The sequence below is a fragment of the Benincasa hispida genome, chromosome 4 (genome assembly GCF_027475165.1).
Source record: "Benincasa hispida cultivar pf3 chromosome 4, pf3_genome.v1.1, whole genome shotgun sequence".
Classification (NCBI taxonomy): Eukaryota; Viridiplantae; Streptophyta; class Magnoliopsida; order Cucurbitales; family Cucurbitaceae; genus Benincasa; species Benincasa hispida.
In genome coordinates, this window is record NC_143481.1 from 49,498,499 (window position 1) to 49,570,587 (window position 72,089).

At 30.4% G+C, this 72,089-nt stretch overlaps 1 protein-coding gene across 1 annotated transcript; it reads right to left on the bottom strand.

The window, feature by feature from the left end:
- Nucleotides 1-10,174: 10,174 nt before the first annotated feature.
- LOC120076232 (peroxidase 11-like) lies at nt 10,175-40,586 on the bottom strand. Its single transcript, XM_090313232.1, has 8 exons — nt 40,522-40,586; nt 40,353-40,413; nt 40,242-40,276; nt 12,739-12,814; nt 12,424-12,478; nt 11,968-12,194; nt 10,961-11,152; nt 10,175-10,297 (listed from the first exon to the last, which is right to left on the bottom strand). The coding sequence occupies exons 1-8, from the start codon at nt 40,584-40,586 to the stop codon at nt 10,175-10,177; spliced, it is 834 nt and encodes a 277-aa protein (XP_090169358.1).
- Between the last annotated feature and the right edge of the window lie 31,503 nt (nt 40,587-72,089).

Here is a 72,089-nt window from a genome sequence, read left to right on the forward strand (position 1 = left end):
GAATCCAAGTCTTAAACAAGGGGCCCCACCCTCTCACCGGGCTGAGAGAGTTTGGTTTAGTGATTGGATCACAAATCAGTTGCTCAGGGACTTGAGAAATAAGACATAATCTCGAGGGTAAAACAGATATTTGACCCAGTCGTTATTACGAACAACCTGTGAAGGGTCGACTTGCTGATTATAGTTAATCATGTAGACATAATATATCTACAGTGAGGGGAGTGCAACTATGGGCTTTAGTGGAGTGATCCATTAGTTGCCGAATGGATATTAATTTGGTCTAATGAGTTTAGCCAATTAATCTCGGATCGTTGGAGCCCATGATCTGTAGGTCCACGAGGTCCCCCTACTAGCTCATAACGGACTAGCTCTAGAATAGCGTGATAAGTTAATTTGAAACGTTCAAATTAGAATTAAAGAAATTAGTAATTATATGAGATATAATTGTATGTTTAATTTTAGAATTAAACGGAATAGGAGAATCTATATATTTAAATATGATTTAAATATATAAAGATGGATATGTGTTAAAATTAATTTAATATTTGATATTAAATTAATTAAGTTTTATTTAATAATTAATTTATGAAATTAATTAATTTTTTTCATTTTTTTTTAAAATCAAGATAGATTTTATAAAATCAAAATTTTATTTTTAGATAAAATTGGAAAAGTAAAAACCAAAACACTTAAAATGGAAAATGAAGTTTTCCATTATCCATCACCAAGTAGCTCACTCAAATAGCATTATATTTGCCTTGTCTTCTCCAAGCATGAGCTGAAACTCATGCAACTCTTTTCTTTGCATATTGATTTGCAATATAATGAAGATATTCGAGTGAAAATCGAGCATGCAATCTATTAAGATTTTAAGAGGAAAACTGGTTCGAAGAAAGAGTTATTCAGCTGATTTTCTGCAGTGAGCATTTCTCTTTCTACCCTTGATTCAAGCTTGTTTTGAGTCCCACAACTCAATCTAGAGCACCAAGAGAATAGTAGAGAAGATCTTGAGGTGGTCTACAATAAGATTTGGAGAAGATAGTAGATGGTGAAGGAGCTTTGAAGAAGTTCTACAAGAGGTATGTCTTGAAACTCATTTTTTCTGCAAAAGCATGTTTTATATTTTGCTAAAATTAGTGAATTTGAGTGCTTAGATGATTCTTGTACTTCTGCCACTATTGATACATTCCTACACAGCCATCTTTCGAGAGCGGCATCATAAGGTCGGTCTGTCAAGTGGGCAAAAGAAGCATGCATCAACGTCGAGATCGGGTTAGGAAACTCCTGAATGGGACAAGCATAGTGCACAGGGTCGCACAGCAACTGGGAACATGCTTCAGATTATGACCCTGAAGTGAGAAAACTTGGCATGTCTCCATAATCTACAATTTTCTAGCAAACAAATCTCAAACAAGAGAGGTAAGCTCAGATACTTGACCTTTAAGCTCACGAATTTCTCTTACCCCATCTTCCAAAAATTCCCGTTGAGCTACTTGATTTGCAAGATGCGCATTATAGATGCATCAGTTATAATCTACCATGATAAAATAAATAAACACAGAAAAAGAAAAAAAAGAAAAATATTTTTGGGGTTTTTATAGTTTACCAGACAAATTTAACAAAGAAAAATTAATTGGCTTCTAACCACGGCACCAATTTGACCGCACCCTTTTGGTGTCGCTCCTAAAAGACCGTGAATCAAATGATATTTATTAACTCCAATCTATACTACCACTAGACGTAGTATGAGTGGCAAGACCGAGTCGTTTCCACAGGAAATCTGAGAATCCTAACTAACGGTTGAATTCATACGGTAAGAGGGGGGTTGTTGAAATTGCGAGAAATTAAAATTACATGAAAATAAATGCGTAATTAAAAATAATTTAATTCAATCTTACAGAAACCGAGCTTAGGAAGTTGGAATGCACTCATCTACTTGATTCATCATAGAACACTGAGATTGTTGCATGCTCAATTTTATTTTTGGTTCATTACTTGGAAGACCATAATTAACGTGATAACTAATTGGGTTCAAGCGCCAAAACTAATTTTACATACGCATTAAACCTAGGTATCTAGCCAAGACAATTGGAAATTAGAAATCCATTTAACCAATTAATTTAGTTCTTAAATTAGGTGAGTCCATGCCATTAACAAATTGGAGTTGCCCTAATGAGACATGCAATGGAAAATTAACCAAGACATACAACACTCTATGCCCTAATGAGATTCATACACATAAATGCACCATCTCTAGCAATCAAAGAAAATCACAATTGGTGATCAAACCACAATGTTTTCTAAGCATATAAATTAGAAATCATTCAACAACAATAAAATTACAGAAGTAACTAGAGATCAAATCAAGAAACACAACAAAGAATCGATGATTTTCAATCCTATCCTAAGCTAGAAATCGCTTACCTTAATTTTTCCTTTTCTTCATTTTAACCTAGTTTATTCATTAGAGCTTCGATTTAGTTCGTTCCAACTTTGTTAGCTTCCTAACGCTTGATTCTACATCTCAAGTGCTTGATACCTCTAAAATAACACATTACATGGTCAATTTCATCCATCTTTTCATTATTGATGCTCTAGAGCTTCATTTTGACTCGTTTTCATCCCGTTTCGACTCTGAGTGCTCGTATTGTCTCCTAACTGCTCAATTACCTACAAAAAAGCAATATAAACACGTAAAAATCCATAAAAAAATCTTGAACTAAGCAAGGGAAAATAGCACTTTTATGGTGCTATCAGCAGGTCTTCGTCGTCCATGTTGAAGATCATATGTATGCCAACGTGGGTGTCGATTGGGTTGCAAATATGGGTTGCACATCACCATTGATCAAGCGCCATCTTACGTTTACAAAGTTGTTGTTTAATATATGATGCAATAGCTTCAGATGAAATAGTAGAGTACTATTCTACAATAAAGTTGATATGTCTTAAGGAAAAGTTTCCTAAGACACCTCAAGTGTTGAGGGGATGTCAATTGTACATGAGACTTAATTAACATTTAGTATACAATTGGTTAGTTATATCGGTTAAATAAATGGTATGACTATTGAATTTGAAAGTTAAAACTAATGGATAATGAGACTTTGGTGTATAAAGCTTAAGATTTGATCTTTTATGGGATATGTTTCATACAGGATTTAGATAAATTCGTGTTTTATCCTAAGTGGTGTAAATTGGACTACGAGGCAATAATTTTGCTTGTGAAGTAATATTTTACATAGTCATGTACATCATTAGATATTTGAAAGTTTTTTCAAATATAAATTAGTCTATCCACTATATGAGATAATGTGGTGCAAGGACTACGTCTAAGGATATATGTACACACCAAATTGTATGAATAAAAACAAAAGGAGAGAAACATCATGGTGGTGACCAGATATTATTTGTTGACATAACAGTTTGAATTATATAAAAGGATTCTCTAGGCTAAAGTATGTGAGGATTGAAGGGATTTGGAATTCTCGTACAGTAGAAGTGAACGATCGCTTGTCATTGAAACTCGTTTTACTGTAACTTAAATAAACAAAGCAAATGGAAACAATGATAAATATCTATACTTAAGCATGCTTCTAATGGAATTACAGAGAGGAAAAAAGATAAGAACACTAACCCTTGAAGAACCATTCTTCTTGTTTCCTCTCTGGTGTGATCACGAACATGTTTCTTCTCTTGAACCTGAATAACTACAACAAAAACAGCAACAAACTCTTTTGCTCCTTGGACACCACCACAAGGAGTCTTCCTTGTTATCCTCAAGGAGAGAATCAAAGGTGGAGTTGTATAGGCTTGCCTTTTAGTAAAGGAATTGAGGGAGTTCTAGAGAGTGAGAGAAAAACATAGATTAGAAGAGGAAGAAGATGATGTGAAGGCAGAAGCCTCAAAACTAATTCCACGTACTACTACACCCTCTGTCCAAAAAAAGAGAATATAAGTGAGGGAGTTACAATAACTCCCTCCATTATTTCTTTTAAATAACTCCTAAGTAAAGAAACCTTTTAAGGTCCTTGAGCAGAAGCATGGAGATCAATCCAAAATTCATTATCACATAATCAAATTGCAGAGTACAAATATTATGCATAAACATAAATTTACAGCATACAATCAAAAAGAAAATGAGAGAATTAGTATGAGAGAACTATGAAGAAGGCCTTTGAACGGACCTTGAGCGGAACACAGGATCGTCCCAATTTCTCAATTTCACAGAACATAGAATTTTACAGAGATGAACAGAAAAATTATGCACTTAATTTGGAAATTTACAGCATGTTCAAAAAACGAAATATATAAAAATAAATTAGAAATAGAACTCATACCTTTGAAGAACGATTCTTCAATGGAATCCCTTAAATCAAGAACACCACAACAACAGCTACCTCGGTATTCTCTAAGTGAGAATCCAGGAGGAGTGGACTCTAGCTATTTTGGTTGATGGAATGTTTAAAAATGAGAGGATATGGTAGAACAGGAAAAGTCCAGAACTCTACTGAGTTTTTTCTCAGGATCATGAAGGAAGAAGATTCGCTCTTAAAACTACAGTCCCACTAACGTGATGGAGAGAAAGAAGGGGGAGGCCTCCCAAAAAATAAATCAAATTTATATTAAATTTAACTATATGAATTCAATTCATATAATTAATATTTCAATCATATTCAAATATTTATTTCCTCTTATAAATACTTAATATTATAATGTCTCAAATGCATTATTGTAAATATATCACATATAATTATATTAACTTAATTATATGACATAAGTAATTCTCTTAATTAATTTGAACAATTCAAATTAATTCTCATTAATTCCCGTTAAGCTATTGAGGGGACCTGATGGACTCGTAACTTGAAACTTCAATGGTACATGAATAATTAATTAAACTCTTTTAATTAAAATATTCACCATCTGTTACTGACGAACACTCCACTAAAGACCGTCAGCTACACTCTTCTCACTACAGATATATTTCTTTGTCTATTGGATATAACCAATCAATAGTACGATGACCCTTCACAAATTGCTCGTAAGTACAACAAGGTCAAAACTACTATTTTGCCCCTATAGTTACATCTAACTCCTTAAGTACCACTGATCCCTCTAATAAATAATAAATCATAGTCCAACTATGACTAAACCCCTCTCAAGCCAGAAGAGGGTGTGGCGGCATATTGTTCAAGCCCCCGAATCAGCTCTTAAGGGAGCAATTTGTCTACTTACCCCGACATCGGGGAAAGAGTGAATTCTTCTTGTGTAGCTATGTTCCCAGATCCCCAATCAGACGAATCCCCAAAATGGTAGGCTCGTTGAGTCGACAATCTAGCCACTCTCACCCATACAAATCAAAGGACCGCCTTCATAGGTAGGAGTTCATAACTCATTCAGGATTCAGGTCACGTTTTCTATGCTCATCCTAGTGAAACATAAATCTCAATTATGAATGGCGTTATATAATGAGACTAGACATTTCGTGATCCGGTCTTATATAAACTCTTTTGTATAGAATACCCTCGCTCACATGTCTCCATATGGGTGATCAGGATTAGAACATTTGTAGCACTTTATAACAATTGTAACATCTATATAACAGGTCTTACTTGTAGTGTCACAAGGATAAGGTATTCAGTCTTATCCAACTACTACAGACCATTTAGGTTATCACTTAAACATGATCCACCTGTATGTCTCTACATATATGTTTAAGCTACAAGATAACCTTGGATGTTATTTTATTGGTTTGTGGTTAATGCAACTAAAAAATTAAAACAAAACATTATATGTTGGGTTTTATGTCCTAAAAACTCGCAGTTTGTAAAATAATAAACATTTTCTATTATCAATATACTTGTTATTGATTTCATAAATTGTATGAAAGTCTAAATCCAATAAACTAAGACCCATGACTATTGTATGAGTACTTGAACTTTATGTGGAGACATAAGAGTGGATCATGTTCGAGTAAATAGTCAAAATGATTTATGGTACATGAATGAGGTTGGGTACCTTATTCTGGTAACACCATTGGATGCGGCCTACTCTGTAATTGTTATAAAAAGTTGTAAAATACTACATACGATGTGATCCTAATATGTACATGTTAAAACATGAGGAGTGAGGCCGTCTTATGCAATGAGTTTGCATAAGATCAGGACCAAGAAATAAGTCACTCTTACTTTATAACGTTGTTTACTATTTAAAATGACTATTTTACTAGATGACCTAGGTAGTTCGATCTTAATCCTAAGCTAACTATGAACTCCTGTTTATTCGGGATTGCCTTTAGATTTGCATACTTGAGGGTTGGCTCAGCAGCGCCGGCTCAATAAGACTCCCATTTCAGGGGTAAGATCAGATAGATAGCGGGGGACATAGGGTGCAAGATAGAGTTCACGCCTGCCCGAATTAGGGATAGGAGAAAGGTTGTTCTCTCAAGTACTAAATCCAGGTCTTGAACAAGGGGCCCCACCCTCTCACGAGGTTGAGAGAGTTTGGTTCAGTGATTGGATCACAGACAAGTTGTTCATTAGAGGATTAGTAGGGATTCGAGGAATAAGACATAATCTCGGGGGTAAAATAGATATTTGACCCAGTTGTTATTACGAACAACCTGTGAAGTGTCGACTTGCTAATTATGGTTAAATCATGTAAACATAATATATCTACAGTGAGAGGTGTGCAACTATGGGCTTTACTGGAGTGACCCATTAGTTAACGAATGGAGATTAATATGGTCTAATGAGTTTAGCCAATTAATCTCGGATCGTTGGAGCCCATGATCTGTAGGTCTGCAAGGTCCCCCTACTAGCTCGTAACGGACTAGCTCTAGAATAGCGTGATAAGTTAATTTGAAACATTCAAATTAGATTTAAGGAAATTAGTAATTATATGTTTAATTTGAGAATTAAACAGAATAGGAGAATTTATATATTTAAATATGATTTAAATATATAAAGATGGATATGTGTTAAAATTAATTTAATATCAATATTAAATTAATTAAATTTTATTTAATAATTTATTTATGAAATTAATTAAATTTTTCATTTTTAAAATAAAAATAGATTTAACAAAATCAAATTTTGATTTTTGAGATAAAATTGAAAAAGAGAAAACAAAAACACACAAATGGAAAAATTGGTTTTTCTATTATCCATCTTTCATGTAGCTCACACATAATGCATCTTCTTGGCCTTGTCTTCTCCAAGCATGAGCTGCAACTCATGCAAGTCTCTCCTCTGCATGTTGATCTGCAATATAGTGAAGAGATTGGAGTGGAAATCGGGCATGCAATCTACAGTGATTTTGAGAGAAATTTCGGTTTGAAGAAAGAGTTTTTCAGCTAGTTTTCTATAGTGAGCATTTCTGCTTCATCCCTTGATTCAAGCTTGTTTTGAGTCCCACGGCTCAATCTAGAGCATCAAGAGAATAGTGGGGAAGATCTTGAGGTGGTCTACAATAAGATTTGAAGAAGATGGCAGCTGGCGAATGAGCTTTGAAGAAGTTCTACAAGAGGTATTTCGTGAAACTCACTTGTTTTTCTGTAAGAGCATGCTTTATATTTTGCCAAAATTAGTGAATTTGAGTGCTTAGATGATCCTTGTGCTTCCGCTAATGCTGATACAATCCTACATCATATATTTTATTAAATAAATAAATTTTTTGTACAATACAATTATAAACTATAGAACTCTACAAGATTTAGGACATCAATCTAAACAATCTCTCACTTGACACTAGAAGAAATTCGGGCTTTAATGTCGGTTGGCAACCAACATTAAAGATAGTGTTATTAAGTCCTTTAATGTCGGTTGCCTTTAATATCAATTTTAAACCGACATTAAAGGGCTTCAATAACACCAATAACATAGGCTTCAATGTCGGTTGCAACCGCATTGAAGGTCTTTAATGTCGGTTGCAACCGACATTAAAGGTCTTTAGTGATTAAAGCCTGTTGGTTGCAACCGACATTAAAGCTTGTTTTTTTATTCTTAACCGACATTGAAGCCCGAATCTGTCTGTTTTATCAATTATTGTCTGTTTTTTAAAGTTCCCTTACCAAATCCATTTTTTTGGTAAAAAAGTATAACATGACACATCATCATCGAACACTATAGCTATGACATATTATTCATGTATGGATTGTAAATATATTACATTTAATCCACAAATTCTGCTATAGAATTATAATTTAAAAGGCGTACAATAATTCAGGCCTTGAAAACACAAATTACAAGTAATACAAAAATTATGATTTTACAAATATTATGAGTTTACTGTGTACCACCAGCTACTTCTCCTTGATCTGATTTCTCAACGTTTTGAGTTTCCTTGCCTCTTTCTTCTGCATCCTTGCTTTCAAGTTTTGTGCTACTTGCATTACCCCTTCCCTCGGATGTATTCCCTTTGTCCCATTTGTCACTCTTTTCCTTTTTATCTATGTCAGTCTGCCTGGTTGACACAGAGTGTTGCTCTTTTTCAAGCTTATCAATGCTTTTAGTATCTTTTGTTGATTCCATTTCTTTGACTACGAAAATAAATAGCAAGGGGATATTAACATTTTAGTAGTAAATATAATAAAGTCAATAGTGTATTTTAAGTAGATAAGCAACAGAAAAGTAGGGGATGTTAACATTTTAGTAGTAAATAATAAAGTCAATAGTGTCTTTTAAGTAGATAAGCAAAAGAAAAGTACCTTCCTTCCCTTCCTTGGATATCTGAGATTTCAACTTTTTATATTAGTGCATAAATATAAAAGAGAAATCTTGGGTCTACGAACTTTTATATTTGAAAAGGCACACAATACCAAATCTTTGAACAACAGGACTTGAAAGGAATTAATGAATGTTCAATGAAAGAAAAGGTAAGTTGTATATACAGATTTCAGTCATTCATATATAAGAAATTCATAATATTAATTCATGCTTGGCAATCTCTTCGTCCTATCAAAAGTTCGTCTCAATAATGACACAACAGCTGGAATATCATCCTCATCTTTTAGAAAGTTCCGGTCCAAGTTGTATTACGCATGGCACATTTAAAAACTTGTTTTTCATTAACATGTAACAGCTAACAGCCATAAGCTATTCAAATAAAAAAGCAGAAGAATAATAATATGCCTCAATGTTCATGAAAGCTTCTACTTAGAACAAAACAATAGAAACACAAACCTCCTTTTTTGGTGCAACATGGCGCTCTCGATCAGCAATAACCCTTTTGTGTGCAAGCCATTGTTCCTTCCACGCATTTAGTGAAGGGAAACAATCAGACAATCAGATTGAACCAAGTTTCATAATCACAACAACCATCGAATCATACGTTTTTTGAAAATATATATGGTAAATAAACCCAATACATCTAGAAGCTATGACAGGTTAACTACTTATCCAGTTTTAATGAAGGCTATATTTAGACCCATTCAATCTTGTATAGCACATTAAACTATTTAAGGTTCAGGATCAACCTGAATGTAATGGACATACTGTAACCATATACCTTTCATGTTTTTTTTGTAACAGAAAAGTAATTATATTATCAGCAATTCTGAAATAGGTGCATAAGGGTAGAACCTGATAGCAATCTCTCCTTGTTCAGAAACCAGAGTTGCCAGCTGGTTGAAGATATTGCTCAATTCATGAATGGTGGATTCAACATTTTGAAGAGCTTCAGCTCTGCTCTACATGTAAGTATCTTATAATGGAACCATCTGTTGCTGTTGCTGCTACTGCTGCTGCAACAACAGTTGACCATCCCCATCCACCTACTTCCTGTAAATTTACAAGCAACATAATTTTCATTTCACCACATGATAATAATTTAATTAAGTTTGACAGGATCACAGGAAAGTAGATACCAGCATGACCAAAGAAAAGGATCAAAAGCAAAGAAGCAATACAGCACAACATAATTTTTTAAATATAGGAGCTCATGTGCACTTTCATTAAAAACAAGGATAACAGACCCCCCAGCTTCAGCATGACCAAAGAAATTTTAATTACTTGAAATTTTGGCACAGAAGGTTACCTCAGCTACTTGAATTGTTGCCTTTCGCTCCTCTACTTGCGTAACTCTTCCAACCCAAACAAATATTTCAACACCACAGTCCAGGAGATAACACTTATTATTTTCCAGTATGCTAAGCTAACAACTACCCACATCCAAATTGCTAGATTTCTGTGCCAATGAGAAGTCCCTCATTGACAGAGGGAAGATTTGAGTTTGCAAGTTCATAAATTTCAATTGTGGAATCCTTTCTTCCAAGAGGAACATCCCAGTAAGGGCTACCCACCTACAAAGCAAACAATTCCATCATTAGCATTTTGACACTCATCAATGATTTTAGATCCAGAATATAATTTTTAAGAAGTAAGAATAATGATATGTTTCCATAATTCCCTCCTCATTTAATAACCATTTAGGCCTTGGTTGGTAACTATTTAGTTTTTTATTTTTAATTTTTTAAAAATAAGCCTACAGACACCCCTTCCACCTCTAGATTTCTTGTTTTGTCATCTACTTCTTACACATATTTTTAAAAATTAACCCAAATTTTGAAAACTAAAAAAAGTAGTTTTTATAAACTTGTTTTTGTTTGTAGAATTTGGTTAAGAATTCAACTCTTGTACTGAAGAAAAATGCAAACTAGGGTAAGAAAATGAGAGAATATAAGCTTAATTTTCAAAAACTAAAATTAAAAAACAAGATGGTTACCAAACGAGGTCTTAGTTTTTTTTGTTTTTGAAGATTAAGCTTAGAAGCACTATTTTCACAAATAAGTTTCTTTGTCCGTTTATCCCCTTTCTTTGTTTTTGTTCTTAGAACTTGACTAAGAATTCAAGTGTTTCTTTAAGAAATGTGAAAATCATAACGGATTTGGGAGAACATGCATAAAGTTCAGAAAACAAAAAACAAGAAATGCAATTGAAAGCTTAAATTTTGGGATAATAATTACCAGAATCACTGTATCCCTGGCTGCAATAGTGACTATATCTGCATAAGAAACAATTCCAGGACATTCTGATTCAAGGTTGTTCTTAATCCTATCAATGATTTTAAAGCCTTTGAAGGAATGTATGTTGATGGAAGCCTTTTTCTCTCCCTGTAATGTTATGTTGTCATCTAGCAGAACCGACTCGTCGCACCCCTAATTCAAATCCTAACAATTGTGAGTTCGGTTCACATGAATATCATGCCTATATTTTCAATTCGATAAGATAAAAACAAGATAAAAATCAATACATCCACCTATGAGCTTCTTTGTTTTATAATCCACTTTTTCATAAAATTTTTCAAAATTCAAGCCAAGTTTTGAGAGAGAAAAAGTCACAGAATTCTAGTTTCAGACTTCATTATTCTTGAGCTTCAAGATTTGTGTCTATTTGATTCCTAAACCTTCAAAATTATAAATTTCATCCTGGAGCATTGGAATCTTTTAAAATCACAAATATACTAAACTCAAAATTGAAAATTCAAAGTTTCATAAGATACCATATTCAAACTTATATCTAATAGATCAATTAGTTTTTAATATATTTTGAATTTATCAAGGACCTATAAGACACAAAATTGAAGGATTAGGACTTGTTAAGCACAAATTAAAAGTTTAGGAACTTATAATCACTTTAAAAATTTAGCGACCAAATAGCCACAAACTTCAAAATTTAGAAACTAAACTTTACAAAAAAGTATTATAACAAACAAACAATTACCTTACATATTTTTGTTCTCTTTTTCAAAATAAAAAGAAAACAACAAACAAACAAGAGCTAAGACTCCAAAAATCCAAAACAAGAACGTTATCAAATAAGCCTGGCTTCACGAAAGCTAAGTTTCATTAAAAAGTAAAATCAAGAGTGAGGCCATAAACTTGAAACAAGCTCTGATTTAAAGAAGCAAGACAATTTCAATATAATAAAGAAAGGTACCAAAACAAAAAGTGAATTAAAGGATGAAATGAACCTGAATAAAGCAGTCGTGAAAGTGCAATCGGACAACAAAAGCTGCATTGCATGGTTCAGAAAGCACAGCATACTCCATTTCTTTCCTTACAACCTGCAACACATTGGGACAAGTTTTGGCATAATAATCCAATGTCAATCGGGGCTCCCCTATTTCAAACAAGTTGTGGCTCACAACAAAGAAAACAGAAAGCATTATGAACGAACGATTATGAAGAGTTGAATAGCCTAAACAATTATCCACATGCTCATCATTATCAAGAATGTCAGGTGTCTAAAGAAATTGTTTTGCATTGAAGAATAAAATAAAATAAATGATATACGAAACCAAAGAAGGCATTACACTCCGACTATAGCCAAAATCCAAACATATACATTTCAAATATCATTTGGAAGGAGATATTTCCATTAATAGTCCATATTGAAGAAAATCAAATGCATTTGTATAACAGAGTACCTTTTCCCACCATCCTCAAACCATTTATCCTTTTGTTCATTGTTGGATTTACTTCCTGAAGTCCAAATGGAAAAATCTCCAAATAAAGCAAAATAAATAAGAGAAATGAGAATAACAGGGAAAAAAATAAGACACAAACACACACACACACAAACATACCAAATTCAAGGGAGTTAATTCTTTCTCTAGATTGACAATTTTTATCTTCAAAAACAATAGGTTTGGATTCTTTCAACCTCTCGCCCGCTTCCTTCATGACAATGCCAGTAAAGATCAAATTCACTAACCATAAAGTCAAGAACATACGAGAGATACCAAGGGAGCGGATGATTTAACTGATATATAAGAGTATCTATTCAATTGAGTTAAGTGCTTCAACATCTCTCCGCTTCTGCAAAGAACAACATTATAAGAGGGAAAACAAAAAGAACTGCCTTGAATCTTCTTAAAACATTCATATTGTACAAGGCTTTTTTTAGATTCACTAAACAGTGCAAAAGAAATATATGGTAAAGTCAGTTGCTTACAATGAAAGTGTAGTTGAGGGTTATTTTCTGCAATACTTCCACTTTCAAAGTCAATACCAAAAGGGAGGAATTGTTTCTTTCCTTGATTCTTGTGGGAAATAGAATTAAATGGTTTCCAATATCTATTGTTTCCAACTATAGCCATTCATAATACCTATGCACACAAAGCAACATTAAACACATACAAGGCAAGTATATTCAGCCAAAAATCTATAGAAAAAGAGGTCAACACTTGCAGTAGTTGGAGCTCTGAAGTGCTGGATGGTACTTGGCATTTTCTTCTAGTGAAAGGACAAAACTCCAATCAAGTGTATCCAAACACAATATTTAGGGGTCATGACCCAATTTCCAGCCTTAATATAGAATCCAAAAAGTTTATAAAATCTTAAGAACTTGTCAAAACACTTGAAACAATCTTTTAATACTGCAAACAGTTTGCTTCCAAACTCAAAATTCTTCTAAACCTCAAATCTATAATCCATACATTATAGGTAGTTCAAGATTAGGCCAAAATCTTAGTAGGTATTCAAAAGCAAACAAGAAAGTCAAATAGAAACTCAATAAACTCTCACCCACAATAGAATCGGTGGAAACTCAAAGAACGGTGCAACCATAGATCCACAGATCTGTGCGGTAGTGAGGGAGATTCAAAAGAGAGAAAGAGTGAAAAGCTGAGAGAAGGAGAGAAAGACAAAAACCTATTATTTGAGGTAGGCAATGATTGACAATCCACAGCGTTCGAAGGTATGGATGGGAGGCATACGAGCAGCAAAGGTGAGCAAAGAAGTTCCATATGAACACAGCCATGTGTGAGGGAACTCATGAGGGAGAGAGGAAAACACCCACTAAAATCTACTGCAATCGACAACAGTGACGAACGAAGACCTGCAGATGATCGATGAAGGTGGCGACGTAGATGTGGCCGATACGCTTATGTAGTTGAGGGAGATGAAAACGATAAGAGTCGTACGTTAAAGAAATCACGAGAGAGAAGGGAGTTGTACGGCTAGAGTTGAAGTTTTCTCTTTCTTTTCGTTTTCCTATATATACCAAACCCTAAAATTTGAGAGGGTAGCAAAAAATTGAAGGAGGGAAACGAAAAGTGAAAACTGATGGGGAAACAATAAGTATAGTTAGCCCCATCTTTAATGTTGGTTTAGAACCGATATTAAAGATCCGCTTTTTTATTTTTTAAGAAATCGACATTGTACATTCACTTTAGTTTTTTCCAACCGACATTAAAGCCCAAAATTCTTGTAGTGTGACCTAAATCTAGTGAGGTGTACAATATATAAGTCAAACTATTACACAAAGTACACAAACAATAAATTAGAGCATAACACACCCAGTACAAATCTCCCACTTGCCCTAATCTAATCATGGCCTATCTGATAGACCCATACTCTGCAGGTGAGAGCTTTTATAAATGGATCAGCAATGTTATGCTCAGAAGCTTTCTGCATGAAGATCACGTCCCCTCGATGCACAATCTCTCAGATGAAATGATACTTCCACTCTATGTGCTTCTTGCGATTGTGACTTCTAGGCTCTCAAAAATTAGCCACAGCACCACTACTATCACAATAAAGTATGATGGGCTTTAACATGTCTGGAACGACTTCCAAATCAGTCAGAAATTTCTTGAGAAAAACAGCTTCACAAGATGCTACATACTCAGCCTCCATGGTGGAGTCAGCAATACACCCTTGCTTGGTGCTTCTCTAGACTATTACTCCTCTGTTAAGAGTGAATACTGATCTTGATGTGGATTTTTTGTTTTATCATCGAGGGGACGTGATCTTCATGTAGCAATAATGAACTCCATGTAGGAAAGTATTATTTTAGCATATTTGTCATGCTTATTTTTTGTTTTTTTCTTAATGGGTAAACAAGTTACACTTTACTATTGTTGATTTCAATCTATTATTAGAATTGTAAAACATCTCCATATTTTACATATTATTCTGAATTTGTTTTTAACATATTTATTCATTGTGCCTTTGTTTCTATTTTACTACTGTTTTCATATGTTTAAAGTTCATGACCATTGCTTGTATTATTATTGCCTAATTAGTGGCATTTATTATTTCAATGATCTATGAAGTTTAATGTCAACTTATCTTGCTTATATATATTTGTTACATTGAGAATAGCTAAAATGCAAGCTCATGAATTTAAAGGTAATTAAAGGTTTAATAATTGTGTTTACATAACTTTGTCGATTATTAATTAACCACATATTTTTAAGTTGTTTTGAGAGTCAAAATGATAGTTATGTACTTTTATATAGTTTTGATATTCAGTTGTGGTTTTGGAAACCAATTAGATGCTAATTCACTTTTTATGTAGGTAGATGAAGATCAAAGATGGAAGCTCAATTCCATGATGTTGTAATCCTCAAAACTTGATGAATTTTGTATTTTGTGCATATTGTATGGTTGAAAATTACATTTGATGTACTTTTTGTATTATTGGATACTTTTTTTTGTTTCTAATGTAAATTGATTACTAAATTTCAATAATGAAAGGAAGTCATTGTAATTAATGCATACATTGTGAATTATTTCATATGTCTATTTAACTTAAAACGAGTGTTTGTAATGTAAATGGACATAATTTCAATGTTATTTGTTATAACATAAGATTAAAGCTATATATATGATATAATATCCTTAAAAATGGTTATCATATGTCAAATAAAGCATTAAGAAAAGGCTATTATATAATAGAGATAGCATTGAGAGCAAGCTATTAAATGTTAAAGATAGCTTTAATGATTAATGCTATTGAATGTTTTCATATCCATGTATATATGCTATATCTCCATACTCTATTATAGCATCCATTATAGCTCTACAAAAAGGCTATAAAAAGTCCCAAACTTTTAATAACATGGGCTATTAGGACCTTCGAAAAAGGTTATTTAAGGTCTTTTATAGCATTTTTCATTAGCTATTGTATCCATTATTTCTTGTAGGGGGTGTTGACAAGCAAGGAGAGTTGGGTTGAATTGGTATTTTTTACCAACCCAATGTTTGACAACCAACTTTAAATATTGGTGGGGTTAAGTTGGTTATTTTACCAACTCACCCCAACTCTCCCAAATTCTCTCTCCCTCCAATGTTTTTAATGGCTCCACCCATCGATCTCCGTTGGCGATTACTGCTACCACATTCCCTGACATACTTCGATGAGGTGATGACCACCTTCAGATGGCCAACTCCGACAACCAACTCCGAGTTCCAACAACCACCTCCAACGACACACCGACAACCAATTCTGACAACCACCTTGGTAAAAAAAAAAAAAAAAAATCTCTGACTTCCATATTCGAATGACCAATTTCGACAAAGAACTTCGGGCTCCACCAACCACCTCCAACAAAAACTCTAGCGACTAACTCCAATGACTACCTTCGCACAAGCAACTTCGACGACATACTCTGCCTACCACCTTCGTGTGCCCAACTTCGACGACCACTGATAAAAATAAAATGGTGGGTTTAATTACCCACCATTTTATCACCCTCACTCTCACCTGTTTTCCCACGCATTTTTCATTACTCTCTCAAGTCTCTCAATTACTCTGTCGTTTTTCTCTCTCTCATGCTCTCTTCACATTTACTCATCTTCTCTCATTTTCTTATTTCTTTCACCGTCTGGTTCATCTTTCTCATTTTCTCTCTTCTTTCTCTATTTGGCTCGTATGGATTTTGTTTTCTCTTTTCTTTCTCAACTCCTCCTTTCTCTTTTATTATTTTCTATCTATGGCTGTTCTTTTAGATCTAATTTTTTTTCTTCTTCTATTTCACATTTTTCTTAGATCTAAAAAATATTACATACAACGTCCTGTTATTGTTTCACTAAACAAAAGTTCAACGATATGCTTTAAACAACCTATCCCTTGATGTTTTCAAATAGTACATAATTCTAATAAGATAGTGGAGTATAAAATTTTGGGTCAAGTTGTTTTTTTTTAAAAAAAAATTGTTTGTACACTGATGCAACATAATAGTAAAAAAAATAGACATTGATATTTCTAGAATCATTTCACCGATTTTAGAAAAAGGTAAATCCATATTCCACAAATTGGTCAAAAAAGACGATGTAATAGTTGGTTTTATGATTTAAATTGTAAGATTTTGGTTTTTTTAAGATTAACATTTAAGTGTCATCCCTTCTATCTAAAATAATGTCAATAGTTTCATTTGATTGCACTAATCCATACAGTTTTTTTTTTTTTAATTTTTACGGTAATTAATGATTAAGTTAAGTTTTGAATGGAATAATCACTTCGATTTAAATGTTAAAAAATTGAATTCAAAAATTGATGTTCTGTATATGAATACTTTGTAAAAAATTTGTTATGATTTGAGAATGGAAAAGAATTAAAAGTTTTTTGTTTTTATCTTAGAAAAGTTAGAAAAATATGTGTACAGTTGAAAATTAAAATCAACAATAGCAAAAAAAAAAAAAAAATCAATTTATTTACAAAAATAGCACCAGATACTTCAACTCAACTCAACTTAACTCTACATCCAAACACAGACAATAATTACCAATTCAACTCAACTCTGCACACTAAACACAGACAATATAACTCTCCAGATAATTTAATTCTCTGAATAATAATTACCAACTCAACTCAAGTCAACTCTCTGCTTTTATCATGTGTCAAAAATGCTCCCATGGTGTCACTCGAGATTTAGGTCATGTTACCTATGGTCATCCTGGTGAAATGTAAGTCTCAATTATGAATGGTGTTATATAGTGAGACTAGACATTTCATAGTCCGGTCTTATACAAATTTCTTTGTATAGAATACCCCCGCTCACATGTCTCTACATGAATGATCCAAATTAATTCATTTGTAGCACATTACAACAATTGTAACATCTATAAAGCAGGTCGTACTCTTAGTGTCATAAGGATAAGGTATCTAGCCTTATCCATCTACTACAAACCATTTAGGTTACCACTTACACATGATCTACCAGTATGTCTCTAGATACATGTTTAAGTTACAAGATAACCTTAGATGTTAGTTTATTGGTTTGTGGTTAATGCAACTAAAAATTTGAAATAAAACATCATATATTTTATTAAATAAACAAGTTGTTTGTACAATACAATTACAAACTATAGGACCCTACGAGATTTAGGGCATCAACCCCAATAATCGAACCCTTGAAGAATTATTTTTCACGTTTATCCTCTCTACCAAATCATGAACTTGAAACCACCCCACAATAGACACCACCACTTGATTTCCTCTTTATTCTCTAGAATGAGAATCCAGGAGTGTGTGGGTTCTGACTTTTTGGTGAGAGAAAGAATTAAAAGAGATTTGAGAGATATGGATAGATCCATAATTACAGAACTCTTTCTGTAAAACCTCAAGGAGGAAGAAAATAATGAATCATAATTCAACCAACCTAACACGTAGTAGAGAGAAAAAGAGGGAAGGAGTTACAACTACAAATGGGTCAAATTACCGTTTTACCCATGTAGTTACATCTAACTCCTTCAGTACCACTGATCCCTCTAATGAACAAACAATTTATAGTCCAACTATAAACTAACACCTTTAGGGCTAGTGAGAGGTTGAGACCTTAATGTTCAAGCTCCAGAATAAGCTATTAAAGGAGCAATATATTTACTTCCCCTAAAGACGGGAAAGAGTGAATTCCATCTTATGTAATTGTGTTCCCAGCTCCCTACTCTGACATATACCAAAATGGTAGGCTTACTGATTCAGCTAATATAGCCATTTTCACTCATACAAATCAAAGTATTTCCCTCATAAACAAGAAGATTCACAACTCACTCAGGATTAAGATCGAGTCACCTATGGTCATCCTAGTATATAGATACATTATATTATAAAGTTAATGTTGAATTAGATTCAAAATTAAACTATATAATATGAAAGAATAATATATTTGAATCAGATTCAAATATTAAATAAGATGAATGTGATTCATATTAAAACTATAGGTTAAAATTTAATATGAATAAGATTTATATTTAATCTATAGATTATGAAAGAGAAATACATTTGAATATGATTCAAATATAATACTAATTAAATATATGATATTTAATTAATTAATATTTATTAAATTAAATCAAATCAAATATGATTTAATTTAACTTTAGTTAATTTTTAACTCCTCATGGTTAAGGGGAGTTAAAAGTGAGTTAAAAGAGAAGTTAATTAACTTTTCCTCACTCCTTCATTAAAATAAAATAAGGTATTCTATTTTGAAGTATGGTTTTTTATTCTCTCAATGGATCAATAGAAAAATTATTACTCGACTCTAAAAAACACATAATTTAGAGATAAAGTTTCTCTATTTTTTCTTCTTCCTTTATTTTTCTCAAAGGGAGTTCCCACAAACCCAGTTCTTGTTGGAGAATAGCAAGAAAGATCTTTGTGGTGGTGTTCTATTCAAGATCCAAGAAGATTGAAAAGTTCGTGAATAATTGGAGAAGTTTGAACAATTGTCTTCAAAGGTAGTATTTTCTTTTCCCTTGAAATTCTTCACAAATTGAAAAGCATTTTGTACTTTATCCCATGTTTATATTGTTCTCTCTTTTTTTCCAAATCAAATTTCAATGGCACAAGATGTTCACACGCTTCCACATTGGGATTCGATCCCTTCAAATGGATATATCTATAAAATTTGTAGTTAGATGTGTCAGTTTAGAGGTGTAAGTTAAAATATTTTCATATATTATTATGTAGAAACCCCAATAACACAAATAAATAAATTATAGATTTTGTTGTAGCTTTTAAAATAATTGTTGGCAACTATGTTTTTAGAAAAATCAATGTGAAAAAGTGTTTGATAAATTTCAGCTTAAACTTGAAAAATCCATGTTAGAGTGTTTAGTAAATAAATATAAAAACATTTTGTTTTAGATATAATAACTAAAATAGATTTATAATCAACTTTTTTCTTTAATTTTTTTGTAATTTAAAATTTTAAATAATTGTTTCATATAATAAATTTTCTTTGTTGTAGATTACTTTTTAAATGTTAAGAAAAATAGCTTTATTTTTTAAAAAATCAATATGGTATACTTTTTAAAAAATGGATGCATTTAATTCATAAAAAATAGAAAATATATTTGATTACGTGAGAAATAGATAAATATATAAAATAAATATTCTTTTTAAAGTATAAAATTGAAAACTAAATATTAATTAAAAATTCTATAAGATTTTAGGAGAATCTAAAAACTAGCGGAATATTGATTTTAAAATAGATATGAAACTAGAGAGTTTCGATTTTTTTTCAAATTACTTTTTGACATACCTAACACAATGCCAAGGCCTAAGATTTCTCTTCAATCTTTAAAATATATATATACACACAAATAAAGAAATAATTGAAAAGTAATTACACCGACGAATATAAGTTGAGATGGAACTTCCAAATTTGATTTGTTTTGTTTTTGTTGTCATTTGGAAGGATCACCAAACATTGACAATTTTTGGTAAAGCTGTCTACCTCTTGTTTCTCTCCCCATGTGATAAGTCATGTGATGGTGGGGACTCCTTCCTTGTGCCATGTTTATCTTTTCACATGTTATTTTTTTCCCAATAATAATAACAATAAATAAATAATGCTAGATTAAATTATTATGACCTTATCAAATATAAAATTGAGAACAAAATATAAATAATAATAAAATAATAAAATTTAATTTTGTATCTAATAAATCGTGATAAAAATAAAATACTAGATACATTAAATGGACTTAATAAAATAAAAGTTTGAGAATTTTTTATTATATATTTTTCAACTTCAAATAATGGTAAGATATGTATCCTAAATTTTAGGAACCTATTAAGGTTTTGGGGTTGCTATAACTTTTAAAATTATTATTGTCAGCTTTACTTTTCGAAAAATTAGCAAAGTATAATAGTGTTTGGTAAATTTTATATTTAAATTAAAATGTCTAGCTACCGTATTAGATAAATTAATATTAAATTGGTAATTTAATTTTAAGAACCAAAGCGGACTTATTATTTTAATTTTTTTCACATTAATAATTTATTATAACACACACATATATATATATATATATATTTGGATTTCAACTTATTTTGTTTCTAAATTATTTGATAAAAGTTTAAGAAAATAATTGTTATAAAAAATGAATCAATTAAAATTTTAAAATAGGCAAAAAAAATATAGGAGCCTTTTTAAAAATAAAAAATATTTAAAAATATTTACATTTTATAGCAAAAAGTTCTAAAAATACAAAACACTCTTAGAACTTTTGCTATAATTTTAGATTTTTCTATTGATAAGAATTTCCCAAAAATGTATTAATATGGAAGATTAGTATTATAATATATTTATTTAAATGGTTAAAAATTTTGTATATTTTAGAAAAGCTTAATCTAAAAGCTATGTTATCAACTTTCACGTGTTAGTTTATAATTTAAAAGGTGATTCTCTTAGATTATTTAATATTTTGATTTATGAAACAATAAAAGCGGTTAAGATTTTTCTAAAATCACTCCTTAGGATTGCAAATACAATCTCAATCTGAGTCTAAGACCTATTAAAGCTACTCTATTTCATAACCATTTAATTTTTATTTATTTTTGAATTTTGAATTTTAAAATTTGAATTTTGAATTTTATATTTGTCCTTTTACAATTTCTTTACTATAGGTTTCTATCTTTGTGGAAGAAGTCTTTGACTTTATATTCACTCCAATAACAAAAGAAATTTTCTAAATATATATATATATATATATATATATATATATATATATATATATATATATATATATATATATATTAATTTTCACTTGCTCGTATTTTAAATGGAAGTAATATTTATGGCTTAATTTTTCAAAAATCAAATAATCACTATCAAGTAAAGGTCTACCGAATCTATTATATGTTACATTAAAACTTTTTAAACTAAAGTTATAAATTAGAGGGAAAAAATATATATTTTAGATCTTCAAAATTTGAGAAGTCAATCTTACAATTTAAGTCGTGATGAGATTTTAACATTTAAGGGATGTTTGGGGCAAAGAGTTGATTATTATACTCTATATTATTATAGTTGAGTTTTAATAGTCTGCATCCAGGGTGTAGATTATTTTAGTTTGAATTATAACAGTATGTGTTTGAGGTATAAATTATTTTAGTTTGAGAAGGAAATAGTAAACACTGTAATAAAGAATAAAAAAAATGATAAATGTAAAATAGTAAAAACTATAACAAAATAATAAATACGGTAGCAATTTGAGCTTTTAAAATTGTAGCTAATTGAGAGTTTTAAAATAACATTTACAGTAGCAATAAGTGGATATTATAATCTTTGTCCCAAATGCTTCCTAATAGAAGAGACATACTTTAGCATGAATCGAAATTTAATTCTTAATATATTGAACATTCTATTCAGCGGACCTTTTAAAATTAATTATATCCCTAATTGTTGGAATATGTATCAATTCGATTCAAGTAATTAATATCATTTACAAAAGACTGATATGATATGTTTATTAAATATTTTTTTCAAGGGCCAACAAGATCAAACATGTCTTATATCACTACATGTTGTCTGATTAACAATGGTATTAAAGTTTGAGGTTAAATAGACACACATAAAATCCCAAGTTTTAAGGATGGTAAGAGTCACATACCTTTTAATTTAAACACAATTTGAGAACCGGTGTAATCATAATAAAATTTCATTAATAGATCAATCGTAATGGACCACAATCGCAAATATAATTAAATTGCTTTTGATCTCGTTTACTTAAATTTGTGAATTTTGTCAAGTTTACTATTACCCCATTACCTTTATCTCTGAGAGTCAAATGGTAATGATAACGATAACGATAACAGTAAAAATGTCAAAATTCATAAATTTTCCTTTGAAACAATAACAATAATGGTAACCATAACGATAACGATAATCATATCACTTAATTTCTAGGCACAATTGGATTAACTACCTTCCGTTCATTAAAGTTATGTCCTAAATGTTAGTATGGACGTAAAACACAAGTAAACAACATCAAAATAATCAAAATAGATTCCACTTTTCTTATTATCATTAATTTATTACTTGTTGATTAGGTAAACATGGTTCGAATTCAAATAATTTGATGATCTGTCCGTATGTCATCAAAATTAGTTTTTAAATTTATTCAAAATTTTAAGTACTTTTTATTTATTAAACTTCTTAAAACAACATTTTTTTTTCATTTAGAATGCACTACATACATTTTAAATTATTAATTTTTAAGTGCGCTAATTGAAAAAGTCTTTTCTTTTCAGAATTGTTTTCAAAATTTATTTCCAACTCTTGGCAGACCGACTAAAATTAATCATTTTTTAATTAATTAACTTTCTTAAACTTATATTATGATGTAAACATACCAAAAAAAAGTATCGTTTGAAGTGTTTATTTGTTTTATACTATCTCACTTTCTTTATCCAAAATTTAAAATTTTAAAAATATTTATTTCTCAAACACTTAAAATTCAATTTTTATGAAGTAAACATCTAGATTATCACTTTTACTTTATTTAAAAATCTTGACATCTTGAGATTCTCGAGCAACCTAAAATTTTCATATCCGTAAAGAGGATATCTTAAGAATTTTGGATAACCACCTAAACATGGATTTTTTGTATTCTCATGTTGATAGCATCTATTTTACTTTTTTTTTTTTCTTTTTTGTTCCCTTCTAATCATTTTTTTGTCATTTTATAATAAAAATAAAAATTGTCAATCATATATCACTATTTTTTGTGATATGGTATTGTTTTATTTTTTTTAGAAAGATATGAAAATTTAGATTTAAATTCTTTTTTCTTTTTTTTTTTTTGTAAACAATCTCAAATCTATATGTATATCATTTTGTTGAAAAAAATAACATATAAAAATATAAAAATAATATAAATTATAACTAATTAAAGAAGATATTCAAATTAATAAAAAAAAAAAAAACAAAGGAAATACTTATAAAAGAAAAATCCAAAAAATATTTACACTTTATAGTAAAAAAATTTAAAAGTACTTTGATATATTTATACTTATTGAACTTTTTGCAAATATTTTTAAATATTTTTTATATTTAAAAAAGTAAAAAAAACAATTATGTTATATAAGTTATGATTATATTAAATTAATTTTAAATCAATGAATAGCATGACATTCTTGAAACATTATGTAAATCAAAAACATTTTCGAGTAGAAATCCTATAAAACAAATAATATTATCCTAATAATTTTATATATCTACAAAAATATTCCGACGAAACAAACATATTTATTTAATATTATTAGATACCTATAATTTTGGAATTTTAAAGATTCTGATTATTTACTTTAAAAAAAAAACCAAACCGCTCCAAAATGAATCATTTTCCAATCAAAAGGTATAATATTTTTGTTTCAAATATGGATCACTTTTCTTGTTGGGTATTGCAAGTGGGAAATGTCTATCAAATTCATATATGCCTATCTTGATATGGTTAGGCCATCAACTTCCTTGGTCCACATTTATTTTGGCATTAACTTGTACACAAAGTACTCACTATTATTAATAATATAATATTTTAGGGGAAAAAAAGAAAAGAAAAAACGAGGCAAGTGGGTGTGTGAACTAAAAGAAAAAAAAAAAAAAAAAAGATTAGAAATGTTCATCTTTCCAAGCGGTGTGTTCCCAAAGTTAGCTATTTTTGGATGAGGTTTAAAATATTTGGAAGATAATTTACACATTAATTCTGATAGCAAAGTAAGGACCATTTTTAGGTTTGGAATTTTTGGTGTATGCAAAAAGACTTATCTTCATAGGAGTTGTTTAAATCAAAATAGTCTAATTTTTAGGAAGATGCACATGAATAGCCCCTATACTATCCAAATTAAATACACTTGAAAGAGTAATTTAGAGGGTTTTTTTTTAAAAAAAAAAAAACTTTTTAACTACTAATATTTTGGGCGATGTTTAGTAACCATTTGATTTTTTGTTTTTGTTTTTTAAAAGTAAGCCTATTTCATATACATGATCTGCATCTTTATTAAGTACATGGTTGAATTCTTAACCAAATCTTAAAAATAAAAATAACTTTTTGAAAGCTACTTTTTTTAGTTTTTTTTAGTTTTCAAAATTTGGCTTGATTTTTTAAACCATTAGTGAGAAGTAGATAACAAAGGAAGAAATTTGGAGGTGGAAGTAATGGCCAAAGGCTTAATTTTAAAAAAAAATAAGAAAAATGATTATCCAAATGAGACTTTAATTAATTGAGTTATATTTACATTTACGTGAATATTGTACATTACCTACTAACTTTAAAAAAATATAAGCATCGCTCAGGAATCAATGTATCTCATACTTTTCTAGAAAGTAGTTTCTAACTCAGGCTCCACGTATGTATTATATTATTCTTTAAAAATTATACTTTTAGCACGTTGTTAGGGGTAAGTTAAAAAATAATATATTTTTTAAAGGCAGTGATAAAAATAGGGTATATAGGAAAAAAATTACAAAAGTAAGATGAGGAAAAAGTAAAGAAAAAAATAGTAGCAAAATCGTGTACCCGATTTTGGACGGGTCTACGAGTTCCATATTTTTATTATTTTTTTTTATTTAAATAGATACAAAGTGGAACACATCTATTTGAATTTGACGTAAAACAAATCTATGTGGAAAAAAAAATCTAGGTAAACCAAATGTATGTGAAAAAATAGATTTAGCCTTAATTTGTGGCTAGAAATTTGATTCAATTTAAATTTTACCATAGGCCTTTAAGAATTTGAATTTTACAGTAAAAAATTCTCCGAAAATGAAAAAAAAAAACACTAAAAAAAATAAAAGAAGAAGTTTGGGGAAAATGTGAAAAAAAAAATAGATTTAGAATTAATTCGGGACTAGAAATTCGGCTTGATTTTTATTTTACTGTAGACCTTTAAAATTTTGAATTTCAAAGTAAAAGATTCTCCGAAAAAAAAAAAAAAAAAAAAAACTAAAAAATAAAAGAAGAAGACAGAAGTTGGGGAAAAGTTTCAAACCAACCCTATTTTTGTCAAAAGTTTCAAACCGATTATAAAGAGACAATTAGTATATATATAGAGAGCATTTTATAACATATTGAAAATAGTTGTTGATCTTAGTATTAAATATTTTAATTTTCACTTAAAGATTTAAATTTTATCTAATTAAAATTTAAACATTGATAATTATTGTAATTCTTATCTTTAGGTTCCATTTTGAAGAATTGTTGAAAAGTATATTCTTCCCGTTCCCACACATCTTCAATGAATTACAAACGGAGATTTTCAAAGAAAGGTAGCATTTAGGGCCATATTTTTGTTAAAATTGTTATTAAAAGATCCAATAAAGTTGATCTTGTAAGTTAATTGGCTAAGATTTTATTAATTCATCGATTTGTTAGTGTTTGATTTCGTTGAAATGAGTGGGTCTTTGAAGAATTATATGTGGTTCTTTTTCTTTCCTTCTATTGAAATGAATAGTTTAAATGTAATGGGAGCCAAACTTAAGATTTAAAAAAAATTGAATATTTTTATAAAACAGAACATTTTGGGTTAGTTTATTTGTTTTTTTTTAACCTAGATAATTAAAATCTAATTTAGATATCTCGAATTATAGATTCTTAAAATTACAGATACTCGATAACCTTAGATAACCATGTTTGTTTTATATGAATATTTTCGAAAATATTTGAGAATGGTTGGATAACTATGTTTGTTTTGTAGGATTTCTATTTGAAAATGTTTAAATTTATATAATGTTCCAAAAATGTCCTTACGACAATTCATATATTATAATTAATTTAGTATAAATTCAACTTATATAACATATTTTTTTTATCAATTTGAATTTCTTTTTAAATTAATTTATTTTTTTATTTTATCTGTTATTTTTCTCAACAATAAAACATATAATAACTTAAGATTTTTTTAATAAAATAAATATTAAATTTCTTGCCAAAAAATATAAAGAACTACGATATAATAATAAATTTTATTTTAATTATACTATGTAATAAAGAAGAATGTTATATACATTAAAAAAATGGGGGGCAAAAAGGTAAAATGTGGATGCCCTCAACATGGAAATCTAAAAAACCTATGTTTCATGAGGACATCTAAAACTCTTAGATATCTTCCTAAGGACATCTTAGGATGTGTGAGAATCTTTAGATGATAGGGCATTTTACAATAACGAAAAGCAAACGTGATAAACCAAATGCCCACTCCATAGGAATTTAGGATGCCCAAGAAACAAACAGTTGCTTAAGGGCCATTTTTTAAAAAATTTAGAATCTAGATAATTTGAATCTTGAGATGCCCAAAATTATAGATGTCTAGCATCCTTAGATCACCATGTTTGTTTTGTAGAATATTTTTTAAGATATCTAGGGAGTACTTGAATAATAACAACTACAATAAAACCAAAAAGAGTGAAATACATAATTCACAGTATTTATTTTAATTATAAAATGAAAATAAAGAAGAGTGATATATATAATATATAATATAGGGTTAGAAAAGTGAAAAGATGATGCTCTCAACACGGAAATGCCAAAAATCCATGTTTCAAGAGAGCATTCAAAGTTCTCGAGATGCCCTCCATAAAGATTTACTGCAAGACAAATTGGGTAATCTAGATGCCTACCAAGATTCTCACGAAATAAACGAAGATGTCCGAAAATCTTTAGATATCCAAACATCTTACACCATTGTAAAATAAATGCGGTATTCCCCATCTATGGAAATCTTGGATTCCAACATAGCAAGAAATGACAAACAAAAATTGATGCGGTTGTTGGTGTAAAAATTTGAATTCATAAACGATGGGATTGAAAATTTAATTTTAACTAATATATAGAAAAGTGAAATTGTTGTTACAAATCATTTTAATCCAAAGATATTCTTGACAATTTACTCGCGATTTTCATCACTACGCTGATATGAGTATTAACAAGAAAAATGTCGATATATATTGACATTTTCACAATGTCACAAAAACATTATATATATTTATAACATTTTATAATTATCATTTCACAATACAGTTTCATTACAAAAATACGCCTTTTAACATTTTGTGAGCATTTTTCTCTCTCCCCTCTTAATTTTTTTCTTTTTTTGACAATATGAGATTAGGAAAATTGAACCTCTAACTTCGAGGTTGATAATACAAAAATTATATCAGTTAAGCTATACTCATTTCAGTCTCTCCCTGTTAAATTTGATTATACTCTTGTATGGAAAAGTCATTTTTGTTGTAGTGCCCTTTGATTAATTTTTTTTTCTTGAGTGTAATAGCATAATTGAAACATAGCATAAAATTTTTAGGGTTTTATATAACTTTAACATTTTTTAGATGGAGATTAGGACTAAAGAATTTTTAAAAGAAAAAGGAAAATAATTTATAAGTTTTAAAACTATTCTAAATTTTTTTTAATTTTAAATTTTTGTCACCTTTTATTTAAAAAAAAAAATCCGAAATGAGAATTTGAGTCTCCCACATGCTTCGGCAAAAGGAAAAAAAGAAAGAAAAAAAGAATTTGTATTTAAGGAAAGAATATATTTTTTAAAAAGGAATATTTAAGGAAAGAATATTTTTAGGCATGATAATCTTCTTAAAAAATGAAACTAAACTTAATGGAGGTTTAAAATGTTACTTAAGCGTCAAATTAGTACTAGTGAGCTTAAATTTTCGCAGGCAAATCTCTAATATTATGTTTTTAACATTAAGCATGAAACTCAGAAACGCATTTGACGTAATTTTTTCAATACTCTCCATATAGGTAGAATTTCTATACTTAATAGATTAATATCAATCAATAATTACTCTTTAATTTTAATTAATTATATTTAATAATATATTATTTTTTAAACAAGTATACATGTATTATTTAAACTTATAAATTAATACGTTTGCAATTAATATTTTATATTATCCTAACATTTTAGTATACAATTTTATTCTATTTAAATAAATTTATAATTATTTAATTAGTTTGGTCATTAAAGTAAATTATTTAGGTTTCGTTTCATAATATATATATTTTTTAAAAATTAAGTCTATTTATTTCTCATTTCTTACCATGATTTGTATCTTTCTTAAGTTTAATGATTAAATTCTTAGTCAAATTCCAAAAACAAAAACAAGTTTTTAAACACTAATTTTTTTAGTTTTCGAATTTTGGCTTGTTTTTTAAACAATTGATAAAAAGTAGATGACAAAATATTAAATTTGGAGGTGGAGGTAGTGTATATAGGTTTCAAAAACAAAAAACAAAAAACCAAAATGATTATCAAATGAGACCTTAATTATCTATATTACATTTAATTATTGTTTAATGTGATAAAAACGAGCATAGCTTAACTCAAATAGCATATAGTCTGTATTACCGACGAACAGGTCTATGGTTCGAAACTTCAGATCCCCTAGCCTGTTGTACTAAAAAATGTTTAATGTTACAAAAATTATTTATTTTATTTGAATTAAATAGTTATTTAATTAAATAACACCGTATTAACTAATATTCAATTCCATCTATGACTACATTAATTATTCTTTTACATTTAATTAAATAATTATTTTGGTCATATTTGATAATAATTTCAAATTTTGTTTAATTTTCTGTTTTTGAAAATTAAGTCTATTTGTCTTTTTTTTTTTTTTTTTTTTTTTTTTTAACAACGGTTTGTATTTTCTTAAACACAAAATTGAATTCTTAATCGAATTTCTTTAAAAAAAAATTTTTTTAACTACTTTTTAGTTTCCAAAATTTGACTTGGTTTTTAAAAATTGGGTAAAAAAGTTTATAGCAAAGCAAGAAATTTAGAATTGAAAGAGGTATTTGTAGTTTTAATTTTCAAAAACTAAGAAATAAAAATCAACAATTATCAAATGGGTAAATTTTAGTTTTTATATACCAAATTGGTAAAACAAACACATGTTTAATTCTCATAAATTAATTATCCTACCGATCTAAACGCATATATTAATTATTTCAAAAAGTCTAGATATTTAAAACTCTGACATTGAAGCCTATTTGATAACTATTTCATTTTTATTTTTTATTTTTGAAAATTAAGCATATTTCCTCTTCATTTTTTCCAATGATTTGTACATTTCTTAAGTACAATGGTTGAATTCTTAGTCAAACTCAAAAATATATATATATATATTTAAAAGCTATTTTTTTTTTAGTTTTCAAAATCTGGTTTGATTTTTTAACCCATTGATAAAAAGCAAGTATCAAATAAAGAAATTTGGAAGTGGAAGTAGTGTTTATAGGCTTAATTTTCAAAAACAAAAACAAAAAAACCAAATAGTTATCAAACGGGACCTTAATCTTCATACATATGAAATAATATATGTGATCCAAACAAATTAGATATAGCTATTTTTCATCAAAGTGAACTTATCTCAGTGATGTTGACATGTACTTTGATCTAAGAGGTTCGTTTGATATTGAATTTCCTATCCTGTAATTGTGTTGTACTAAAAACAATATATATATTTTTTAAACTGCCCTAATTGTGTTTTTTTTTTCTTCCTTTTAGTGAGCGATCCCCTTGATTGATTTGATATTAGCTAATTACGTGTATTTGTGGTAAAGAATTTTCTATAAAGAAATGTCCGTGACTTGTTTGAAAACTTTTATTTTATGAAGAAATGTCCCCTTCAATCATTTTTTTTTTGGTTATTTCAAAACTTTTATTTAAGAGCTATTATAAACCCAATTTAATTATAATGATTAATGTTGTTATGCACAAGGTTTAAAATATTGATAACGATGGAATATCAATGTTTTAATTTAACTGTAAATATTCATATCGATAGAAAATTTGGAAAACTTTATTGAATTGATGGAAATTGTTATAATTAGTTAATGAAATTTGACTTAACTTAGATTCTAAGCGAGCATTTTTAACCATCATTTCTATAAAGTAGGATAAAATTTAGATGTATATTGTAAATATCGATGCAACAGTGGAAATTTAGAAAAAAATGAAAAAATAATTACAAAATAATATAAAATTCAAGAATATTTTGAGCTGAAATGAAGTGAAAATGGAAGTTTTGACTGTTAATGAAACAAAACTCACGCCAATTCAATTTTAAGTTGAAGTAATGTAAAAATGTAATGAAAAAAGTTTGAATGAGCTTAAAAATAAATATAGGTTCATTTTTAGGTTTGTTTTTTTAGTTTCTTACCAATTCAATTTATTTTTAAATGAAAGTTTTGGATTAAAAATAAAGTTGAAAATCGAGAAAAATTGAAAAACTAGAAAAGTATCACATTATATTCAATTGAATGTAATCGAGACTATAAAATTGAAAACTTTAATTGAGCTAACGTAATTAATTCTTAAAAGAAAATCCAAATATTTTCGAAATTTCACTGTGCATATGAAATCCCTATTCATGGTTTAATGATTTTGAAAGAAGGAACGGTTTCATTTATGTTAGATGCTACTAATTTTTGAAAGGGCTATTTTTAAATACAGAAAAATGAATCAAAATATTTTCAAAATATAATAAAATTTTAGAACTATCAATTATAGATGATAGACACTGACACTGATAGAAGTCTATCAGTGTCTATCAAGTCTATCATTGATAGTTCTAAAAATTTTGCTATATCTTATAAATATTTTTAATAATTTTACCATTTGAAATGATTTCTCTTTTCAAAACATATTTGAAGAATATATTTTTTTTCAATAATATAAAAGATAAAGGTATTTTATGCATTATCTATTCTTGGTTGGATAAAACAAAATTAAAAATAGTTCTTCCAAAATATTTTCACTATTTTCAAAATAATCTCCCAATATGAACTGAATATTTAAAAGGAAAAATCAAATATACAAATGGAAGCCGCTTAATCTTATAATTTTCTTTTTAAAAAGATTAATTATATTTTACTGACTTGTTTGATAGTATATATATATATATATATATATATATATATATATTTTGAAACTATTGTTTGATAATGATTTTTTTTTTTTTGTAGTGTTATGTTTTAAAAATTTCGGATTAAGTTTTAGAAAATTTTCATATATATGTTTCCCAAAATTATTTTCTTTTAGTTTTTAAATTTCAGCAATAGATTACGAAATATGGTGCCTCTACTTTGGGGTAAGTTAAAAGTTTATCATTGTAATTTTAGAAGTTAAAATTTCATTTTTATAGATTGGTATAAACTTTATTCAAATTAGGTGTATCTATCAAAAATCGTCACAAGTCGCACACCATGTTCTAACAAGATAATACAATGTACAGAACAAACAATAAAACAATAATAAATAGACATAGAGATTATAACACTGTTTGGTACAATATCAACGAAATCTAAGGAGCAATGTCCCAAAGGAAAGAAAACTTTACTAATATAAAGTTAAACAATTACAACATAGTACTTATTTGTTGAAAATAATCTATACAGAGACTAACAAACACCTAGCTTTTAATAAACAATAACTTAGGTTCTTCTTTAGTGTAAGACTCTTTCTCAACTATAGCCATGATCTTTCCTAGTATGGTAAGAAAAACCATTGAAACAAATATAACTTAAGCTTGCCTTAAATGTGAGAATCCCTCTTACCAAATACTTTACTATTCACACTAAGATAGTCTAGAGAACACCTCTAGACTAACAAACAAAAGACTTGTCAAAGACTCAAACGCTTCTGGGAGATGTTCAAATTACTGATTAATATAAATGAACCATAGCAAAACCTAATACAATAGGATATACACATCACTTCTACCAGTTCATCAACAATCTTTGCTCTACACTATTTTTCAAAGAGAAGCAACACTGAACAAAAAATTATATTCAAAAGTAGCAACCTTAACCGATAACCAAAAACCAGCTTCGTGTGAGAACTAAAAGTGGACTGTGATCTTTTCAGTGACCAAATAAAGGAAAGAAACCAAACAATACGACAACTTAGACTTAAATAAGGAAAATATTTTGAAGCAAGATCTGTAAAAGCGTGGAACATCATGCATGAAGAAACAGAGTACATGATGTAGAACATAATAATCAACATCTTGTATGTAAGAAAAAATTGCCAGTAACATTGTAATAACACTGATAAATAAAGATGAATTGTAATTTTTAAATCATAAAAAAGTAAAATTCTAACTTTTTTTTTTTCAAATTATACGAACTAAATTTGTAATTAAAGATAGAGAATAGTATTTTGAAACAAAAGTGTGGTATTATATTTAAATTGTGATTTTTCTTTACCTGATAATTGAAAATAAAAAGATTCAAAGTCTTTATTAATAAATTGAAAGGGAGTGGGACATAATTTTGGTATAGATTATGAACATGTTTTTCAAAAATTATAGATGGACAACTAAAACCAACATGATCTACTTTCATGGTGCTCCACTTGCATATTTTTTTATTTAATGCATATTTTTTCCTTTAAAAAAGTGGTATGAGATGGTGACTACAATTTTTTTTTTCCAAGTGGTGGTCTCCATTTTGATTTCTCTATCTAATCTAATTTGGACTCTTTTGCCATTTTAAACTTTCCTCCGTAATTATTTGGTTTTTTTATTTTTTTTAAAAATTAAGTCTATTTCATCCACATTTTTTTTATAATAATATACATCTTTCTTAAGTACAATGATTGAATTCGTAGCCAAATTTTAAAAATAAAAGCAACTTTTTGAAAGCTACTTTTTTAATTCTCAAAATTTGATTTAGTTTTTTAAACTACTGGTGAAAAGTAGAAAATAAAGGAAGAAATTTGGAGGTGGAAATAGTATTTATAGATTTAGTTTTCAAAAACAAAAACAAAAAACAAAATGGTTACCAAACAAGACCTAAGTTATTATTGGTTTAAATTCTTCTTTAGAAAAAAAAAAAGCACTAATTTTTTTTTTATGTGGATGTTTTTATTTAAATTCAACTCGATTTACTTAGCCTCCATTTTAATAGATTTTTATTCTTTAATTGAAATTTAAATTTACAAACACTATTCTAGTGTATAAATTTCTTTGTTTTGTTATTAAATTTTGGAGACATTTTAAAATTATCGTTAAGTTTTCAAAATTAAATAAATCAATTTTAAAAAGGTGTTTTATTTTTTGAAACTGATTATAAATTCATATAGTTTTTTTAATAAGATGTGAAAAAATTATTGTAAAGAAATTGTGAGAAAAGAAGTATAATTTTCACAAATTGAAAACTAAAAATAAAAATGTAATCAAATTAAACCTTAGTTTTCATAACCTTATAATTTTCTAAATGTTTTGTTTGGTTTTGGTTGGATGGGGTGATTTATATCTTGCCGTTTGATGAATAATATAATATCTTAACTAGTTGATCTATATTGAGTTGAATAAATTTATTTTAAATCTCATCTATCTTCACATAAAAATCAATAAATTGCATAAATTTAATGTCATATAAAAAACGTTCTAATATTTAATTTTTTTCATAGATATATCATAACTTCAACTTTTATTATTGAGTGAATATCAGAATTTTGATTAGGATTTCAATTATACTACTTTTATATATTTAAAATAGAACTATTTTTAAATATAAAAAATGAATCAAAATATTATAAACATAACACAATGTTATTATCTATCGATGTCTAACATTGATAGACATCTAGATAGATACGGATAGATGTCTATCAATATCTAGACTATAATATTTTGCTATATTACATTTTAAAGGAGATTGTAATAATAACCAGATAAATTTTATTTAAATGACATTTTGATTGTACTATTTCCTCAATTGTTTTGATGATGAGAAGATTTGGAAATAAAGTAATAAAATGGAATAAATGAATATGAAAAGTAGGAAAAATAGGTGGGGGTGGAATTTTGATGGCTCCATTATTCTATGAAGAAGGAGACAAGTAATGGGCAAAATTTCAAATTCTCTTTTCAAAGTGAATAGATGGGATTTGATTTTATTTTGCAATCAAAGGTGGGATTCTTATTTCCCTTCAAAGCTAAGAAGGGAAAAAAAATGGGACCAATTTATCTAACTTCCCTTGAGTCATTGGGGAAATTTGTAAATGAAAAAGTCCCCTCATAAAGTAAAAAAAAGAACCCTATAAAGAATGGTTCACTTCAAAATGGAAATTGGAACACATTTAAGTACACGAGTTTTTCTCCTCTGCAAACCAACACTCTTTATGGTCCACTAAATCTGGTAAAAATAGGAATTTTATAACAAAAACAAGTTTTTACGACCTTCAAAAATTGAAAAAAAAAATATTTATAAGAGTCTAAAATTCAAAATTTCAAGTTTTTTTTTTGTCAAAATTGTTTTTTTCGATTTAATGACTATAAAAAATTATCACTATTTAATGACTATTTATTCTAGGCATAAATTAATGACACAAAAAGGTTGTCGCAGTCCATTTTTTTTACGAAAATTGTTTTTCTATCAAAATTGCACATTTTTGTTTTCTTGCACTTAATGACTGTTATTTGTATAAATTTGTAGCATGAAAAAAGATATATAAATTTTGAAAAATCCAAATACTTATGTTTTTTTCCAACCAAAAAATGTGAGATTTTGGTTTCTATGACTTTTTTTTTCTTCTTCTTCAATAGATTTACCGTTCTTATGTCATGAAGAATCCAATTTGTTGTGTGGAATTTTACATTGAAGTTGAAAGTTTGAATTAATATTTATTTTCCAAATAAGAACAAACATTAAAACCAACAGTTGGTTATCATAAGTCTAAGAATCTATCAATGTTGTCAAATCAAGCATAGTATAATTGGTTTTTGAGTGTGTTAGTAATAAGCGGCGGATCCATAAATTTTTTCGACGGAGAGTTTTATATAGTTTAGTAAAAAAAAAATATGTAATGAGGAGGCTGAAAAGCAAATTTACTATTGGGCTAGGTTGTAATTTTAATATTATATTAGTCTTTTATATATATATATATATAAAGAGGATAAAATTGAGAGAGCTCTAGACCTATACTAAATCTGTACCACGTCAAATCCTATACCGATTGTTAAAAAAAGAAAAAGAAAGAAAAAAGAATCTATCAATTTTATTGCAATTGTGGAATATAGCGTTTCAAATGTGAGATTCAATGCAGTCTGATTAATGCATTAATCACGTTAAGTTATATACTTGAATTTGACCTTAACTTCAAAACAAATGATTTGCACGTACTGATTAAGCTTAACTATTATGAGTATTAGCTTACTCTTACTCTCACTTGAGAAAATGCATAATAAATAATTGTTTTTTTTTTTTTTGGCAAGTGATTAGTAACATTTAGGAGACATTTGGCGCGTAAGTTTGGAATCTTAAATTTGAAAAAATGTTAAGCCTAAAGGATTAGACTGAGAGGTTTAGATATCCTGAATTTAAGAAAACTGTGTTTGGAGTGTAGGTTTTAGAAGTCTGGATTTAAGAAGTTTGTATTTGATGTGTAGGCTTAAGTAGCATGGGAATAAAGTGTAAATTTATAAATATTTAGTTTGTGAAATATGTTCTTGTATTTAATTACTAATTAGATTTTAGATTAGTTTAAATTTGTCATCTTAATTATTTTAATATAATTAAATTTAAAATAAATTAAGAAACTTTGAAGAATATTTTTTTAAAAAAATATTTTGAAATATAGATTTGGACTAAAATTATAATTTTATTTAATTTATTGTTTTAATAATTTGATATTTTAATCTTACTAGATTTTGAAATAAAAATTCTTAGACTTTTGTTATTTTAACTAATTTGAAAATGATCATTTTTTTTAACCATAATACGCTGACTTAAAATTGAAATAAACTAGTATTTTAATATTAAATTTTATTATTAAAAAAACTATACTTTTTATCAAATTACATTTGAGGAATAAAAAATCATAAAGTTTGAGTTTGAGTTTTTTTTTTTTTTTTTTTTTTTTTTTTTGTCGCTAAGTTGTTTTAAACATTTTAAACCTTTACGTTTAGAAAAAAAAGTAACCCAAAGGTTTGAATAGTATTTATTATTAAAACTCATGGGAAAAAGACGTAGGAAGCCAAGGCTTTCTAAATTCATGTCCCAAATAAGGGTTGGGATGCTTAGGATGTTGACCCACCCAATTCCAACCTTTGAAACAAACCCCCCTTAAAAAATAAAACGTTTCCGTTTTTATTTGGTCGATATGTTATGTAAATTCTTCTCTTTAGTTATATCGAAATTATTGATATCAATTTTTGGCATCAAAATCATGAAACAAATATATAGGTAACAAACGAAATTAAAGAATCAAATTTAAGGAGCATTTTATATATGTTTATTTTAGAGTTCTAAAAAATCACTTCATCATCTTTTCAACAATTTGTGTTTTTCTTTTAATTCATATTCAAACCTTTAACCTTTATATCAATTGAGTTATACTCTTGTGACATAGTTCTAAATTGACTCATTAATTTTTTCAAATAATAGCATTTTGTTGGAAAAAAACTATTGGGATGTATGTCCTAAAGCCTCGTAGTTATATGTTATTTGAATCAATAGTTGATTAGTTTTTATATGCAATAATCCATCAAAGAAAGATCCAAGGTTATTTTAATAACTTAAACATGTATGTGGTTGACATACAGGTGAATCATGTTTAAGTAATAACCTAAATGGTATGTAGTATATGGATAAGATTATGTATCTTATCCTGGTAACACTACTAATACAGCTCGCTTTGTAATTGTTATAATTGTTGTAAAGTATTGCAAGTGATCATGCGATCCTGATCATTCATGTAGAGACAAGTGAGTGGGGTATCCTATACAAAGAGTTTGTATAAGACCAAACCATGAAATGATGAGTCTCTTTTTATAACACTATTACTAGAAGAGACTTACATTTCACCAGCATGACCATAGATAGGGGTGTTCAAAAATTCGATGACCCAAAAAAATCAATCAATCCAACCCAACCCGCGCGGTTTGGGTTAGGTTGGGTTAAAATAAATGAAAATTTTATGGGTTGGGTTGGTTCAGGGATTCACCTAATATAACTCAAACCAACCGAACCAACCCGAATTTATTATTACCTTTAAAATATATTTTTATTACTTATAACACAATTATTTATACATATATTGATTTTAATTTTATTTAATTCAAATAGTTTTTGAATAATTTATTCTTCAACAACTCTTAAAAGTAGTTTCTTTGCACTTTAGAAAGAAAATTTTCACTATTTAAATTGAAATTGAGTTGTTAATCTTAATTCAATATATAAAAATAATTAAATAAGATTTTTACATATTTACGTTGTGCTTCTTTTTATAACAAAATTTTAAACAAATGACCCGATTAACCCGAACCAACCGAACCCAAATATTTCATAGTTGGATTGGGTTGGGATCATTTTTAAATAAGGGTTATTTGGGTTGAAGAAATTTATAACCTGAATAATTGGGTTGGGTCTAAAAAGTCTTTCAACCCAACCTTTCAACCCAACCCAACCCAACCCATGAACACCCCTAACCATAGGTGACTTGACCTTCATCCTAAATGAATTGTGAACTCTTGCGTATGAGGGCGATCCTTTAATCAGCATGAGTGAGAGTGGCCAGATTCGTCGATTCAATATGCATACCATCTTGGAGATTTGTCTGAGTGGGTAGTTGGAAACTCAACTACACAAGATGGAATTCACTCCTTCCTTTTGTTAAGGTAAGTAGATGAATTACGCCCTTACAAGTTGATTCTGGGTCTTGAACAATGAAAGTCTTCATCTTCTCACTAGCTAGAGAGGGGTCTAGTTATAGTTGGACTATGACTAATTATTTATTATAGGTATCAATGATACTTAAGAAGTTAGATATGACTATAGGGGTAAAATGGTAAATTTTGACCTAGCTATATTTAAAACAATTTGTGAAAGGTCAATACACTGTTGATTAGTTATATCCAATGGACATAGAAATATATCTACAATGCGAAGAGTATATCTATCGGCTTTTGGTAGAGTGATCGACAGTTAATGAATGTTGATTAATTTGATTAAAGAGTTTAATCAAGTAAACTCGTATCATTGGAGCTTCAATTTGTAGGTCCATAAGACCCCTTGTTAGCTCAATAAGGACTAATGGAAATCAAATTAATTCTGGTTTAATTTGTAATTTGATTTGTTCAAATTATTTGAAAGGAATTAATTGTATAAGATACAATTATTATAATGTATGTTGATACATCATGAAGTATAATGTATGTTGATATATTATATAATTTAATGAGATAGATAAAGTATTTGAATATGATTTAAGTGTTTATTATATGTTAAAATTAATGTGAATATGATTCATACTAAATCTATATAGTTTTATGAGAGAAATAAATATTTGAATATGATTCAAATATTAATTATATGAATGTAATTCATATAAAAATTATAGGTTAAAATTAATATGAATATGATCCATATTAACACTATAGGTTTTATGAGAGGTTATAAACAATAGATTATATTATATGTGATATAATAAATTATAGGTTATATATTATATGAGATATAATATATAGTTTAATAATATTAATTGATTAATTTAATTAAATTGGTTTTGAATTTTGAATAAGGACTTATTATGGAGGGAGTTAATATAATTAATAACTCGCAAACTATCTCTAAATGTGGGGTTGAAGGGTGATGAATCATTGGATATTTTTTTACGTGATGTGAATTTGGCAGAAGAAAAGTTCTCTCTGGACTTAACATCTCCTTCTTCCTCATTTGCAAAAATTCTCTCAAGCTCTCCCATAAATTCCCAATACACACCAAAAAGCAAGCCCACACAACTCTGTCTTTGATTCCCTCCTCGAGAATAACAAGGAAGACTTGTTGTCATAGTGTCCAAGAAGTTTCTTCATGTTGTGTTGCTGTGTTTGTGGTGTTCGAGATTGAGAAGGAACTTTCACTGTTTATGACCACTGGAGAGGAAGCGAGAAGATTTTATCTTCAAGGGTTAGTTTAATTTCATCTTCTATCCTCTCTAAACAGTAGAAGCATGCTTTAGAAAAATGTTTATGTCACACCCCGCCCCGAGCCCGCATTCCTGAGCCTGAGGAGAGGCATGATATTATCTGATGCTACTTTGGTTAACCTACTAGTTTCTTTTAATGAACTTAATGATAACAACAGCGAAAAATATTACACGTTTTAATTAGAAACTAGTTTACAAATTTAAGTTACATTTACATGAAAGACATTATCCCGACAACCAATCTCATTTAATACTATTTCTAGACTTGTGACAGACCTTGACCAACGCCGTAACCTAGACTCGTCAACTACCTGCAAGAGAAATACAGAGACAAACCATGAGCTTTACAAAGCTCAGTGAGTGGTAAAATAACTACAAGTCTTTTACATGCATTATCACAAGGTTTCCACGTGAACCTTCACCATACCATGAAGCTTTCACAACCCACCTACACACATGGTAGATGGTTATACATTTCATAACTAAAAATATCAATCTATGTGCACATAGTTCTCCCTTTCATGGGCCCAGAAGCTAGGTCCGTCGGCCCTCTGACCATCCTATTTCAAGGTTTTTCCGTCCCACAGGCTCAGGAACTAGACTCCTCGATCCCTTGACCATCCGTAAGGATTTATTTTGGGCTCAGGTTCTAGGTCCTTAAACCCCTCGAACATCCCAACGTCATACACATCTCACAGCATAAACTACAACATATTAATTCACAATATGCTTAAAAGAGCAAAGGAAGAAACCACTCACGGTGATTTGTTGAGAACTTTTTTCCTAGTTCACCCGGTTTCCCTTGTTCCTCCGCTGGACCCTATTTCAGGTTTAACTTTAAGCTTAGATTACTCATTCTTTTGGGCTTGATCTCAAGACATTCACCTCTTCAAAATGTGTGAAAATGTCTTATAATACCTTTAAGTTTCGCTTTGAAATTCCTTGGCGAAAGTTCTGAGTCTCAAGTTTATTCCTCCTGGCTCGACTGTCTCCTCACTGGTGAGTACCTCTCGGTTTTACTTGAATTTGATAGCCTTAGAGTTAGAATTGCATTAAAGCAGCCCTTATATTGAAACTACACTTAATTTAGAAACTTTTGGTCAAAAAATCATCTGATTTGCACGAGTAGTTTGGAAAAGCTTCCTGTTTGAAGTTAGCCTATGCATCTGTCCGTACAACCCTGCTCCCTTTGGCACCTTTGCTTGCACCTCCGACCGAGCATTGCTTTCCCTTTTTCGAGTATCTATCATTCTTTCATTTCTTTATAATTTTTAAGTACTTAATTAATGTGTGGGTTGAAGTGAGGCATGCTCCCCCTTTTATAGGCATTCAACCCTTCTCCTTTGCCCGACACCTCTTCCCTTGATCACATCTAAGTGTTTTCCTTAGCTTCTGCCAACTCCCAGCCTCTTCCACCTCCTGTTTGAAGTGTCTTCACCTCACACTATCAATGCAACCCCTTACATCAATGCAATCTTAAGTGTCCTCATCCTCCATACCAACACTTGAGGCTTAAATTTGCATGTTTGCTTGTGCACCCACCTCATTTTCTTAAGGCCTAAGACTTCTTCCTAGTAATCCACATGTTTGGATGACGTCCTTAGATGCATCCATCCTTCATATGCGTTCAACTAGGATAATGACCAACACCCTTTCAAGCATACTACTAGTCTTGTCCTATACGCCCACATGCCCTCGGATGTCCAACGCATAGCACATCACCAATGCATAGCAACCTTTGGGTCAACTTGGTTCTCAACTCAACACCTCAAGGCATAGCTCACCATCCCCCAGGTTCTTGCTAATGCATCTCTTATGACCAACGCAACCAACCTCATGAACCTTGTTACCGCAAGCCTTAACAACGCAAGGATAAATCACCATGCGTCCACCTTAGCTCGTTCCATTTCCTAGCTCATACTTTAACAAGGCCGCCGAATCCATCGTATCCATCGCATCCATCGCCGCATGCCATCACATACTACTAATGGATTCCTTCGGCCGCATACACACATACCATAGGCTGCATCTCTGCATGCCCTCGGCCGCATACTCTCATGTAACAAGGCCGCCACATGCCACCAACGCATAGCACTGCCGCATGATGCCAACGCATAGTTGTTGTCGTATACCATTGACACATACCCCATCACCGCATGCCATCCATCACCACATCCTTCATCGCCGCATCCTTCATCGCTGCATGCCATCCATCGCTGCATGCTACCAGCGCACCCCTTCGGCTGCAAACATCAGCCGCATACTCTCGCGTAGCAACACCGCATGTCCTCGGCCGCATCGTAGTACCACCACAACCATCGCATCCATCGTATCCATCGCACCGCATGTGTTGTTCTAACCTCTCAAGATAGTGGCTGCTACATGTGTTGTTCTTGGCATACTTCAACTTCTCTCCATGCGCAAGTAACCTCTCAATACTACATGGCCAACGCATGGCACCACACCAATGCATTGTCCAACACTTAGTCATTTTTCTCCTTGGCTTCAAACACATGGTTATACTTAGCCAAATTTCACTAGTTATGGCTTATTTCCAAAGTTATTTAACAAATCCTTTTAATCACTTAGAATTTTCCTACTCTTTATCTTAGGATCTAACTCATTCTTAGTTAATCTCTTTTATTTCCTGCCATGAAAGGGAAAATGGAATTCCGGGTTTCATAGTTTATCCTGTTGTTTCCGTCTTCTCTTTTTATTTAAGTTACTGTAAAATGAATTTCAATGACTTCGACATTCGTACGCTTCTATTATAGGAATTCCAATCCTTTCAATTGGTACCAGAGCCAAATTGTGTCTTTGTGCGATTTTGAGTACAATATTGTGAATGTATGTTGGTTTTGCACATGGATGTTTCAAAAGTTGGCATAGTTTTATGCTTTAATTCAATTCGATATGTAACGACTCAGTGTTTTTTTGGGAATTTATTTTCTTGCAACCGAATCTGTAAGTCCGTGTCTTCGTGATGAAGTATTTACCAAGAACCAGGCTTCAAGTTGGAGAAATTTGGAGTAAGAATGGAGCAAAACAGATGAAGGATCGAAGTAGAAAAATGCTTATGTGTTAGAGCGTAACAGGAAGCGTAATTATGCTGCCCTTTACATTGGAATACAGAAGCTTCAGCATTGTTACGCTATCTCGAGGGTAAGGTTATGTTGCGACAAATTTTAGCCTAGTGTAACTACGCTACTGACATCATAATGTTCCGCTATAGCAACATAAAAGCCTGCATAACGATGCTGCCGAAGAGCGTTGTTACGCTTCGAGTTCCTTTTGCAGGTGCGTTAGATGCCTATAGATCATGGGTTCGAGCAGATGATGTGGTTTTGAAAGAAATTTTTGTATTATTTCGAATTTATTTATAATTAATTTTTAATTTTATTAACTGAATTAATATAAAGGTTATATTAATTTAACTAATGCTTTAGGATGCCAATTTTTGATCCAATGTTGCTATTTATTATTTTATACATGTGATGTATGATTCAATTAGTTTACATAGCATATTGTATGTCATATAAATTACAATGTCACTATAGGATAAAGATAAAATCATGCGTCATTTGTAATATAAGTATTAGATTATATGGTTGTATGATTTAATTTAGCATGCTCATGCATCATATTTAATATAAATGTTATATTATATTATTGCATGCATAGTAACATGTTCATGCATCATATTTTAATATAAGAGTTATATTATATGATGTATAATATAAGTGTTATATTATGTGATGAATGTGTTATTTATTTTTATTAGTTGATAATATAAGTGTTATATTATGTAATGAAAATGAAAATGTATGAAACATGACATTACTTAGAAGATATAATTGTTATATTTTAAGTATGTCATTAGATGCATGTATAGATTTTAATTGTTTCATTAAGTTTTATAAGTGTTATAAGGTTAATGAAATTAGAATTAAAATCTATAATTAAGAGTTGCATGCAAACTCAGGTTGAAATTAATTTTAAATAGCTTAAAATTGATTTCACCTAGACCTATATTAAAAATATTTAATGTGATTAGAAATAGGATTATTTGTCTATAAGGAACCTTTGTCTAAAAAAGGTCCTATCTAAAGCTGAGGTATTTAAGCTGACCGGAATGAAACGCTCCTACCTAGGATCTGACCTAGATGGAGAATTAGACAAATATGTTAGAAGCATGCAATAAATGATTAAGTTTATGAAAATTTTTAATAAACAGGAACCATATATTGTTAACTATCGAATATAAGAGTTATATTGAGTCAAATTAACAATTCATTAAGATAATTTTTTAGCCTAATTTACTTAAGGAATGAATCCTCGTTTGTAAAATACTTAATGAGAGGAAAAATATGCATATGATATATCATTTTTCTACTCATGTTCTCCCTTATAGTTCACATTGTGAGACTCATGCTTGGCTTGAAGGCATCATAAGAGCTTCTTCCTTTAGATATAGTCAATTAACATATTTTATATAATTCATTGTTATGTCATTTCATCTCAAGAGTTTTAAATTTAATTACCAATATAAGTCAAAAGGTCTAATAAATATGTTACTTTGAAAAATTTCATCAATACATAATGGCAGTGTAATTTTGTCTTTTATTTGGTAAATGATCTCAAAAGAATAGTGTCAATTCATGAAGTGTTCATGAATAATCTTGTAGTGATAGCTTACTTTTATTGTCCAGATAATTATATGATGTGTCTGGATTATATGATAAAGTCATGACAAAATATATTGTATGTTGGAGTGGGAAGCTAAATGATCTCCAAAGTTAAGTATTATCTGTGTCTAAGAAAATTATAATGACTGGAGCTAATAAGGAAAATGTTTTCAAATTAGCTTGGGATGTCACATGATGAGGAATTTTAGAAATGTCTCAAAAGGAAGAAAAATAAGAATAAGTAAATTTGATTTACTAAGTTCTTAGTAGAGAATACAGATTCACATCTTGATAATTGAATAATGATTCACTATCATATTTTTTCTTCATTACAATTAGATTGTAAATCTTGGCAAATATTTAATTCAGTGGAATAATTCTACTAGTAGACAATGGGAAGTTCATCTCATTTAAAGTAGTGGGAGACATTAAAATATTTTTTTTATTTATGCTAACTATGATGCTTTTATCACCATAAGAGAAATTCAATTTCTCCAAGATTTATTTCTAAACATTTCATAAAGTATGAATGATTTTAGTGATAAGACATGTTTTCAAAATTTATTTTGAAAATTGATCAGCTTTAAATAAATATATTTCTGTGTGTTAAAGGTTAACACGTCTACATACTAAACTAAGAGAGTATAAGAATTAATGAATCTAGAAAAAAAAAGAAAGATTTTATTCTCCTACAGAGATACATGCCTTTGGTTTTTAAATGATAGTTACAAGTAATTCTCTAAGAGTTAGAGTTAAATTATTATTGCCTGTCAAAAGTCTTGCTTCTCATATAGGTACGTCACTGAAACCTTATTAGATATGGTTACCTGGTCAATGTTGGACTTTCTTATTTTGACCCAAGTGGTCTTGTGATTGAAAGCATAAGTCTGACTTCATAAATAAGTCAATAATATGATTTATGAGTATTTATGAATAAGAGTATCTTATTCTAATGCAACTTAGGTCTTATTTTCTTTGAAATATTCAAAAGAAATTAGACAAAAGTTTAAGTCATTTAGGCAAGCATATTGTGATATTATCAGATCATAATGATTAGTGCATGATATATGATGTACTAAGCCTAATTAATAGAGATGAGATCTCTGAAAGAGTTAAATAACATGCATCAGAAGTATCAAGGATCCATCAAATTTACTAATTTTGATAGAAACTAAAGCATACTTTTCTAAAAAGAGGGTTTTAAGATCATACCTTTGAAGACCTCTCCAAGAATCCGAATGTACAGCAGTAGTCTTCACCAGAGATCATCGTGAACCACCTCAAAGTCTTCCCTACTATCCTCTTAGAGCTTTAGACAGAGTTGTGAGACTCAAGAACAACTTGAAATGGTGAAGAACAATGAAGAACACACAACAGCCGAATGGAAGAACACTTTTCTCCTCACAGAGATTTTCTCTCAAAATTTCTGCATTAGTCCTTCTCGAATGACTCTAAATTTCTTTATTTATTGCAGAAGAACATGTAAAGAAGTGAATTGCATGGCTTGCAGCTCATGCTTGGAGAATTAATGAAGAGAAGTTAATGACTTTTGTGTGAGCAAAAAGATGAAGATAATGGAAAATTTTCATTTTCCATTTAGCATGACATGCAAAACAGGTTTGAATTTTTCTTTTAAAAATAAAAAATGATTTCAAAACCATTATTATTAATAAAACTGAAAAATGATTTTCTTAATTAATTTCATAAATTAATTTAAAAATAATTAATTTAATATCAAATATTAAATTAATTTTTGCACAATAATCATCATATATTTAAATCATATTTAAATATCTATTCTCCTGTTCCATTTAATTTGAACGTTTCAAATTAATTTCTCAAGCTACTCTAAAGCTTATCCATTTATGAGCTAGTAGGGGGACCTTGCGGACCTACAAATTATGGACTCCAACGATTTGAGATTAATCGGCTAAACTCATTAGTCTGATCTAACCCCCATTCTTTAACTAATGGGACACTCCACTATAGCCCATAGTTGAACTCCCCTCAATGTAGATATATTATGTCCACTTAATAACCATAATCAGTAAGTCAATCATTCACAGGTTGTTCGTAATCACAGCTAGGTCAAAAATACTATTTTACCCCTGTGAATACATTTTGTTCCTTAAGTTTCTTCTAATCCTCTAATGAACAATTCTGATCCATAACCTCTATGAATCAAATCCTTTCTCTATCATGAGAAGGCAGGGCCCCGATTGTTCAAGATCTGGAATCAGTACTTAAGAGAACAACCTATCTGCTAATTCTAAATAGGGTAGGAGTGAATTCCATCTTGCAAGGCTATATCCCCAGCTATTCATCTGGTCTTATCTCCAAAATGATAAGCTTATTGAGCAGTGTTATTGAACTACTCTCACCATTTGTAGATCAAAGGATAATCCCAAACAAATAGGAGTTCATAGCTAGCTCAGGATTAAGATTGAGTTAACCTAGGTTATATGATAAATGAAATAGTCAGCTTTAACAGTAAATGGTCATTATATAAAAAAGTGACTATTTTCGTGGTCCAGTCTATATGCAAACTCATTGCATAGGATGCCCCCACTTACATGTCTCAACATGAATGATTTGTGGATCACATCGTTTGTCGCACCTTACAACTTCTTGTAATAACTACAGAGTGGGCCGCATCTAATAGTGTTACTAGGATGAGATACCCAATTTCATCCATATACTTATTAGATCATTTAGGCTATATACTGTCAACTTGATCCTGTTTATGTCACTACATAAAGTTACAACATTCAGACTATAGCCAATGATGCATTTATTGGAATTCCATAATAAGATGCAAAATCAACCAGTCATTATTATTGATAAATAGAATGTTTAACACGAACTGCGCGTTCTAGGATATTTCCAACAATCTCAACTTCGAGCATTAGGTACAATTTGGATGAAATTTTGTTGTAGTAGGAGAAATGTGCCTTCATGAACTTGGTACATTTTAAGTACTTTGTTAAACATAGTCCTAATCTTTTAAAATTACACTGACGCCTGATTCCACTAAGAATATGTAATGGAGATTACATTTTTTTTAATGTTATTTTCTCCAAACTGTTTGGGAAACAATGTTGGATTATAAAAGTGTTGCAAAATTAGTTTATGCCATTTCAGTTTCTGGGTAAGTTGAGACAATTGTGTCAAAACAAACTCTTGGTGAAATAAATATTCGAAAGTACATCTACATGTAGATAGTCCATGAGGAGTTTATAAATGGCCTTTTGGACAGTCCAAAATAAAATTATGTATTTGTGTGACAAATACTAATTCATTTGGAAAGTTAAAGGTTACAAACTTGTAAAAAGGTCAAGTTGTATTAATGAATTAGTTCCAAATAAAACCACGTAGTAGTTAACAAATGTTGTTAACCATTCATTTTCATTTTAATGTTAATCTCTAACTGTCAAGCAGATAAGGTTTTATCGTAGTGGGAGAGTTATAAGATAACTCATCCTTTGCAAAGGCTTACTTGAAGTCTTCAATATCATATGAGATGACAAGATAAAAACTTATAAACCTTATAGCAGTGGGAGAGTTATGCGATGACTCAACCTTTGCTGTGACTTATTGGAAGTCAAAGCTGTCATACTCTGTGATAAGAATTGAAGGAAGTTGACAAAGAGAAATTTTGTTAAAATCATAATGAGATAAAGTAGTGCACTTAATCTCAGTCAGCCTTTTGTAGATTTTTATTGATGAGGTCAAACTCAAAGGATATGAATGGATTTACAAAAGAGAGACTTGAAAGTGTAGTACTTGAAGATAGAGATCTTCAAAGTAAAACTCTTGACATCAAGTGAAAACTAGTGCTAGAACTATTAAGTGAAAATGGACTATGAGTCAATTTTCTAACTAGTTTTTATAACAAAATTTGTATCCATTATTTGGTTCATTGTTGCATATGAGATATGTAAAAATGAATAACTTCTTTTATGAAAAGAAGTTCAATGCATCTACACAATTTCACGAAAATTTTCAAAGATTGAATTGCAAAAGATTTTCAAAATTGTGATCTTCATTTGAGAAATAAATTTCACAATTGGGAACTTTGAGAATAAGGGTTTGATATAGTATCATAACCAATGACTTTGGACGATGACAATGTTCTTGTATAGACAAGAAAATAAAACTTTGGTATTTATCTGTTCTATGTAGATATTTGCTCATTATGAATGAAGTAGAAATCAGTATGAAAGTTTGATTATTTAACCAATTTAGAATACTTGATTTGAAGTGTTTTTGTACATTAAAAATCCACATACAAATGTTTAAGACATGATGTTAAAATTTTCTCATGCTCCTTACATTTACAAAGTTGTTTACTGTTCGAGGCAAATGCTTTAGATGGAATGGTAATGTACCATTGTACAATGAAGTTGAAATGTCTAAGGGAATTAAAAGTTTCCTAAGCCATCTCAAATTTTGGGGGATGTAAATCTTACATGAGACTTCATTAACATTTAATATACAATTGGTCAGTTAAATCGGCAAAGTCGGTGAAGTCAATGGTATGACCATTGAGTTTTGAAAATTAAAACTTACAAATAATGAGATATTGATGTATAAAGTTTAAAATTTGATCATAAATAGGATAGACAGTTTCATACTAGATTTAGAGAAATCTGTGTTTTATCCTAGCTCATGTAGATTAGATAATATGGCAATATTTTGCTTGTGAAGCGATAATTTGCATAAGTCAAGTATGTCCTTAGATATTTGAAAGATGTTTCAGATATAATTTAGTCTATCCATTTTATAAGATAATGTGGTGCAAGGACTGAGTCTGAGGACATATGTAAGCACCAAGTTGTAAGAATAACACAAAATGAGACAAACATCTTCGTGGTAAACAAATGGTTCTTGTTGACTTAATAGTTTGTATTATATAAAAGGATTCTCTAGGCTAAAGTGTGAAAGGATCTCCTAGACTGCGTAGGACTATGAGACATGTGTCTAGTGCTCTAAGGCAAGTGAGAGGGCATATAGGATATAAAGTATGTCCTAAGATACATATCTCACCGGCTTATGTCTCATCGACTTCAGCGCAAGTGGGAGATTGTTGGGATGTTTGCCCTAAAGCTTCATAGTTATATATTATTTGAATAAATGGTTGATTAGTTTTTATATACAATAATCTATTAAAGAAATATTCAAGGTTATTTTGTGTAACTTAAACATGTATGTGGTTAACATACAAGTGGATCATGTTTAACTAATAACCTAAATGGTTTGTAGTAGATAAGGTATGGTGTCTTATCCGTGTAACGATCCCCCTTATAATTGTTACAATGGTTGAGAGTGGCCAGATTCACCAACTCAATATACCCACCATTTTTGGGATTCTTCTAAGTGGGGAGCTAGATGAAATTCACTTCCTCCCTTTGTTAGGGTAAGTAGATGAATTGCTTCCATAAGGGCTGATTCCGGGTCTTGAACAATGAGAGTCCTCACACTCTCACTGGCCAGAGTGGTCTAGTTATAGTTGGACTATGATTAATTGTTCATTAGAGGGATCAGTAGTACTTAAGAAGTTAAATGTAACTACATAGGTAAAATACTAAATTTTGACCCAGCGATACTTACGAGCAATTTGTAAAGGATCAACGCACTGTTGATTGGTTATATCCAATAGAAAAAGAAATATATCTACAATGCAAGAGTGCAATTGTCAGTATTTAGTGGAGTGATCGGCAATTAATGAATGTTGATTAATTTGATTAAAGAGTTTAATCAATTGTTCTCGTATTATTGGAGCTTCAGTCTATAGGTTCATAAAGTCCCCTTCTTAGCTCAATAACCTCTAATGAGAATCAAATTAATTTTGGTTTAATTTTAATCATTCAAATTAATTAAAGGAAATTAATTTTATACGATACAATTAATATAATGTATGTTGAAACATTATATAATTTAATGAGAGAGAAAATTATTTAAAAACTATATGTTAAAAATAACGTGAATATGATTCATATTAAATCTATATAGTTTTATGAGAGAAATAAATATTTGAATATGATTCAAATATTAATTATATGAATGTGATTCATATAAAAACTATAGGTTAAAATTAATATGAATAGATTCAAATTAATACTATAAGTTTTATGAGAGATTATAAACTATAAGTTATATTATGTGTGATATAATAAACTATAAGTTATATATTATATGGGATGTAATATATAATTTAATTATATTAAGTGGTTAATATAATTAAATTGGTTTTGAAATTTGATTCAAAATAAATCTCGTTGGGAGTTATTATAAAGAATGTTAATATAATTAGTAACTCACTAACTATACTTAATGTGGGGTTGAGGGATGATGAATCATTGGATGTTTTTTATGTGATGTGAATTTTGGCAGAAGGAAATTTCTCTCTGCACTTAACATCTCCTTCTTCCTCACTTGCAAAAATTCTCTCAAGCTCTCACATAAATTCCCAATACACACTAAAAGGCAAGCGCACATAACTCAACATTTGATTCTCTTTGAAAATAACAAGGAAGACTTCTTGTAGTAGTGTCTAAGAAGTTTCTTCATGTTGTGTTGCTATGTTTGTGGTGTTCGTGATCAATAAGGAACTTTCAATGTTTTTGACCATCGGAGAGGAAACGAGAATATTTGATTTTCAAGGGTTAGTTTAATTTCATTCCCAATCCTCTCAAAATTTATAGTAGAAGTATGCTTTATTTATCCTGTCGTTTCCGCCTCCTCAGTTTATTTAAGTTGCTATAAAATGAATTTCAAAGACATAGGCATTTGTACGCTTCCACTGTGGGAATTCCAATCCCTTCAAAAACCTCTTGTTAATACTCCAAGGATGAACAGAAAAATAACAGATAAATTAAAAGAAAGTAATAAAACTAGAAACACAAGAATTAACATGAAAAAACTCTAAATTGGAGAAAAAACCACAAACTAGAAAATAAATCCACTATGTGAAAATTTGTTACATCTGATTATAAAATCATTCACAAAGCTTTTAACCACGCACAACTTTTTTCCACTCTCAAACTAGATTGCAAAAAGGAATTTAACTAGAGTTTGCATACCTAAGCGTAAAGTGTTTCTAGCTAATTTGAAAAACCAAAGGCATAAGTTCCTTTTATAGTACTTGGAGTCAATGACTTTCTTAGACCTTTTTTTTATGTGAGACAATTGCATTTCTAATATTTTACTTAAATCCAACCAATTTGATTTTTCTCAAAGCTTCTACCACAAAATATGTTTTTTTTAATACATCATATAATATTGGTTTTAAACCTAAGAATAAGCTTTTTTAATTCAAACATGCATATATGTATTTTCATTTTTCAAATCAAATTGTTGTTGGCAATTTGGAGATTACCTTTTTAAGATACATTTAATATTTACGTTTCAATTTCGTATCATATAATGGGGCGGAGGATTCGAACCATAAAACTCTTGATCTTCAACACATACTTATGTTAGTTGAGCTGACCTCATTTTGGCTCATGTTTCAATTACTTTTACACATTGAGTAATATTCATATTCAATTACTTATAGATATTTATTTTTCATTATTTTTATTTTATGTTGTAGTTCATTTATCATCATTATTATTATTATCTACTTACTAATTTTATTATAGAATTAATTTGAAATCTAAAAGGAGAAATATTATTAAAAAAGAAAGAACGATGAGTCATCATCCGCATATATTGAGAAAGATTTATGATTTCATAATATAAAATCTTGTAGACAATTGTGATGTACGAATTTAGTTATTCAGTTAATTTATGAATTTTTGAATCCGCCGCTATAGCTAGCTATAAGTTACTTTGTCTTCGTATACATATCTCATTGGGAAACTGTTAATGCAAACCTAAGAACCATGGTTGTTGAATTTTCTCGATCCATGACATGTTTTAATCAAACTATGTTGTAAAACAAGTTTAAAGAATATTGGAACACTTCTTAAGCTCATTGTTACCGACCCAACTTTTGGATTATAATATAAAATAAAATATATTCAAAGTAACATGATTAGTGTACTAGCAGTGTTGGCTTTATTTTTCCTACGGCAAAGATTTTGGAATTTTTTTCCACAGTTTGTCTTCTGTGTAGTCAAGACCTCGAAGGGTTCGAAATATCTGGAAGTGGAAGTAATTGATTGTCGTCGTATCCCATTTTCGTTTTATAGAATATGAAATATAGAGGGACAAAAATTTTGATAAATAAAACTAATTAAGAATGCATTTTCTACAATGAAGACAGAGAAGAAAAAAGGAAAAGAGAGAAACTCACCATTGAAGTACATTGTCTTCTCGCTTCCTCTTCCGTTCACAGTACAAACACGAATTTCACCTTCTCGATCTCTTGAACCCGCAACACAAATAGCGACACTTACCCAAAAGGAATACCACCACAAATTCATCCTTGTTATTCTCAAGGACGAGAATCAATTGGAGAGTGTATGGGCTTCTATAACTTAATTATGGTGTAGGGAGGATTTGTTTGTGAGAGAAGAATTTCCACCAAGAGTTCTTGCAAAGAGATAGATGAGGAAGGTCAAGCAAATCTTACTCTCACATGTGTTTTCACGTATATGAAAGGTTAGGGAAAATAATATCACACTTTTTAGTAAAATTAACTCCCTAAGGAGTTATTGATTTTAAATTTAATTTTAAATTCAAAATTTAAAATCAATTTTAATTTAATTATATTAACTAACTAATATAATTAAGATATAACATATAACCTATAGTTTATTATCTCACATTTAATATAACCTATAATTTATTTTACTCTCATATAACCAATAGTATTAATATGAATCATATTTATATTAATTTTAACGTGTAGTTTTTATATGAATGACATACATATAATTAAATATTTGAATCATATTCAAATATTTATTTCACTCATTTAAAATTTATATTATAATGCATTATATACATTATATGAATTATATCTTATATAATTAATTCCCTTAATTAATTTGAACAATTCAAATTAATCTAAAATTAATTCGATTCTCATTAATCCTTATTGAGCTAACAAGGGGACCTTATAGACTTATAGTTTGAAGCTCAAATGATACTTGATTAATTAATTAAACTTTTTAATTAAATTAATAAACCTTCATTAACTGTCGGTCATTCCACTAAAGACCGACAGTTGCACCCTTCACAAATTGCTACTAAGTACAGCTGAATCAAAACTATTGTTTTACCCCTGTAGTTACATCTCCTTAAGTACCACTAATACCTTTAATGAACAGCTAGTTATAGTTCAACTATAGCCAAACCCTTCTCGAGCCAAGAAAGGGTGTGGCGCCACATTGTTCAAATCTCAGAATCAGCCCTAAGACAACAATTTATCTACTTACCCTAACAATAGGGAAGGAGTGAATTTTTCTTGTGTAGCTATATTTGCAACTTCTTAATAAGACAAATCCCCAAAATGGTAAGTCTATTACGTCGACGAATCTGGCCACTCTGTTATGAGTGAACACTGATCCTGAAGTGGATTTCCTAGAATCCCTGTCAGTCTGAAAATCAGAGTTAATGTATCCTGTAAGGATCAAATCCTTAGACCTATACACAAGCATGTAATCTCTCGTTCTCCTAAGATATTTGAGGATGGTTTTAACTACTGTCCAATGATCCAATCTTAGATTAGACTGATATCTACTGACTATTCTCACTGCATAGCAAATGTCAGATCTAGTACATAATATTGTATACATTAGGCTGTCAACAACTGATGTATAAGGGATTTGTCTCATCTTCTCAACTTCTTAAGGTCTCTTTCTCCTTAGATAAGATAATTCCATATCTAAAAGGTAATAAATCTCTCTTAGAATTTTTCATGAATATTTGACAAGCATCTTATCAATGTATGATGCCTAGACAAAGCCAATGATTTATTCTTACGATCATTGAAGATCTAGATTCCAAGAATAAACTGCGCTTCGTCAACATTCTGATTAAAACCATAAGATTTTATTGCAATATCAAACCTTATATTCCAAGATCAAGAAGCCTGTTTCAATCCATAAATGGACTGATTAAGCTTGGAAACCTTTTGTTTTTTACTTGAGAGATGAATCCCTTTGGTTATTGCATAAAGATGGTCTCCTCAAGATTTCTATTCAGAAAGGCATTCTTGATGTCCATTTTCAAAATCTCAAAGTCATTATATATGGCAATGGATAGGAGTATCCTGAAAGACTTTAATATGGCAATAGGTGAGGAAGACTCCTCATAGTCAACTCTCTCAACCTAAGTATAATCCTTTGCCACTAGTCTAGCCTTAAAGGTTTGCACCCTACCATCTACACCTTTTTTCCTCTTGTAAATCCACTTGCAACCTATAAGTTTAACTCCTTCGAGTTAATCTACAAGATCCCATACTGAACTGAAGTACATCAACTTTATTTCGAGATCCATAGCTTTGATCTATTCATCTTTGCATGCATCATTCATTTCCTTTTTATAGGACAATGGATCCTCAACCTTACGACGGTTAGGGTTTCTATTAAGCCCATATAACGAATAGGTGGGTTCGCAACCCTCCCACTACGTCAAGGTTCCTTCAACGGTTGAGGTAGATGTGACTGACTAGATGAAGGTTCAATAGTTTCGTTGGAAAACTTGTTTAACACTATCTTATTACGTGGCTGATGCTCATTGATATAGTTCTCTTCTAAAAATGTAGCGTTTTTCGACATAAACAGTTTATTATCTTAAGGATCATAAAAGTAACCACCTCTCGTTCCTTTAGGGTAGCCTACAAATAGGCATAGTCTTGAACAAGGTTCCAATTTCTTAGGATTAGCCTTAAGCACATGTGTTGGGCAACCCCATATTCTGAAATGGCATAAACTACCTTTACAACCACTTCATAATTCCAAAGGTATTTCAAAAACACTTTAGGATGGTACACAGTTGAAAATATAAGTTGCAGTCTGTACAGCCTAACCCCAAAATGAATCAGGTAAATGAGCGTGACTCATCATAAATCGAACCATGTCTAACAAGTTTCAATTTCTCCTTTTTGATACACCATTCTGTTGAGATATACCAGGTGCGGAGAGTTGAGATACAACTTCATGTTCTATCAAATAGTCCTAGAATTTTAAATCCATATACTCTCCACCTTGATCAGTTTGAAGTATCTTAATTGTTTACCCAATGTATTTTCAACTTTAGCCTTGTACTCCTTGAATTTTTCAAGAGCTTCAAGCTTATGTTGCATTAGGTAAACATACCCATATCTTGAATAATCATCTATAAAATAGATGAAATATTAAAACACTTTCTTTTCTTAACATTCATATGACCACAAAGTTCCGAATATACAAGTTTCGATAATTCTTTGGCTCTATAACCTTTTTCAATAAAAGGTTTTTTTAGTCATTTTGCCTTCAAGGCATGATTTACACAAAAGTAGAAAATTTTCTTCTAACTTGCTTAGAAGTTCATTCATGACTAATCTCTCAATCCCATTAAGATTTATGTGACCTAATCTTAGGTGCCAAAGTTGGGCATTTTCTTTAGGAGAACTTTTTTGTCTTTTATTTTGAGTTACTGTAGTTCTGAACATTTTAGTATTAAGCAGGGCCTTAAATGCTAACGACCTTAGCACATAAAGATTACTTTCTAGGTTTGCTGAATAAATATAAATGCCATTCTTAAAAGCAAACGTTTCATTCATAAGAAAATTTATAGAATATGATTGTTCAAGCAAAGCTTTAACAGAAATAAGGTTTTGTTTCATATCCAGAACCACATATACATTATCTAATGATAAATATGTTTTCTAAAAAAGTAATCGAAGACCTCCTACTGCTGCAGCTAAGATGACTTGTCTAGTTCTAACACGTATAGTCATCTCACCAGTCCTAAGCTCCTATCAGGAACTAATTTCCTAAAAATAAAAACAAACATGATTAGTGGTGTTTGAATCAATTATCCAGGCAAAATCATCATCCTCCATTAAACAGGTTTTCAGTACTAGTAAATCATATTTAACTTGTTTGGCTTTCTTCTTTTCAGCCAAATATTTGGGAAAATTCCTCTTCCAATGTCCCTCCTAGTTGCAATGGAAATAGATTCCCTTGACAACCTTGACCTTGCTGTCTCTTTAGGCTGCTAGGGTTAGCTTACCCCTAACCTCCTTCTTTTTCTTCCAGTTTTTGGTGTTGAAAGAAGAAGGTACAATTTTTTTTCAAGAGTTTGAACCTTTATGAAACTTCTTAGTGGTAGTGGCAACATTTGCCTCTCCCTTCTGCTCCTTAATTTTCATCAATGACTGATAAGTCTTTAGTTCATTAAGAAAGGTGGTCAGGTTGTAGTCTAGCTTATTCATGACAACGTTACTATGGAATTGGAGGAAACTTTTAGGTAGAGTCTCTGGATGAAGCTAACCTAACAGACTCATTCATCTCAGCCACATTAAAATGGACCATCAAGTTCAAAAGATGTTCTTCAACAGATGCCACTTCTTTCATATGGGCATTAAAGATGAAATTAAGGGCATCATGTCCGAGTTGGATGGATGGTTGTCCAAACATCTCACTCAATGAATCCATGATCTCACGAGCTATGACCACGATTTCGTGCTTCTTGGCTAAGAGTTCAGATAAACCTTCCAAGATGTACGCTCAAGTCTTTTCGTGTGCCTTGACCCATTTTTCATATGACTTCTGAACCTTTCAGGCTACATTAACAGCAGGGACTTAAGGACATTCCTCAACTAGAATGTAGCGTCACACCCTCTCCTGACTCGAACAAGTTTCTCAGTTGAAGAGTTCTTCCTTACAAGATTAAGGAAAGATCTGTTGGGATTGGTGTCCTAATTCTCCTGAAGTCTCGTAGTTTGTAAACTGTACACATTGTTATGAATAAAATAAGAGTTGTTTTATTTAGCATTTACTCATATCCAATAAACAAAGCTCCATGGTTATTATATGTAAACTTAAGCATATATATGAGATATACAAGTGGATCATGCCTTATGTGATAACCTAAATAGGTCTATAGTATAAGGATTAAGGAGGGATACCTGATCCTGGTGACACTACAGATATGACCCACTTTGTAGAGGTTTACAAGTGTTGTGAACTACTACAGATGGTAGATTTTGACAATTCATGTAGAGATATGCGAGGGGGGAGGGGGGTGTCCTATACAAAGAGTTTGTATAAGATTGGGCCACAAGATGACTAGTCTATTTATATAACACCGTTGATACTGAGACTTACATCTCATAGGACCATAGGTGACATGACCTCAATCCTGAGTGTTTTGGGAACTCCTGTCTTTAAAGGTGGTCCTTTGATTAGTATGGGTGAGAGTGACTAGATTGCCAACTCAACATGCCTACCTTTTTGGGGACTTTTCTAATTTGGGAGCTGGGAACTCAGATAAAAAGATGGAATTCACTCCTTCACCGAAGCAGGGGTAAGTAGATAGGTTGTTCTCTTAAGGGCTGATTCCGAGTCTTGAACATAGTAGCCACAACTTCTCTTTGGAAGAGAGGACTCAGTCTTAGTAGGACTATGACTTATGTTCGTTAGAGAGATCAGTGGTACTTAAGGAGTTAGATGTAACTATAGGGGCATAACGGTTATTGACCCAGTTGTACTTACGAGCGATCTGTGAAGGGTTATCGCACTGTTGATTGGTTGATATGGACACAAAATATATCTGTAGTAAGAAGAGTGTAGCTATCGGTCTTTGGTAGAGTGTCTGGTAGTGAACGGATGGTGGATCCCGTGACTAAAGAGTTTATTCAGTTATTCACGTACCGTTGGAACTTCAAACTACAGGTTCATAAGGTCCCCAAGGTAGCTCAATGGATTCAAGTTGAGAATCAGTTCTTGGTGTTGATTTTAAATGTTCAAATTGACAAGAGGAAATTCGATTATATATGATATGATCGGTGTGATGTATGAGATACATCAAGTGGAGGATTAATGTAAATGAGGTTTACATTAAGTACCATAAAATAGAAAAAGAACTATGGTTTATATGTTTCATGAGATGAAATATTAAAACTATAGGTTATAAATATATTATGGTAAGTTGGTTATTTTATATAATATATAATAATATTAATTATTAGATAATTATATTTTTTTCTCTAATAACCAATTGAATGAGAGGTTATTGGTGATTTCATGGTAACCGTGAGATAAAAGGAAAAATATTTTCCTAAATTTAATAGAGTTTCCAATCTCAGAAAAACTCACGGAGTTGATGTCAAGTGAACTGGATTCACTAAACGATAGTTAAAGAGAGACTAAACAATCGTGGAGTGATACTACATGATAGTTCACTCAACTGGTTGTCTTCAAAACGATCGTGGGGCTTTTTCCATACAATAGCTTGTCGTTTTCTAAACGATTGGGCATACGTCTATAGGATAGACTTTTGTCATCTCCCTCTTGCTCAATCGTTTACACGATTGTTATTCCTCCGGTCTCATCCTCTAACCAAGTCCACACGGAGCCCACACGTATAGATTTTCACACCAAGAATACCAAGGTAGCCATTGTGGTGGTGACTTACTCAACTCGACTGAGTTCGAGGTTTTGGAGGTCGTTCGCTGGGTTCGTGATCTTGGAGATCATTGAGTTTGTGGTTGCTGATTGACCGTGTTGTATTATGATCGTTGTGTTTGAGCGTTCATGTGTTGCCATCTTGGAGACTGATCGAGCGTTCGTGATCGAGGGAGTTTGAAGCATGAGTCTTCAAAGGTATGATACTCTAGCCCATGATCTTATTGTAAAGCATGCTGTAATTTCGTATTGTGCATGACTGGTTAGTTTTCGTTTCTTGATTGTAATTCTGTATGTTTAATATCAAGTGGAATTTGGAACAATCATTCCCCTGCTCATGAAAATCCTCATGTCTGACTTCCTTCAAGATCAAGATAATATTTGAAAGGGAGTCTCACAATTAAGAGGAGCCTTAGTTAGTTTTCACTAAAAGCTAGATTGTTCATTAGTCTCCCTATAGATGTCTTCTTTCATTAGATAAGTATGTTAGATGATATAATTAAATTTACTTTCACCCATGAGCTTAACCTTTTGAGTCAATAAGTGATTTAATATGGTATCGGAGCAGGTGTTCCAGGGAGGCTTGTGTTCAAGCCCCTGCAATGTTGTTTTCTCCCCAATTAATATTGATTTACACTTGTTTGGTTTTAACTATCCTTCACCCATTAACTTAAGTTTTTGGGTCAATTGCTTATTTAAGATGGTATCAGAGCTTAGGTTAATGGGTGAAGGTAAATTTAATTATATCATCTAACAAAAAGTACAACTTTGTAATTACATAACTTTATATTAGTGAAGCTTCTTTCTTAGGACACACTGCCCCTCAGATGTAGGTTACATATATTGCACCAAGCTAGGTTACTAATCCTTGTATCTTTTTATTACTGTCTTTACTGTTCGTCATTCCATACATTGTTATTGATTTTGTAACATTACTTTGTGTGACTTCTGACCATCTGTGATAGATAAGCCTATTTGCAAACATGATAATAATATAGACTCATTCAAATAAGCCTAAATAAGATTTTTGAAGAATCCCAACCTCCGAATTGACTAACAATAAGTTAACGTAAAAATTCTCTCTTTTTTCTACTTTTTTCTATTTAATAAAAAAATTTAAAAACTATCGACTTCGAAGTCATAAGTTCGATTCCCCCACCACACACTTTAATTACAATATCTTTAAAAAAAAATAATAATAAAAACTACCCATTCCCTTAAATTCTCCTACAACTAAGCCACTATTTGAACTCCTATTATTATAGAAATTCACTATCCAATTCATTGACAAAAACAAATGAAATACAAAAGACGAATGATTGCAACGGAAGTTTGTGTTGTTGATATCGGTAAATTAATGGTGAACATTTTGGTGTTGTATTAGGAACTTGGTGCTATTTTTGTTGGTGTATTGTTGTCTTGATGCTTCAAATTTAAATTTTAACTTGTATAAATGCAATTGTATATGAAAGTGTTGCTGTTAATTTGATTCAAAGCCTGATTAATTTTTGGTTTAAAACTTTTTTTTTTTCCTAAACTGAAAATAACAATTTAATCTTTTAACTATAATTTGCAACGATCTAGTTCTGTACTTCTAAAATTATAATAATTTAATTTCTAAAATTTAATAAGTAACAATTTAGTTTTATACTTCATAATTTGTAAAAAATTTAGTCCCTATGAAAAAGAATTATTACAGTTATATTTTAAAAAAAAATTCTTACATATGTAGATTGATAAATCAATTAAGGATCAAGTTTTTTTTTAACTATAAAGGTTAAGACATTACGTAATAGAAATTTACACTTATTGTGACTGATTGTTTCATGTTAAGTTACTTCATTGTTACAAATTACCGTTAATTAAATTGATACTTATATAAAAGTAAAAGTTGAGGATTAATTTTTTTTTTTTAAATAGTGACCAAAATTTAAGAGTATCTTGTATAATTTAGAGGGATTTTCAAAAATAGAAAAATAAGAGAAACTATTTACACATAATAACAAAATTTAATCCTTCTCCTTTTCTGTCTATCACTGATAGACGCTGATAGAAAGTCTATCAGTGTCTATTAGTGATAGAAGTTGATAGAAGTCTATCAGTGATAGAAACTGATAGAAATCTATCAGTGTCTATCAGTTATAGAAACTAATAGAAGCCTATTATTGATACAAGTTTATCACTAATAGATGCTGATAAAAGTCTTTCAATGTCTTTCAATATTTTTTTGCTATTTCTATAAATAGTTTGACATTTTTTCTACTTTTAAAAATTTCCTTATAATTTATATAGCAAATCACTTAAAAAAAAATTGATGGTTAGTTTTTAAATTTTTTTACTAAGATTTTTTAAGCATTTTTTAAGAAAAGATATGGTTAAGGAGAGCATTCTTTTAATTTTTGATAAAGTGGGACTTTATTCAAGGATGGAATGCTTTAAAATATAAGAGCATTTGAGGTGAGGAAATGAGATGAGATGAGATGAGTTGAAGTATGAACTCCACTCATTGTTTAAGAGGTTAACTTTGTATGTCACCGATATTTTATACCATGTCTACAAATAGTGCACTCAGCGCTCATCACCACTGATGCTTCATTGCTCAACTCTAACAACCAACTTCGGTGACCATCTTTGACAGCCAACTCTGGCGACCACCTCTAACGACCGCCTCCAACTATCAATAGAGATGTCCACGGGGCGGGGTGAGGCCGGAGACATTCCCCATCCCCATCCCCATCCCCGCTCCCCATTTCATTCCCCATCCCCGTGAAATTACCCACGTGGATCAGGGCAGGGATTCCCCGCTGGAAATTTTTCCCTGTTACTTTTTTTTTTTTTTTTTTTGTAAAAAGAAAATTAATTTAAATCACTAATGTGCGCAAATTTTAATTAAATAATTAACTTTATCACTAAATTGTTTATTGTGGTTAGTTTTATATGACAATTTGAATTTAAAGATAAATTACTCAAATTTTGGCCTAAAAAAGCTACTTAAATAAACATAAATCAAATTATTCACATATATAATCTAAATTTAAACATTCAATTTAAACATATTCACTATCTTTCCCAATAAATAATCAAAATTAAAATTTAAAATGTAATATTTATATAATAATAATAATAACATAACTTTAGATAACTATACTAAATAAATATGTAAAAGCTAATCGGGGCGGGGAAGGGGAACAAGCTGGAGACAGGGGAATGCATTCCACGTCCCCATCCCTGTTTAGCTCACGAAGAATTTTTTTCCCCACTCCCTCCCCCATTTCCCGCCTAATCGGGACCGTGGGAAAATTGGACATCTCTAACTATCAACTTTGGCAACCACCGCCTGCAACCAACTCTGACAATATCCAAACTACTGTTGACGGCCAACTCCACCAACTTCCGACAACGGCCACTCCACCAACTCTCGACAGCAGCCACTCCATCAACTCTGACGGCCATTATTTTAAATTATGACTATACAAATTTGAGTTTTGTTAACACACAAAGTCTTTTGTTTTGTTGACAATCGAGACATAAAACCGTCAATAAAACCTTAATTAAAACTTAAAAACAACTATTAATTTAGAAATACTTATAAAATATCAATAAATGTTTATATTTAAGTTGACACAAAATAGTCAATAAAAACATCTTTCTTGACATAAAAATACGTACATTTAGTCCAAACATTGAATTTCCGATTTTTTTATTAGTTTATAGTATTTTATAGTGATTTTTTTTGCCGTAATTTAACATTAAAAAATCATTTTTATCATTTAAGAAATGAAATAAACTTCTATGTAAAAGCACACTGAGAAAAAATATGTGGACTATACTTATAGTTTGAAATGTGGACTATAATAATAATAATAATAATAATAATAATAATAATGCATTATCAAACTAGAGACTTTAGTATTTTGATTTAAATTTAAGACATAGTCTGAATTTTTTTTTTTTCTTTTTTGCAAAGGACTGAAAGTTTTTTCTTTCTTAACTTTATTAGTACTAAAAGAAAAAAATAGGAATATTTCCAATGGGACAACTAATTTTAATATATGCACCTATAGATTATTGATATGAACCTTCAAAGTAGACTCAGATTTCAATTCATGACCCACTTTGAGTTAGTGCATGCCACAATAATTTCCCTTAAAATTGTATGGTTCCTATAATTAGTAGGCATTAGAGAATATATATATGAAATAAATATTAGATTCCTTCACCCCACTTCTCTTCTGATTAATTAATAATGCATTTATAAAAACATTGAACCTCAATTCTATATGAATATCATAATAAATTAATGGTCTACATTTTAACAATGTCTATGTTATAGTTGTATTAATTTAGGGTATTATGTTTGAATGGATGAAAGAAAAAAAAAAATTTCAAAAAAAATATTTTTATTTAAACATTTATGATATGGTTTAAAATATATTTTGAAAGTGTTTCAAAAACTATTTTGAGTGTTTGTCAAACACTTTAATTTTTTTCAAAATGACTTATTTTTAAAATTAAACACTTAAAAAGTTAATTTAAGACACCCTAAATCATATTTCCAAAATGTAAAATTTATATTCATAAAACACATAAATGTTCAAGTTAAAGGATCTCTACATCTTCTTAGTAATTTTAAATTGAATGATTCAACTTTTAAAAGTTTAAGAGTACGATTGAGACAAAGTATAAATGATTTTCATCCATATACTAACGGTAGAAATATTAGTGAACACTTCTTTTCCAAAAATTTATGTCTTTTATCAATGCTTTTAAAAGTTTAAAAATATTATTGAAACAAGTAACAATTGAATAGTTTATAGTGATTAATTAACATACATAATACAAACCCAATTGAACAACAAAATTAATGAATTGTATTGAAAACAAAATTAATTAATTCAATACAAAATGAGAAGAAAATAAATAAATAAGGGCATATTTGGTAGAAAATTTAAAAATAAGAGATTCAATGAAAATAAAATTGTATTTCACGTTTTAATTTTATATATATGTTTGGTAGCAGAATTTAGAAATTAGATTCTAATTTAAACATTTGTCTAAAATTTATTTGACACTATTTATAAATCATAAAACTATTTGAAGTTATCCACTAATATTTAGTTGATTATAAACTATTATTAATTTATTTATTAGTATGATTTATGTTAAAAAAATTAATATAATTATTATTTTATAATATTATATAATTTGTAATACCTTACATCATATATATTATATTTTTTAAAGAATGAATTGAGTTTTAGTGGTATATATATACCCTTCAAAGTAAACTATCTTTTAGTATTTTAGGGTGCATGTATATTTGTTGCTTATTATGGTGCATGTATATTTATTGCTTAGAAAAAAAAATGTCAAATTCTAATTTATAAAAAAAATAGACCCAATTTTAATTTTAAATTAGTAAAAAAGAAAAATTCAAAATAAAGTGGTATTAAAAATAAAAATTAGAATAAAAAAGAAAATGTCAAAAACCGAGAAATAAACCAATAATAACCGATTCAAAAGAATCAATCCAATGGTTTTGTTATTTATTGGACATTGGTTTGAATCCCTTCTTTGTAAAACCGATTGATTCTTGGTTGACCTCCAAAACCGATAAAATTGAACCGATTATCGCTTTTAGTTTACAAAATTCGAAAATTGTTTTTAGAAGCGGAACCGAATTATATATCAAAACACATATTTACCGAAACCAATAAATCTAAAAACATAAAATAAAATTCACATTTTACCAAAATAAACTCTAAAAGTTCCATAATTTTCATTTTCATTAATTAAAGTGATCTGTATACAGGACAAAACGTTTGTAATTCATTAATTGAAAGGAAAAAAGATAGAATATTGTCAATTAGATTTGAAAATTATAAGGATAGGTATAAAACGGTGGGTTTTTGGGATGTGCTGGCACATCAGCGGCCGACACGTCGTCCGGTGTCCAATGCAACAAAACAAAAGCAATATCTAATCAATCGATTACGAGACGACAAAGCTAAAAACAAACATATATTTGTATGAACGGCTGACAGTCTGGGATGCTGTGCCGTCTGACCTGGCAAATCCAAATTCTCATATTTTAACACTTTCCTTTTTCTTTTTATTTTAAATAGCCGTTTTTTTTTTAAAAAAATGAAAGCTTTGATATAGTTACTTTTCAATAAATAATAAAAAAAAAAAAAAACCAATTGATTTAATACCATTTGACGTCTTTTGTTGATAAACTGCATCTAATAAGTCTAATCTTTTTATTTTGTTTGGAATAATTTTTGACCTATATATATCTTAAAAAAGTTTTACGAATTTATCGGCCATTGAATATGTTAATGCCAAAAAATGAATCAACTGTAATTTTTTTTTATAGGAGAAAATAGTCTAAATGTCTGCAAGACAAAAGACATTGAGTGCCAATGTGGTGTTAAGCCACAAAGACTCCGACGTTCAAGTCAATCTCGGGTTTGTGAGTAACTTGATAGTAGAAAATAGTAGGATATTTGGACATACATTCGACCAGTGGCTTTGGTTGTTTATCAATAGTAAAAACTAAGAGTCCTTTGGGCTCATAATTGCCCCTATTAAATTTTTGAAATCGTTGAATTAATACTTGTTGGCCAGTTGCACCATTATTACAAGTGATGCTTAAGTACACCATCCACTCAATTTCTCAATGTTTTCTTATGCTTTGTGTGTTGAGAATCTGGATGGTTTCAAACTGAATCGTCCTAAGGTCTACCAGAGGTCTCCTGTGGGTCCTTTAAGCTCTTCTAGGTTCTCTCCATGGGTCCTCTAAGCTCCATTAGGTTCTCCTATGATGTCTTGAACTCTTCTTGGCTCTTCTTCTAGGTCCTTTGTGAAATTAAGGTGATTTGTTACTTAAAACACGAATAGTCCACAAATAGTCCTAGCAATCACATAAACGAGTAAAGTACCAACAACTAAATAAACAAATAACACACAAAGCTTAGTAACCCACTTTTGTGGTATACCACCCACATCTAGAGGGGCAGTGTGCTCGGAAAAGATAAATTCACTAATATGTAAAGTCAAGCAATTACAACGTTGTACTTTTCTATAAAGTTATGATAATTATAGTGACACGTAGAGTCTAAATTATGTTGATTACCTATCAGTCAAATTTAGGCACCTCTTGAGTATTTGAATATTAGTGATGGATCACTTAAGCTCCCCCTAAGTGTGAGACTCTTTCTCATTAATACTTTATCTTTCCATTGGCAAATGAAGACCGCTTCACTTGATATAACTTAAACTCCCCCAAAGTTCAAGATCTTCTTCTCTGTTGACGATACCTTAGGATCTCCCTAAGAATGAGAACTCTTTCTCTATTGTTGATGCATTAGGATCCCCCTAAGGATGAGAACTCCTTCTCAATCAATAATGTGTTAGGATCCCCTTTAGAATGAGAACTTCTTCACAACCAACGATACCTTAGGCTCCCTCTAACAACAAGAACCCATTTCAAAATTGCTTGTAATATCTCAAGAAAAAAGATACAATATGCCGCTTGTGATATCTCAAGAACAAAGATACATCATGTAGCAAAATAACACTCGAACTTCATGCTTCACAACAATCAAACTAACAGAGAGCTTTGGTGAAGACTGTGAAAACATAAATGTTCTTGAATCTCTAAATACAAGTGATAGCCCTAGCAAGCCCAAAAACTTTCTCTTAAATAAGCACAACAAAAAGAGGAAAATATTCTTAATTAACATCAACAGGCCATAGAACAGAAAAGCACCAAAAAAAAAAAAAACATTCCAAAATATTCCAGATAAGGAAACAAAATATTTTGTAGAATGAGCATCCTGTGCAACATCCTTGGACTGTTGGATTATATCATCACACAGTGGAAGCAACAAGGATCATTAAACACTCTAATTCATTAATTTTGGCATAATATAAAGCATGCTTTTGCAGAAATAAATGGGCTTCAAGTCATACCTTTGTAGACCTCTTGAAATCTCGATTTTCAGCTGTAAATCTCTCCGAATCTTATTGTGGACCACCTCAAGATCTTCCCTACTATTCTCTTGGTGCTTTAGATTGAGTCCTAAAGTTGAATTAAGGGAATTAGGAGAGGAACTCACAGCAGCAACCCACTTGAAGAACTCATTCTTCAACTCGAATTTTCAACTAAATTCTATTGATTCCATTTCTACAAATTTACTCCAATCTCTTCAATATATTGTAGACCATCATGCAATGAAAATGACTGCATGAGAGCAACTCATGCTTGGAGTAATTGAAGACTTAAAAGGTGGTTTTGTGTGAGCAACTTGAAGATGATAATGGAAAAGCTCAAAATCCATTTTGTGTTTTTTTTTCCCCTTCTTTTTCAAATTTTCAAAATTGATTTCATAAATCAATTTAAAAATTGAAAATATTATTAATTTTACAAAATTAATTTTCTTAATAAAATTAATAAATAATTATTTAAATAATTTAAATCATTCTAATTAATTTAATATCAAATATTAAATTAATTTTTACACAACTCCACCTTCATATATTTAAATCATATTTCAATATTAATTCTTCAATTTCGTTTAATTCTCAATATTAAACGTGTAATTATATCTCATATAATTACTAATTCCTTTAATTCTAATTTGAACATTTCAAATTAACTTATCAAACTACTCTAGAGATAATCCATTTATGAGCTAGTAAGGGGACCTCACGAACTTACAGATCATGGGCTCCAACAATCCGAGATTAATCGGCTAAGCTCATTAGACCGAACTAACCCACATTCGTTAACTAATGAGTGACTCCACTAAAGCCCATAGTTGAACTCCCGTCACTGTAGATATATTATGTCCATTCGATATAACCATGATTAGTAAGCTAACCCTTCACAGGTTGTCCGTAATAACGGTTGGGTCAAATATCTATTTTACCCCCAAAATTACCTCTTGTTCCTTAAATCCCACTGATCCTTTAATGAACAATTCATTTGTGATCCAATCAACAAATCGACTCCCTCTTAGGTCAATGAGAGGGTGGTCTTCTAATGAATAATTCATTTGTGATCCAATCAACAAATCGAGTCCCTCTCGAGTCAATGAGAGCCTTGTTCAAGACCCAGAATCAACAACCTCTCTACTATCCCTAAACAGTGGATAGGAGTGAATTCCATCTTGCACCCTATGTCCCTAGTTATTTATCCGGTCTTACCCCTGAAATGAGAGGTTAAACAATAAACAACGTTATAAAGTAAGAGTGACTAATTTCGTGGTCAGATCTTGTACAAACCCTTTTGCACAGGTACGGCCCCACTACATGTCATAACATGTACGAATTAAGATCACTTCATTTGTAGCACTTTACAACTCTTTGTAACAACTACAGAGTAGACCGCATCCAATAGTGTTACCAGAATAAGGCACCCAACCTTTTTCATATACTATAATTCATTTTGACTATTTACTCGAACCTAAACCACTTTAATGTCTCCACGTAAAGTTCAAGTACTCATGTAATAGTCTAGGGACTTTTAGGTTTATTGAATTTCTAATAAGCAAAACATCTATTCAATAACAACTTATTGAATTTTCAGAATAAGTTCTATTATTTACAAACTATGAGTTTTAAGACATAAAACCCAACAAACTCTCACTTGGACTAAAACTTATATATCCAATATATAAGACTGATTACTGAGTTTTATAGAGAAATACAATAAACTAGGGCATTCCACACCCATGGTAATGGGTATCCCATACTTGATATTTCTCCCACTTGCCCTAGGTTATTAATCTGGTATTCCTAGTCTTACTAGGTGATTCTCAAACACTTTAGCCGAGAGAATCATTGTAAATACGTCAGTGTACAATAGGCTTTTAATTAAACAATACAGGATTGCATCTTATTCTCAATAATGACCAGGAAATCACACTTTCCTCCCACTACATTGAGGTACTCTCAACTCTTTGAGTAAGATGCGTCTGACCTATGTCAACAACTTTTGTTAATAGTCAGATATGGAAATCTTAAACTTTCTATACTTTGATCTAGCTGTTTTTAAATATCTGAATATTTGCAAATGGCTTTTAACATTTTGATTCTTAACAGAAGTTGCTATAAGATAGGACAAACATAATTTTGGAAAATGAACACTTCATTTACAACAAGAATATATAAAATTTGTTCTTTACAAGGTCGCAAAAAGTAAGTAAGATCACGCAACAACACCTCCCACTGTTCAAGCTGAACAAGCGGTCCCCAGGAACTAGTTTGCCTGTTTAGCTTTCTCTACTCTCTTCTCGGCAAGATACTGAGGGCCATTTCTCTTCCAGTGCCCTTCTTCATTGCAGTGGAAACATTTCCCTTTCTCTACAGCGTTTTTCTTGCCTTTCTTTCCAACAGGTTTCTTCTTCCCTTTCCCTTTTCCCTTCTTCACAGGAATACTCTTACTCTGTGAAGAGAAAGCAACATCAAGCTTTGAGGACGTTCCTTACTTTTCAACAGTAGTAACATTTACTTCTGATTCTAGACCTTTAGTTCTCAACATAGTATGGTAAGCTTGTAGCTCATTCAAAAAAGTAGTCAAACTGTATTCAATTTTATTCATAAGTGCATCAGTGTAGAATTGCAGAAAACTCTTCAAAGAGATTCTAGAATAAAATCGACTTGACTTCGCTCGTCAATCACAGTGCCTTTTACTTCCACCACATTAAAGTGGACCACCATGTCCAGGACATGTTCACGAACAGAGGCCCCCTCTTTCATGCGGTTGTTGTAAACGTATTTTATGGCAACATTCCATAATCTCTTTGGTAGTACCTATATCCACATGTTTCTTTGCCAAAACATTTGATATGCTAGCGAGGATATAAGCATGGGTTTTATCATTTGCCCTGATCCATCTATCATATGCATCCCCAACAATTCGATTTGTGTTAGAGCTTGGAATGGGAGGACAATCCTCTGTTAAGATAAACCGGAAATCATCTATCATTAATATCATGTTCAAATTTGATTTCTAGGTCACATAATTATCCCCGATCAGTTTATCCGATGCCAACAATTGTATTAATGAATCGTCAATCTGAAATTATAAACAAAATCTATAAGCGAATTGCTTTTATATCCAATCAAGTTTTAGTAAAGTAATAATCTACCCAAGATTATATTTGCAATGATACTGTAGCAAGACATTCTTGATTAAATACTATCTCCAGAATGACTCAGATTCCGATAGTCATTTAGGCACAGCTTTTGGTCACAAATTATTAACACTTAATAATTATATAAGTGTAACCTCCGTTTTCAGACGTCAGAGGTCGGCCCCAACTATGCTACCGTAGTGGAGAGTTAAGGTTGGGAATGGACCTAAGAAATCCTATCCATTTCTGGAGCTTGAGTTGTTCCGAATCCTATGTTACAACCCTCCGAGGGGATAGCCGTTATTAAACAACTAGCAAAGGGCCGCTTAAAGCTAACCAGCAGGTGCAACATAAAAATCTCACGGTCTAAACTAATGGAAGAGACCGCAGGATATGTTGACACATTTCCTTCACCAACTTACTATGAACTACTTCCCCGTTTACCTTTATTGACTTATACATCCACTTCTCGTATAAAGGTCACTCCCAGGGTGACACGAAGCGTCATATGAATCTCACGGTGTAATCTATGTGGAGACGTGGCAGTTGAAATTATATACTTGATTTATGTACGAACAACATCTTCTTATTCACCGAAATCTAGATTTAAGCTAAAAAATACTTTCCGTATGGAGGTCACTCCCAGGGTGACACGAAGTATTGCTTAAATCTAAACGGTGAACTCTTAGGGACGTGAGAGCTAAAACTAACGTATCGTATATGTTATTATTCTCCCACTGAATTTTTCTAATAACTTTATCATATAGAAGTTATTGGACTACCACTGAAGTGTTCTACTTAAAAGGGTAAATTTATACTTAGGTTCTTTTCCGCTAATGAAAACAACCCTAAGTCTATATGGTTTATCCAAGTATAACACTTATAAATGGATTTCAACCTACGATGTCTAGGTGATAAATCGTTTTATTATCTCACATCGCTCACATATGCTCATAAAACCGGTTGCCAACGCTTAATAATTCGGCTATAATCCCCCGGTAGGAGGTGTTCCATAGACCGTCTACTTAAATACCATCAGCCTTTAACATTATTATAAACCGATATGAGTTTGTAACCAAATTTCATAAGGTAACAATCTATTATAACGATCAAACTAGTTGTTAAACTAAGTGAGCATGCAGCTGTTCTTTGTTATGGATTTTAAACGTCTAACCCAATTTTATAACAGCTTACAAAATTTTAGACATAATAAACATCCACAAAATTCAATAAAGGCATTCAATATTTAATATAACAATTATATTAAATACAAGAAACCTTAACATACATACTATATATTATAACATACTTTCAATGCATGTCACATGCTTCCTACGGTGGGATTTTAAATCTACATGGAATAATATATGCACATACAAGATTTATTTAATTATAACATATATCAAATGCATAAATAATTAAACATAGACTGATATGGTTTTAGTTTTGGTCAAAACAAGTAAACAAAAGCCTAATAATTATAAAACAGCTTCAGAACCGCTTTTAGATCGCCTGAACTGCTCCAAACCAAACCCAAGTAGCTTGAACCAAACCCGAACCATCTGAATCGAACTAACAAAGTTTGAACCGGACCAGCCAAAACCCATTTGAGGCTGAACCGGTCGAATTGGCTGCTCTCAATCCATGCTTAAAATCTCGCTAAGGTTCGTCGTTTAGCATTGATGACCATCGTCTTGCATTTGCCTGATCGTTTAGTGTTTGCGAGATCGTGTA

Coding starts and splice junctions, on each gene's coding strand:
- LOC120076232 (XM_090313232.1), bottom strand. CDS start 40,586: ATGGTCAAGGGATCGAGGAGTCTAGTTCCTGAGCCTGTGGGACGGAAA. Junction 12,479..12,738: donor TTAAATCATCCGCTCCCTTG/GTATCTCTCGTA, acceptor TTTGGACTTCAG/GAAGTAAATCCAACAATGAA. Junction 11,153..11,967: donor TTCACGACTGCTTTATTCAG/GTTCATTTCATC, acceptor GATTTGAATTAG/GGGTGCGACGAGTCGGTTCT.